Source organism: Prionailurus viverrinus, chromosome A2 (genome assembly GCF_022837055.1).
Source record: "Prionailurus viverrinus isolate Anna chromosome A2, UM_Priviv_1.0, whole genome shotgun sequence".
Classification (NCBI taxonomy): Eukaryota; Metazoa; Chordata; class Mammalia; order Carnivora; family Felidae; genus Prionailurus; species Prionailurus viverrinus.
In genome coordinates, this window is record NC_062562.1 from 11,360,580 (window position 1) to 11,429,954 (window position 69,375).

General features: G+C 54.6%; 2 protein-coding genes across 2 annotated transcripts; both read left to right on the top strand.

The window, feature by feature from the left end:
* The first annotated feature begins 2,056 nt into the window (after positions 1 to 2,056).
* Positions 2,057 to 8,380, top strand: FAM32A (family with sequence similarity 32 member A). The gene is made up of 4 exons (XM_047850514.1): positions 2,057 to 2,166; positions 2,289 to 2,430; positions 6,869 to 6,922; positions 7,223 to 8,380. Exons 1-4 carry the CDS (start codon positions 2,057 to 2,059, stop codon positions 7,289 to 7,291), a joined length of 375 nt encoding a protein of 124 aa, XP_047706470.1. The 3' UTR covers positions 7,292 to 8,380.
* Positions 8,381 to 10,412: 2,032 nt separating this feature from the next.
* On the top strand, positions 10,413 to 40,658 carry AP1M1 (adaptor related protein complex 1 subunit mu 1). The gene is made up of 12 exons (XM_047849623.1): positions 10,413 to 10,569; positions 16,019 to 16,175; positions 18,097 to 18,164; positions 19,712 to 19,842; positions 20,565 to 20,712; positions 31,073 to 31,199; positions 32,322 to 32,464; positions 32,895 to 32,966; positions 33,395 to 33,553; positions 38,820 to 38,945; positions 39,532 to 39,607; positions 39,772 to 40,658. The coding sequence occupies exons 1-12, from the start codon at positions 10,528 to 10,530 to the stop codon at positions 39,792 to 39,794; spliced, it is 1,272 nt and encodes a 423-aa protein (XP_047705579.1). The 5' UTR covers positions 10,413 to 10,527; the 3' UTR covers positions 39,795 to 40,658.
* The last annotated feature ends 28,717 nt before the right edge of the window (positions 40,659 to 69,375 follow it).

A 69,375-nucleotide genomic window follows, 5' to 3' on the forward strand; every position in this document is an offset into this window, starting at 1 on the left:
CTGAAAAATATAAAAATGAAATTGTTAATCATTTTGGAAAGAGGTGGGAAGAGAAGTTTCTACTTTTTTGCTTTCTGTCTTCTTTTAGCTTTTTCTGTACTGTGTGGTTTTCTCACATGGGACATGGGCATGCATATATATGTTTAATGTCAGCAGAGGATTATGGGACATTTGGAGTTTCTTCTCTGTTTCCCTCGGTGTTTGATGCCACATACAAAAGCAGTCACAACATTTTGATGGGGGAAAGGTCAGCGATAAAGCGACTTTAGAATAAAATCCCATTTTATTTTTAACATTCCAGATAATAAGAGACTGGAAATAGAGAAATCAAAACAGTAACAGACATTATTTCCGGATGGGAGTGATAACTGTCTTCTCTGGGCTTCTCAGTACTTTTCTAATTACATATTCTGCAAATCATGTTTGCATAGCTTTTGCAATCAAATGCAAATAAACAGATGCACAACATTGTGAATGCATTTAATGCCAGTGAGTTGCACAATTTGAAGTGGTTACAATGTGGGCTGAGATGATGACCTGAGCTAAAGTCAGATGCTTCCCTGAGCCACCCAGGCGCCCCTTGTTTTGTTTTTTAAAGGTGTGTAGGTCGCAGCTAAGGCAGACGAGAGACCGTTCTTTCCAAATCAAGTTCTGGACCTTTTATACCCCCCAAAAGGAAGAATCTCAAACACATTATGCTCCTTGAAAGGACCCTAGCTCATGGGGCGCTTGGGTGGCTGAGTCGGTTGGGTGTCCAACTTCAGCTCAGGTCATGAGTTCATAGTTCAGGCCATGGGTTCAAGTCCTGCGCTGGGCTCTCTGTTGACAACCTGGAGCCTGCTTCAGATTTTGAGTCTCCCTCTCTTTCTTCCCCTCACTCGCTAGGACTCTGTATCTCAAAAATAAATGTCAAAAAAATTTTTTAATTAAAAAAAGAAAGAACTCTAGCTCAAAAGAATGTATACAGTAGAATTCCATGTATAAAAAGCTTTTACAAAATATAAATCTAATCTATAGTGAGAGAAAACCGACTTGGAGTTGCCTGGGGAGAACGATGGGGGGGGGGGGGATTAACTGGGAAGGAGAAGAAAGGACTTTGTAGGAATGGAGTGTTCTAGATCTTGATTGTGGAGGTGATTACATAGGCGTGTAAATGTGATGATATTCATCAAAGAGCACAATTAAAATGAGTGCATTTTACTGATTATAAATGATACCTCAATAGAACACATTTTATTTGTATTCATTTATTTATTTATTTATTTACTTACTTACTTATAAAGTAGGCTCCACGCCTAAAGTGGGGCTTGAAGTCACCACCCTAGGATTAAGAGTTGCATACTAGGGGCGCCTGGGTGGCTCAGTCAGTGAAGCCAGTGAAGCATCTGACTCTTGATTTTGGCTCAGGTCACCATCTGGGGGTTGGTGGGATCAAACCTCGCTATCAGCACAGAGCCTGCTTGGGATTCTCTTTCTCTCTCTCTTCTGTGTCCCTCCCCCAATCATGTTCACACGTGCACTCTCTCAAAATAAATAAATAAACTTTAAAAAAAAAAAAAAAGTCGCATGCTCCACCGACTGAGCCAGGAGCCCCAATAGACTACATTTAATTTTTTTTTTTCAAATGCCATTGACATGTATTTCACAGAATGCTACCATCGTCCAAAAACTTAAAAACTTGTAAGTACTGATTAGGTTTACAAAACTAGGTTATCTATTAAACTTTCAAAATACAGCAATAAAAGGGAACAGAACCCCAAGTGCACGCAAAACAATCAAGAGACCACTGTATTTTAGGAAACGGGGTTCCGTCCAACCAGCTTTGCAGATCTATGAGGCCCAAGGCCGGAAAAACCGGAATCGGACTTGAAAGCCGGAAGTGTGGCTGAAGACCTGATGCAAAGGATGAGGTCGCTCCAGACCCTCCCGGCCCCACCCACAACTGAAAAGTGTGGCCCAGCTCTAGACGCCGAGAGCGCACGCGCACCTCCTAGCTCAGCCAATCAAGACGAAGTGAGGCGGGCGTTCGGGAGGAAATAGCGTTCTCAAACAGGAAATGTGGCAGTTTACCTACGGAATCGCAGACGGTGTCATGGCGGCCTACGAGCAGGTTCAAAAGGGGCCCCTGAAACTGAAAGGCGTCGCAGAGCTCGGCGTCACCAAGCGGTGAGTGTCCAAGAGTACCGCGAAAGGTTGTCTTCTGTCCCCTTAACCGTCTTCTAGAGTTCCAGAGCCGTTGCCCCGCGATCCGCCCTTACCTCCTCTCCCCCGCGCTTCTCCCCTCCCAGGAAAAAGAAAAAGAAGGACAAAGACAAAGCGAAACTCCTGGAAGCAATGGGAACGAGCAAAAAGAACGAGGAGGAGAAGCGGCGTGGCCTGGACAAGCGAACCCCGGCCCAGGCAGCCTTTGAGAAGATGCAAGAGAAGCGGGTAAGGCGGATGGGGAAGCTGGGGGTGCCCCGCGCAGCGGGTCTGGGTCTCTCGAGGTGGATGCAGAGACAGGGCCTGACGACTCGAAATTGGGGTCAGCCCGGGACGCTCGAAGAGGTGGCGAGCGGTCAGAGAGGCGTTAATTCCGGGAAGAAGATGCTACGTGGAGGAGGAAGAGTCCGCGCTGGGGGAGCTCCGGGGACGGGAAGCACCTCTGGCCAGAGTGGATGGCAGAGGAGAAAGCTAGAGCTGGCGTTGAAAGGAGGCCAGAGCTGGGGACCAAATTTGGATTCCAGCGCAGCCTTTCATTTGTCTAGTGACACTGGGCTAATAACTCATTTTCTGTCTGCCTCAGTTCACTTATCTGGAGGAGTTAGGATAGTGCTGTCGCCTAAAAGGTGTGGGAACTTTAAATGAAGTCATGCAGGTAAAGCATTTGGCACTTGGTTTGTCCCAAGTCAGTGTTCAGCTGACGTTAGCTGTTGATATTAAATAGTCATGCCTCCTGCTCTAAATTTCCAGGAAGTCTGTTACTTTGATGACTTTTTTGGCAGGTTATTTTTTTTTTAATTCTTTTATATATTTTTTAAAAGTTTATTTACTTTGAGGGGCGCCTGGTGGCTCAGTCGGTTAGGCATCCGACTTCAGCTCAGGTCATGATCTCGCGGTTTGTGAGTTCCAGCCCCACCTCGGGCTCTGTGTTGACAGCTCAGCCTGGAGCCTGCTTCCGGTTCTGTGTCTCCCCTTCTCTCTCTCTGCCCCTCTCCTGCTCGTGCTCTGTCTCGCTCTGTTTCTCAGTAATAAATGAACATTAAAAAAAAAAAAAGTTTATTTATTTTGAGAGAGAGAGAAGGGGGAGGAGCAGAGAAAGGGCAAGAGAGCGAAAATCCCAAGCAGGCTCTGCACTGTCAGCACAGAGCCCGATGCGAGGCCCAAACTCAAGAATTGTGAGATTGTGACTTGAGCTGAAACCAAGAGCCAGAAGCTCAACCCACTGAGCCACCCAGGCACTGCAGTAAATCACTTAGCTTAATAGTAAACACAGTAAATTTGGACAGTAGAGGGTAGGAGATGTTAGCAGAGGATAAATAAGCCCAACCTGGTGTCTGGGGGAAGGGAATAATCAGTCTAGGTTGGTGGTTCTCAATGGGGTGCCATTTTGTATCCCACCTCCACCCTCAAGACATGTGGCAATGTTCGAAGACATCTTCGTTTGATAAAACTTGGTGTGTTGGCAGGGGTGGGGGTAGTGTTACTGGCATCTAGTGGGATGAGGCCGGGGATGCTGGTCAGTGTCCTACAGTGACCAAGATAGAACCTCCTGCAACAAAAAAAGTGATCTGGCCCCAAATATCAAGTGTCCATGCTGAGAAACCCTAACCCTGGTCTGGGGTGTTTGGTCCAGTAACATCAGGAAGAGTGAACTCATTACTCTCAGGCCTAATTGAGTCATAAAAAAAAAAAAAAAAAAAATGGTGAGACACACTGGCTTTGGCAAGACCAACCTGGGTTCCATTGTGTCTCTACCGCTTCTTGGTGGTGGTGTAGCTCTGGGCGGGTCGGTTAACCTCCCACACCTCATTTTCTTCATCTGTAAAGTGGGGCTGAAGTCCTTACCTAACGGGTTTGTGGTGAGGGTTTAACAAGCGAATGCACTTAATTTCCTTCCCTGAGGTTATAGTCACAGGTTAGGCTGGGGTGTTACTCCTCTTGGGAGAGGGGTAACCATCAGGCTATGTATATATATATGTGTGTGTATATGTATATATATATATATGCACGCCCCAGAGTTGGACAGCAGTACTGGAAGCCATAGAAGTTATAAGGTTTGGGATGGATTTTGGAGCGAGAACAGCAGGATTAGTTGATGGGCTGGGTGTGGGCTGGGAAAGAATGAGGGATGACCACGATTTTTGGTAGGAGTTGCTGGGTAAGTGAAAGTGCTATTTACCACAGTAAGAAGGACAGCAGGCTCTAAAGCAGCTTTCTTTCTTCCTTTTTTTTTTTTTTTAATTTTTTTTTAATGTTTATTTATTTCTGAGAGAGACAGAGACAGAACGCAAGTGGGTTAGGGGCAGAGAGAGAGGGAGACACAGAATCCGAAGCAGGCTCCAGGCTCCGAGCTGTCAGCACAGAGTCCGACACGGGGCTTGAATTCACAAGCGGTGAGATCATGACCTGAGCCGAAGTCGGACGCTCAACCGACAGAGCCACCCAGGCGCCCCTAAAGCAGCTTTCTAAAGCGGGGCAACAAGACCTTGGTTTTAGAGAGGTTATGTTTGAGGGCCTGTTAGAAATCCAAATGGAGAATTCTCGTGGACAGTGTGATACCTGAATCTGCAGTTTGGAGGAGAGGTCTGGGCCTCTCCTGAACGTTCTGGAATTGCTGTGAGGAGACCCTCTGACTGGATGAGATCCTCCGAGGAGAGACAGTGACAGAGAAGAGGTCTAGAATCTGAAGTTGCAAAGGATCCCTCATGAGAAGGAGGAAAACCGGGAGAGCGTGTCCTTAGGAGCTGAGTGGAGAAAGTGTCTTCAGGAGAAAGTGATCAACAGTGTCATTTGCTGCCAAGAGGTCTTGTAGGGTGACTACCGAGAGCCCGAAGTCGGTGGCATTTGGAATGTGGGGGAAGAGAGGCTGATGAGAGGGGATCCAAGGGAGGGTAGGGAAAGGCAAAGGTGGAGACGATGCAGAAATAACTCTTGGAAGATCTAGCAAGAGGACCAGGGAAACAAGCACATAGCTGGAAGGTGGTGGAAGGTCAAGGGGACGTTTTTGGTGCTGGTGTTGAAAACCGGAAGTGCTGCCGTGGATCTGGTTTGAACCAGGGGAGAGAAGAGAGAAGGTGTGGGCGGAGGCAGGTGGAGGGGGGAAACGCAGAATCCCTTGTGGGCGAGTGTCCCGTGGAGCACAGCGGGCATGAAGGCTGGACAGCTCTTGGAAGTCCCAGCCTGAAGGAGGGGTAGGGCTTGGCATCTCCAGCCCCATCACCCATTGTGCATGCTGCTCCCCCTTTTCTCTGGGAAGTGGGGGTGGTGACAGCCCACAAGGCACCCTGTGAACTTGGTGCGTGGAGTGGGGAGAGGGAAGGCGGAGCCCCGCCGAGCACCTGGCACTGATGTCAGCTGCCCACGTCAGCGCGGCCTCTCGTGAAGAGGCACAGCCCTCACGTGGGCTCACACGGTAAGAAGAGGCAGGGAAGGAAAGGGAGGGGCAGCCAGGTGGTGGGTGACGGGGATCATCTCCTGTGGGCTGACTCGGCTCGGCTGGGGCTGGAGGCCCAGTGGGACCGGAACAGCCAAGATAGCTAGCCTCACCATCACGTGTCTGGCGCCTCCTTGCTCCTCCCTCTGCGCATGTCGTCTCATCTTCCCGGTCCTTTCTTTCCAGTAAGGTCATCAGACTTCCTGTGTGGTGGTTGACTTCCAAGAACGCAAAGCAAAGGCGGCCGGCTCTTACAGCTTTGGCCCAGCACTGGCACTGCGTTCTGTTAAGTAAACTGAGTCACGGGGCCAGCCCAGAGTCATGGTGACGGAGAACCGCACTAGGGCACCACGACCAGGCAGCACGGTTCACAGGGGGACTGCCAGAGTCGGCCACAGTCACCCGGTCAGTACATGTAGCGCCAGGTGCGGCCCCGGGTGTGTCTGGCCGTGCATCGCATGCTCTAGACTCTTCCTAGGTAGCATCGGGGATTAGGAAGGGGGGTGGGGCACGATACGTATTCTGCAATCCTGATTGTCAAGGTGCTCTGGATCTTGTAGCCCCCCTGGCACTGTGTCACCAGCATCTGTTCCCTTGAGCTCCTATTACGTGTTGGGCTCTTTATCTTCCCCATTTTTCTTTTTTTATTTATTTTTTTTTATTTTTGAGAGAGAGGGTGTGCACGCGCAAGCAGGGGAGGGGCAGAGAGAGAGAGGGAGAGAGAATCTCAAGCTGGCTCCGAGTGACAGCTGGGAACCCCACATGAGGCTCCCTCTCATGAGCTGTGAGATCATGACCTGAGCCAGAATCAAGAGTTGGACGCTCAACCGGCTGAGCCCCCCAGGTGCCCCTACGCTTCTCATTTTTCATCCTTCTTCAAACCCCATCCGAGACTTTCTTTTCCTGCCAAATGGGAATGCCTGCAAGAGACTGCCCTTGCCCAGGGCTGCAGGAAGGACACCTACAGCTCCCAGTGGAGTCGACTCAAGTCAGTGCCAGTACGTTGCTTGACACTGACCGAAGGGCAGCTGACCTGGGTTCCTGGTGGGATATGCTGTGGCCGGGCATCCCTGTCGGACCAGCCTGGGGAGAGGTGAGGGAGGGGCGAGATGTATGCCCGAGACCTCCAGCCATTCCAGAGCCAAGCTGGCGGGGGCTTCTGTCTTCCGCCCCACGCAGGCCTGGGCTATGTCAAGTGTGTGAACTCAACCTCCGTGTCTCTCCTCTCTCCAGCAAATGGAAAGGATCCTGAAGAAAGCATCCAAAACCCACAAGCAGAGAGTGGAGGTAAGTCACGTGCCCAGGGGGAAAGACCCCAGGCTCTGTGGGGTCCCGGCCGGGCCCAGAGGTTAGGAGCCTGGCAGAGGGAGCCATTGGAGTGTTGGGCAGGGGGGGGTTGCCCAACAGAAGCGACGCCTCCCCGGGTCATGTAAGGATGAGGCCAGGGTTCAGGGCCGGGTGGCTTTGAGGGGAGGGGGCTCAGCAAGGAGAGGCAGGATGTGGAAAAGCAGGAGTGGGCAGTGTCTTGCAACCCTGGTGCCCTGCCCGAGACTCTGCTGATGTGGGTTTTCTCCTCGGCTTTCCCAGGATTTCAACAGACACCTGGACACCCTCACGGAGCACTATGACATTCCCAAAGTCAGCTGGACCAAGTAGCCTCCCCACCCAGGGTATGGAGTGGCACCAAGGGGAAATGGAAGGCGAAATCGGGGCTCTGTTTGGTGCCTTTGGTGTTTTCTAAGAACATTCTTTTACACACACCCTTGCGTCTTCTGCTGAGACAAGTGCTTTCCAAAGCAGTGTGTCCTCTTTCTGGAACTCGATTAAAGTAAGACTGTCCTTTTACTCTATTTTGGTTTCTCGGTAGAAGATCAAATTTTTTTAGTTCAGACTAGAGATTTTTAAAAGTTTATCCAGAGATTGAGGTTATTTCCGTGTGTCACAGAAAAGGGTCTTTGCCCCCAAACTGCGTCTAGCTCTGACAGTCAGCCAGCCATCTTTTCTTGGATGAAACGGACTCCAGGGGATCAGGAGGTAATGCTAACACAGCCGGCAGCTTACAGACCCCGTGGGGCCCTACGTGAGCTGTCCTTCTGAGCTTCCTCCTGCTTGGGGCTTGTACTGTTTCTTCCAGAGCCTAGGGAAGCCACTTGTACTTTCTTGGCCTTCAGATGCCTCCTCAGCCCCCTGGTGTGTAAGACCACACAGCCTGGAAATAGAGCCACTGTCAAAGGCAAGGATGAAATGTACGCTTTGTCCCTGTCTGAGCTCCTGGCGGACCTACAGCCCCTGCCCCTAGTGCCCCCATTCCAGACGAGTTTAGAGGGTCTGGCCCTGGCAGACATCACTAATCAAACACAGCATTCTTTGTAATGGAACCCGGACACTGCCTGCCTCACTGCCCTCAACCCTAGGCTCTAAGCAGCCCCTGTGTTTATTCAAAGTGGCACATAACTTGTAGCCTGCTTGGCATTTCTGGCCTAAGGACATCTCAGGGGTGGCAGGACCTGGGCAGAGCCCTGGCACAGACAGTACAATACAGTCAAAGGGGAGGACCCACGTCCTGGTGCTGGAGAGCCGTGATCTCTTTTGAGGACCTACGTGTTCCTACCTGATGAGGATCAAACTGCATATACTATTGGGAGGAAGTCTCTGTTTGACATAGGAGGTGAAAGAATAACAAAATCGTGTTGGGTTTGGGGCTGTCATATGGTGAAGAGAATAAAGCAAAAAATAGTTATTAAATAGAAGTCTGAGTGTCTTAATTATAAGTGGTTTGACTGTCACTAGAAATGCTGCTTTTGGGATTTATTGCACATAAAGAATGTGCATGGTGCAAAATGACCATTCACCCTCGCTTTGGAAAAAAGTAGATGACCTGTTTTTTTCACCTGTGGTATATAGCCCCCCATCCCCCCGAGAGGTAATAGACTCTCGTTAGCAGTGGCTCTTTTGGGTAGGTTCCCCCATTGCCTTGCAGAAAGGCACTTTGAGGCCTTTTCCATCCCTGAGCCAGCAGTTGGGGTTTGTGAGCATGATGTGCTGTGAAAAGCACGTGTCAGGATGGTGGAATATAGATATTCCACCTCCCTGCCTACCCAGTCTAAAGCTGAATGACCTCAAATGGCAGGATTTCTCTTCTGTGTATTGACTGCTCGTTTGGACGGTTCTGTGCCACGTGGTGTGCTTCACTTGTGTAGCTACGTTGACTTGCCTGGGGCCAGAAAGTCCAAGGTGGCATCTCATCCTCCCGAACCTTTCTCTGTGTTGTTTATTCCTTTGGCCAACACAAGTCACATTGCCAAACCCAATCTGGGAGAGAACTCTGGGCATGGACACCAGGAGATGTGGTTTATTGGGGGCCATCACTGCTAGTCTAGCACAGTTTCTCAAGCTCTTCTGGATGTTAGACTCTCCCGGAGCATTAAGAACCACTGATGCTGGCTGGGGTGGTTCAGTCACTGAGAATTTTCAGAGCTCCTCAGACGATCCTAATGGGCAGGAAAGTCTGAGAAACCCTGACCTACCACAATGGGTATGATCTTTTTTGAGATGGTGCAGAGGTCAAATCTGGCTTACACATTAAATGTAAATACCAAGGATGAAATTCAGATAGGACCTGAATTCCCCCACGTATGGAAAAAGGAGGTTACGCGTAACTTAGGTGTAGGGTGTGTTTACTGTGATGGTACTCTTTGTACCTGAGAGTTTGTTTTTTTGGAAGGCTTTTGTCCAGTCTGTTCCTCCCAGTCCCCCACAATACTGATTTTAAACATCTAAACAAAATGCCCAGAGCAAGCCTGAAAGGAAATGCTCCATGATAAGAGGGGTCACCTCTCCTGGGTGATTTTTCTTTTTGTCTTTCTTTTTGGGTGCAGTATGAGGCTAGGGTGTTTTACGAGACAATTGTCAAAAACCCTCTCCTGGCCATTTTGTGCAAGAATGCTTCCAGCCCAGGATTTACATAGTAGTCATTAAATATTCCAGTTTTCTCCTCTGGATTTTCTTGCACTTTATCCTAAGCAGAGGATATGCTGGCAAAAGCCATCTTTCAAAACCCCAAAGGAGAGCAGGGTTGGGATTCCGAGAGCAAGTGATGGATGGTTCCGTAGGACAAAATGCAGGCATTTTGCCACAGCCTGAGTGTTCATAAAAGTGATGAGATACTCAATTGATTAATCAGGGGTCACAGTTTGCATCACCCACTGCGGTCACTAACTACAGAAATGAAATATGTGCTTTTCGCCTAGGTTCGGTGGGGCGTGGTTTTCAGATCATTCCAGGCAATAAACAAGCTCTGATGAGTGTTGACACTGACAGGTGACAGGTCGTGACCCTTGGTAAGACTTGATTGCTATTCAGAGTTTGACCTCTTTTCAAGGTAACAACCACCTTACCCTCCCCTATAAAGCATATTACAGTTGGTAACTGTATTTGTTTCCTAGACTCCCCCACCAGGCTAGGAGTTTCATGGGGCTGGGCCCCAGGTGGGGTTCCACCGACGGTATGTCCCCTAACTTGGCCAACGAAGGCGGGGCGGGGCTTCCAGCTGCCCTGGCTTGTCTCCCTGCCTGGCAGCCAGAGAGGGCCTCGTTTCAATCAGCCCCGCCTGGCGCCGCCCAGGCCCGCCCCTCTGGGCCTTACTTCCGGGATGCTTGAGGCCGGAGCGGGAAATAAGGGCACATCGGACGTACCGCGCCTGCGCGTACCCGCCTCGCGCCTGCGCCTTCCTGGCAGCCCCCCTCCCCGGCCGGACATAACGGTTCGCGCGCGGCTTCCCGGGCCGGAAGTGGAGGCGAACTGTCGCGGGGCACGCCCGGCCTTGCTCAACGCCCGGCAGTCCCCGCCGTCGCCGCCGCCCTCGGCAGTTGCCGAGGCTTCCCGCAGCCGTCATGTCCGCCAGCGCCGTCTACGTGCTGGACCTAAAGGGCAAGGTACAGATGGCTCCGCACCCTCCCCGTTGCCAGGCAACCGGCGGGGCCTCGCCCCTGGGTGGGGGGGGGTGAGACCCATCCTGTTGCTTGGTAACCGGCCAATGGGACCCACCCTAGTCTTAGGCAGGGAGGTCTGTAGACCTCACCTGAGGCCCCCACCCTGTTACTAGGGTACCAGGCGGGGGCTTCGATCCATGAGCCCCGCCCTGTTGCTAGGTAACGCAGCTGCACTGACCGCCCCCCCCTCCCCCCCCCCCCCCCCCGCCATGGGCCGGGTTCTCCAGCCTCCGTGGGGGCATCCGGGAACCCGAGGCGGCGGGGAGAGCGGCCCGCATCAGGCTTCGAAGCCAGGACTGGCTCTCAGGTGCCGTGCGACCCTTGGCCCAAGGTGGTGAGGCGTGTCGGGGACAGTGTGCCCTCGGGCCAGCCCTGCCCCCTGTTTATCCTTCGACTTTTCTTTGCCAGTCCCTGTAAAAATTTCTTAACGTTCAGTGTGACACCGAGTTACGAGGGTTGAGTGAAGTGGGTGATGGGAGGGTCATTTTACAGAGGGAGAAACTGAGGCACACAGGTGTGCAACTTGCCCCAGGTCACACCAGTTACAGAGTGGCAGGTCTAGGAGTCGGCTGGTATTTGGGGGGCACCTGCCAAGTGCCATACAGGGTGTTTAGGCTTGGGCTGCTTTTGGTGAGCAAAATCGGAGTTGTCCTTGTCCTTCTGGAGCTCACAGTCTGGTGGGAGAAAGAGACACTGATCTCACAAAGTACAAATCAATGTTAGGTGCAGTGATGAAGCAGTGAGGATGTAATAGGACACTGTGCCGGGCTGGGGGTCAGGGAGGGCTTCCGGGAAGGAGGGACAAATCTGGCTGAGACCTGAAGGAAGAGGTGGGCAATTTAATTAGGACCCAAGTGCTATTCCCAGGGGAATCTGGGAAAACCTCTTAGAGGAGGGATCTCCAAGCCTTTCACAGTGGGCTGCTGCTTTTTCCCCTGGTCCGTCCGGTCTGGAAGGCAAGTGAGTATTGGCCTCTTGTATCTGGGAGTTACAGGAACAGTACAATGTTAACCAAGCCCCGCGTGGATCACCGAGAGAGAGAGAGAGAGGGGTGGGTGTCGGGCCTTGGTGGGGCAGGCAAGAGTTAGCTCAGAAGCCGTGGGGAGTGAAGAGTTGAAGTGGCTATCCCTTCCTGCTCCCCTCCCAGAGTCCCTGGCTCTAGAACTTTCCAGGAGTCCCTTGAGTGGGTTGCCTGCCCTGGATGCCACCCAAAGTCAACAGCTAGTGAGGCCCGGTGCTGGGCTCCCTTCCTCAGGCCTCAGGCAAGGGATCAGTCACAGGGTACGCCAGGGGCTGGGTGGGTGCAGCGTTCCCAGAGCCCTTGTGGCACGTGTTCTTGCTCCCGTCCTGGCCACTGGGTCCCCAGAGTTCCCAGAGGCTGCCTTATCTCAGATCACTCATTCAGCAAACATTTCCCGAGCACCTAGCATGCCACCAAGCCCAGTGCTGCCTATCTCACCATGACTGTGGAGTTAGGGCTGAGTTCAAAACCCACCTCTGCTGTTCAGCTGTGTAACCCCAGGCAAAGTAACTTCTTTCTGCGCCTTGTTTCCATCATTGCTCACCCGAGGCTTTTATGGTATTGTTGTGCGAGCTCTCTGAGCAGACGCTTAAGACAGGCTCAGCACCCCCCATGGCCCACAGTCCTGCTTAACCCCATCGAGGGCCTTGAGGTGGGGAGACACATGGAAGCTGATGGATCCAGGTGGTCAGATCTAGGTAGCTGCAAGGGCATGGACAAGGCCCTAGGTAATATGGTTGCCAACCTCGATTTTGGCTGCAGAAGTAGTTACAGAAGGCCACCTGGAGGAGGGAGGTGCCATAGGACCAGGTGACAGTCAGCTGGACAAGGAGTCACTGCAGTAGGCCTGAAGAGTCGGGGGCAGCCTGCTGGGGCTGGCGGGCCAGAAGCCCTGGGGAATGCCGGAGCCTGGAGGGTGGCACCGGTGTGGCCGTGGGTGGTCGAGGATGTCCAGATGGGCGTGAGGAGCAGAGGGGACTGCTCTGATCCCAGGAAGGAGGAGCCACTGGAGGAGATTGAAGCCTCGGAGGAGCATGATCAGACCTGCCTTTTGGGAAGCTCCCAGGGCAGCCGCAGGCTTGCCTCCCGCTCTCAGCAGCCATCGTGCCATTTGTTACTCCATGCCCTTGGACCTCAGGTCTTGAAAGGACCTTTTGTGCGGACCGTTTTTAGCAAAAAATAAGGTAAGGCACATTAGGAAATTCATGACAACACGTCTGTCTGCCAGCCGCCCGGAACCTCTGAGCGCAAGGAAACCAGCATGGCCACATTTGGCTGCTAGAAGGCCGTCCGTGGACGCTTCTTGGCCCTTATCTTTCTTGTTTCTCTGCAGTTTCTGACATCACAACCACACTCCTCAGCGGGCGTCCATTGGCCTCTGAGTTGCCGCTCTCTCTCGTTTTGCCCATTTCTGTCGAGTCTCCTGGCCCCTCCCCTTGGATGTCGGCCCCTCCTGCTCGGGCCTGGGCGGCCCCCTGACACTGCCCCTCTCTTCGGGTCTGCTTTGATTCTCGCCAGTGTGCCAGTGACTCGATGTGTGCCGCATCCCAGAGGATTGCTCTAGAGATCCATTGTTCTCTGGGACACCTCGGAGGTCCTACAGCTGCCACAAACCTGGCCTTTGCCCTGAACTCTCTCCCCAGACCTGCTCTCTCTCACCTGCTCTCTCCCACCTCATTGAGCGACACCGCCATCCATGCGACTGTCCTCATTGGAGACCTGGGCATTATCCTGGCCTCCGTCCTCTCCTCACCTTCGTGTTCACTCCACGGACATTTCCTGAGCACCCACTGGGGTCAGGCTCTGTTGTGGGCTCTGGGACACAGCCGTGAATGAGATGGAAGTGGTCACTGTTCTCAGGGAGTGTTAGACTCTGGTGGAAGGGACAGACCGTAAAGGAGGATAGGGGTTATAGTGCAGCAGTGTAGTGGGTAGTGAAGGAAAAGTGGACAGGTTATGACCTTTCAGGCAGGGCAAGCAGGGAAGACTTCTTGGAGGAGGTGCCATCTTTGGTGAGGCTTGAGAAATTAGAAGAGGCCCAGGCATCCTGGACAGAGAGAACTGCAAGTGCAAAGGCCTCGAGGCAGGAGTAGATGTGGATGGCTCAGAGAGCAGCTGGGGGACCAGGATGGCCGGATGGAGTGAGCTGGGGTGGGGGCAGAGGGGTGAGATGGACAGAGCAGCCGTGGGGATAGAGGTTTGTCACCTCAGCATTGCCTGTCTCCCTTCAACCTGTCCTCTGCTCTCTCACCTGGGGCCTGCGGCCCAGGCTCCAAGACCGTCCTCACGCCCCCCCCCGACCAGTGCTCCAAGGTCTCCCCCTGGACTGCACCCCTGTTCTGTCCCACGGCTTCAGCCACCGCCGTCCCTCTGCCTGTGTAGCACCTGTCCCTTCAGGCCTCAGTGTGAAGGTCACACCCTTGGGAGGCTCTCAGCTTCTCCTGAGTCGGCGTCCCAGTTCAGAGACCCTGTTTGTTTTGGTCACCTCTGGTCCCCGGGCCCAGCATGGTGTGCGGCAGAGGGGCCCGCGGTGTGTGCTGGGTGGGTGAGTGGACCTCTCCGGAGCCCTGGACACGAAGGCAAGCAAAACAAATGCGTCCTCTTTCCTTTGAGCACTAGGGGCCTTGAGGCTCCCTGCCAGCGGCAGTCCCCAAAGTCATATACCTGAGAAGGAAGGTGGGGCCTTGGGAAGCCCAGGAAAGCAGTGTTAGGGAGCAGAAGGGGCCGTGCGGGGGGTGAGAACTGGTTAGGATCTGGACTCAGCTTTGCTGGCTGTGACCTCAGGCGGCTGGTGCCAGAGTTCTAGGCATCACTGGGCATCTCTGTAAAAATAGTGGCCCCACCTCGTGGCCGGTCAGTATAGATTCTGGGCAAGGAGCACAGGAGAGGGGACATGGGAGTCCCTCAGTCCGGGCCTGGCTGTCCCACTGGGTGCCTAAGAGGCCCTAAGCGGCCTTGTGAACCTCAGCAGGAAAAGGGCACGGACCACGAAAGAGAAGCCAGGAAGGAGGTTCTCGTTTTGATTCTCTCCTTCTCTCCTGGCTTGAAACAATGACGACCATGGATTTTACAAAAGCCCAGGTTGTGACGCAGGCGGCTCCCAGCTTGGTCAGCTCAGCAAGGCCGGTCTCCGCACGCACGTAGCCGGGCCCTGCAGCTGCTGCCCACATGAGCTCACGAGAGCGGCAGCAACTGTAGGCGGCGTCTCCAGATGGAGCCTTGCTCAGCCTGGCGGAGCTTCAGGCTGCCTCCTTGTTCCTTCAGGGAGGCGTGATGGACGTGTACCCAGCTGGGTTTATTCCAGTGCACAGCGTGGTGCGTTCGGTCATTGTATATACCCAGGAAGCCAGAAGCACACACCCTGTCACCCCCTAAAGCTTCCTCACGCCCCTTGTGTCCAGCCCGTTCCCAGAAAGCCACTGGTTTTCTGTCACCGTCGGTGAGGGTTTTATGTAAGTGGGTTTTATGTGGGACAGGATATGGGACTTGCCGTCTGTTGTCTGGTGGCTCACCTGGCCCAGGGGTCTTGATAGACCCTCATGCTGTGGCTCGAGTCAGTGGTCTTTCCTTCTTGTGGCTGAGTTGCGTTCCAGGATGGACACAGTTTTTGTTTCTGGTTGCCTGTTGAAGGACATTGGTGCTCACTCTAGTCTGGATCCGTCGATCGATCTGTTTATCTATTTATAAAGTTTATTTAATTATTTGGAGAGAGAGAGAGCGTGCGTGTGCATGAGGTGGGAAGGGGCAGAGAGAGAGGGAGACGGAGAAGATCCCAAGCAGGCTCAGTGTTGTCAGCACAGAGCCCAACGAGGGGCTCGAACTCACTAACCATAAGATTATGACTTGAGCCAAAATCAAGAGCTGGACACTCAACTGACCGAGCCACCCAGGCACCCCCGGTCTCTGGGTCTATTTAAAATAAAGCCGCAGCGAACGTTTGTGTGTGAGTCTTGGCCACAGGTGGCTTTTAGTGGATGTGAACACTCAGCAGTGTCCCCTGATTGGGTACCCTGACACAGGCAGAAGAGCAGAGTGCATTAGCATAGGAAAGGCTCGGAGAAGGTCTGCAGTGAGAACCTACAGGATGTTGTTTTCACCTGGCATCTCCCAGTTGACTGAGTTCTGGACTGCGACCTCGTATTGCTTTCCCCTGTGAGGAACCCAGTTGGCCCCTGTGGAGTTCACTCTGGGAAATGTGCTCCTTGAGGGATTCTCTGGGGGATAGAGGTCAGCGCGGCCTGGAGTCTCTGATGGCCAGGGGTGTGAGTGGGGTCCTTGCGGCAAGGGAGGTTGGCGCGTCTCATGCCCCACTGCACGCATCTGGCTGTGGGCCTCCAGATGGAAGCAGCCTCACCTCCCACCCCTGCCTAGGTGCTCATCTGCCGGAACTACCGTGGCGACGTGGACATGTCCGAGGTGGAGCACTTCATGCCCATCCTGATGGAGAAGGAGGAGGAAGGGATGCTGTCGCCCATCCTGGCCCACGGGGGAGTCCGCTTCATGTGGATCAAGCACAACAATCTGTATCGTATCCCTTTGCGGGGGAGCTCCCCGGGGCCTCCTGTGTGGGTGTGTGCGTGTGCGCGTGTGTGGGCCTGCAGGCGACCGAGAGTGGCCGGCACCTGGCCCGGGGCTGGCTCGGGCACAGCAAGGGCCGTCGGGCACACCCTCCCGGAGCTCCCTGCGGCCTGAAGAGATGAGTGGAGAACACGGTGGCAAGTGTGCCGGGAGCTGGGCGAGGAGAGGGTGTGGCAGGGGACCTCATCTAGTCTGGGGACCCAGGAAGGCTTCCCTGAGGAGGTGACATCCAGAGGAGCCCTGCAGGAAGGCCAGGTGTCCACCATCCAGAGCAGTGGGCAGACGCCAGGAGCGATAGACCTGGGCAGAGGCTCTGCAGAAGGAACAAGCTCATTCTGGAAGCTGCAGGAGGGGTGGCAAGAACACCGGGAAGGGGTATGTGGTGGGAGCAGGCCCGAATGGTCAGCAACGCTGTGGGGTCTCGAGGGACGTCACCGTAGATGTGATGGGAAGCCTTCTGGGGGTTTTAGGGGGTAGGGGGGTGACACAAAATCAGATTTGCATTTTCTGAAGGTTTCTGGCCGCTGAGCAGAGGCCAAGCTGCAGGGAAGCCGGAGTGGATGTGGGGAGGGGGAGGGGGCCAGAAAGCCCTGGTCGGACTGCAGTGGAGGTGCAGGACCTGCTACCATCCTGTCTGGGTCCCTGAGGTCCAGCTCCTGCCCCGCCTCTGTTTCTCCCTCACCTCTCTGGAGGGCCCGGGGGGCTGCTTGCAGAGTACTCAGAGAGTACCGCAGGTGGCTTGGAACCCGGAAGCTGGACGACGGTGAAGGCGCCCGGGTCTGGGCAGGGGGTGTGCCCAGGTGCGGGGGGGGGGGGGGGGGGGGGCGGGGGTGTGAGCCCAGTGGGAGCCGTCAGACCAGTTTCCGGTTGGGCCCTGGCTCCACGTGTGGGCAGCGGGGAGGAGACAGTGGTGGCTCACCCCTCCGGGTGCCGCTGCCCGGCGCCCCCAGCGCCCCCGGCCTCCCCGGCCTGTCGCTAGTTCTGCTGTCCGTTGACGGTCTCCGGCCGGCCCAGCCTTGTGGTGCCCACTGGTCCTCCTTAGCACCCGAAGGCATGCGACCCGGGCTGGAGGCCCAGCACCTGATACGTGGGTCCCGGCTCCTGGCAGGAAGTGAGGTGGACGTGGCCCCTGCTGTCCCTGTCACCTGCAGCTCCCAGCTCAGCCCTGGGGCCGGGCGGCCCAGGCATGTCATGAACGGCCAGGGCGCAGCCCCTGTGCCTGCGGGGGAGGAACCGGCCTTCCCGGGGGGCTCGAGGCCCTTGAGGGAAAGAGCAGGGAGTGTCCAGGACATGCTGCCCCGTGATGACGTCGGAGGGGCGTCTGTGCCACGCACTTCGCACACGTTGCCTCAGCGACTCTGCTGCCGGGCGCCCATCAAGCAAGTGAGAAAATGGGCTCCGTTAAAAAGGTTTGCTTTAGGGGCCAAGGCTTGCAGGAAGGGCCAGACCCAGCGTCGGCCCTGGCTGCCTCCTCTGGAGCCTGCAGTCCTGCCTTCTGCTCCCGGAATGAGCCGCACGCTGCCTGCCCACCCTGGGCTAGAGCTCTCAGCGCAGATATCACCTCCTCGGGGCAGCCCCCACCCCGCCCCAGCAGCTGGGGCGGGCTCTCAGTGCCCCCTGCTGCCTCTCTGTCATCGAGCGCTTCCTGGGGTTTGGGACCATGTCTGGCGACTACCTGTCCCGGGCCTGGCTCCGACCCAGTAGCCCACTGAAGGCCTGGTGAATGGCCGGGGGTTGGGTGGAGGGAGGTTCTGAGCCGGGGGTGGGGGTGGGGATGGGGGTGGGGGTCCTTCCAAGACGCGGGGTGAGTCGGGGTCTGTGAGGCAGCAGTCTGGGCCTCTGAACTCTCCTTAACCGTGGCCGCCATGCAGTGGTTGCTACCTCCAAGAAGAACGCATGTGTGTCGCTGGTGTTCTCCTTCCTTTATAAGGTGGTGCAGGTGAGTTGACCCGGGGAGGGGTGTCAGTCGTCCTGGCTTTGCTGTGTGCTCGAGGGCTGGAGCACCCCTGGGGAGTTCTGGGGCTGGAACCCCAGGGAATGGGAAGGGGAGCTCCAGCTGCCCTGTGTGTGGGACTTCATGGCCTTAGTGTCCCTCTGCCCTGACGAGGGGAGGAAAGTGAGCAGGAGGTGGAGCTCAGGGCAGGTCGGTGCGCCCGGGCCTCAGGAGGGACAGGTACGCCCCACAGCTGGCTGTGGGAGGCTGGAGGGTGGCCCGCTGAGAGGCCAAGTTTAGGGAGGTAGGCTAGCCGGGAGGAGGGCAGAGCAGCCAGTTCTGCGCAGAGGTGGGGAGGCGCGAGAGCAGCACAGGCAGAGGCCCTGGGGCCACAGTGCGTGTGGTCCGGTCGGGAGCATCGGGCTGGCCAGTGTGCCTAGGGCCCGTGGGGGGCTGCGATCAGCAAGGTGTGGGTGGGGCTGGGCTGCAGGGTTGGGGGCAAACAGGACTTAGTGAGTTTTGATTTCGTTCCTGACGAGAGATGGCGGGCGACTTTAAGCGGGGGGACTGATGAGACCTGATTGGAGTTGAGATCGGCTCCGTGGCTGCTAAGTGGAGGAAAACTTGAAGGCAACAAGGAGGCCAGCGAGGAGGTTGCTGCAGGCTTCCAGAGCAGAAATGGAGGGACCAGGCTGGGGCAGGAGCCGTGGGGTTGAGGGAAGTGGAGAATCGGACCCGGGAGGCCTGCGGTGAGCCCTCAGGTGGTACCACGTGCAGCTAGCTCAGGAGTCACTGGTGCTGAACACGGGGGGACTGGTCTGGGCCGTGGAGACATGGGGGCGGGAGAGTATGTGTCCCCCTGGGAAGACCTGAGTGCAGGCTGAGGAGTAGGCTTTTGTGCCAGGGCGGTGGCCCTGTCGCAGGAGTAAAGAGGGGCACCGGAGTTCCGAGAGGGTGGGAAGAACGTTCTCCTTCCTGCCGTGTCTGGCATTTTCTGTGACTTTCCTTCGGTGCGGGTGCTAACGAAACTTTTCTCCCTTCCCTTGTTCGGTCGACTTAATTTTCTGTTGAACTGGGGGACATGTGTCTCTGGCCCAGGGGGCTCAGAAGAGTCCAGAAGAGCCACTGGTTCTGTCTCCAGTGGCTCTTGCCCCTCATCTGAGTCACTTGTAGCTCAGAGGCAAAGGGTGACTGTTCACAGCAGGGATTGAAGAGAAGCTCAGATGGGGCCCTAGCCAGACTGGGGGTGACTGTCAGGGAGGAGAGGAGAGAGGGACCCTCGGGAGTGGAGATGCAGGGCTTCTGACCAGGCCCCCGGAGGACGCCCGCACTGCCAGCAGCCCGCGACTTGCCTCACGGGCAGCCGTCGCTGTCCTGCCGCGGCCCCTGAGTCTGAGGTCGTGTCTGTGGCATGTCGCCAAGCCTGGAACGTGGGTAGATGCAGCCTGTGGGCAAGAGGGCTGTTTGTTCTGGGCCCTGGGGCATGAAGGACAAGTGGGTTTGTGCGGGCGGTCCCCCTCCCGCGTCTCAGCCCCCCCGCCGCCCCCGCCCAGGTGTTTTCAGAGTACTTCAAGGAGCTGGAGGAGGAGAGCATCCGTGACAACTTTGTCATCATCTACGAGCTGCTGGATGAGCTCATGGACTTCGGCTACCCCCAGACCACCGACAGCAAGATCCTGCAGGAGTGAGTGGGTGCAGTGGGGACCCAGGCTTGGGGCTGGGGGAAGTGAGCGTGCCTTCACGCCCTGTGCCGCCACCCTGTCTCCTTGCCTTTGTGGTTTCTGTTGGGCGGTTTTGGACTCTTGGCCGCTCCGCGTCCCTGCACAACGTGAGCATTGTTCAGGGCGGTGCACTGGATGCCTGGTTATCAGGGAGTCACCGCCTTTGTTTCCGCTCACGTAACTGAGGCTGAGAGAGAAACACGTCCTTCTTCACCATCCTGCCCTTCACACCGGGGCACACGGATCAAGCACTTTCTGTGAACCCGGCCCCGTGGGGGCGCCTCCCCTTTTCTCCCTTTTCTCCGCTCTCCGTCAGAGGCGCCGCTCCCCATTTACACGGGGCAAGGGTTACTCAGAGAACTGGCCCGCGTCTGCATCTCGTGCGTTGTTCCCCGCGGGGGTCGGGGTCACCAGCTCCCCTCCAGGGACTCAGTCCCCTCTGCACGTGGCCGTGGCACCTGGCGCACACTGCCTGTGGTCTCGCCCGTGCCGGCTCCTTGCCCCTCCCCCACCCCGGCCTAAGTGAGCGCTCTGTGCTCATGGTCACTTGAGTTTTTTGGGGCTTTTTGGAAATCCTGACATTCTTGTGTTAAACGGCCCAGGTGAAACTGGAGCCTGCCACCGGGAGGGGCTGTTTTCGGAATGTCCGTGCCTGAGCTCCTCAACTCTGGGCCTGGTCCCACAGGTACATCACCCAGGAAGGCCACAAGCTGGAGACGGGGGCCCCGAGGCCCCCAGCCACCGTCACCAACGCAGTGTCCTGGCGGTCTGAAGGCATCAAGTACCGGAAGAACGAGGTGTTCTTGGACGTCATTGAGTCCGTCAACCTCTTGGTAGGGCTTCCTCTCCTTTCTTTTCTTTTTTTTTTTTTTTTTTTAAATTTTTTTTTTTTCAACGTTTATTTATTTTTGGGACAGAGAGAGACAGAGCATGAACGGGGGTGGGGCAGAGAGAGAGGGAGACACAGAATCGGAAATAGGCTCCAGGCTCTGAGCCATCAGCCCAGAGCCCGACGCGGGGCTTGAACTCACGGACCGCAAGATCGTGACCTGGCTGAAGTCGGACGCTTAACCGACTGCGCCACCCAGGCGCCCCTCCTTTCTTTTCCTCTGGTGGAAAAATGTTGTCTTCTGCACGATTGACGTGAGAACAAGCAGACTTTGAACAGCAGCAGAGCCCTGGGAAGCCGTTACTTTCTGGGTGACGGCAGATCCGCAGCAGTCAGGCCGCGGTGCAGCTGGCGCTCGTTCAGGCTTCCTTAGCTTCTGTTCTTGTTGGGGGTCCACGCAGGGGCCTTGTGGGCGTTGCTGTGGAAAGCAGGGGGGAGGTTGGAAAGCGCAGGGATCCGTATTCAGAAAGACCGCCTCACTCACGATCCACTGTCCTTTTGGGCCTCACGCTGTAAACTCACAAACGCACGCGGTCCTCCCGTCGCACCGAGAGCAGTCGCGGCTCTCCTGCAGCTGGTTTTCTTAGGTTTCTTTTCTGTTTGTGCGTGTTTGCTTTTTCCTTTGGTTTTATTTTTTAAGTTCTCACTAAGTCAAATTGACCTTTTTTTCTATTAGTTTTAGCCCACATAGAGATTCTTGTTCCCCTTTGCCGTAATCAGGATACGTGTCACCTCTAAAACCTCTCTCCTGCCGCCTCTCCACCCCCTGGCAGCCACTGCTCCGGTCGCGTCGCGCGTCGCTAGCCAGTAGGCCTCATGCTCCACGCCGCCTCTCTGCCAGCCCGCGCGGCCTGGGCCCGGGGGTCCTGCTCCTGACTGGCGTCAGAGCGCCACATCCCAGTGCCCGTGTCGTTCACCTTCACCTCCTCCCATAGGTGTTTTTCGTCTCACCTGTCACAAGAAGGGCGGGTACAGGTATTAGAGAGAGAGCACGAGCGAGCGCAGTCACGTACCTTGTGTTACAGTTTGTGGTTATAACTGTCCCATTTGATCTTTGTTGCTCTTCTCTTACTGTGTGTAACTTACGTATTAACCTATATTACAGATATATACATTTAGGAGAAAACATAGCACGTGATGAGGGTTCCCAGGCATCCACTGGGGGTCTTGGACCGTCTCTCCTGCAGATAAGGGGGACTCCTCTAGTGTTGTCTTGTTGAGGTTGTCATATGCGTGGAATCCCAGAGTATGTGACCTTTTCAGTCTGGCTTCTTCCACTAAGCATAATGTCTTTGAGACTTATCCAAGTTGCTGTGTTTATCAAGAGCTTGTTTCTTCTTCTTCTTCTTTTTAACGTTTATTTATCATTGAGAGACAGAGAGACACAGAGCGTGAGCAGGGGAGGGGCAGAGAGAGGGGGAGACACAGAATCCAAAGCAGGCCCCAGGCTCCAAGCTGTGAGCACAGAGCCCGACGCGGGGCTCGAACTCACAAACTGCGGGATCATGACCTGAGCCGATGTCAGACGCTTAACCAGCTGAGCCACCCAGGCGCGCCCCGCCTGTTTCTTCTTATATCCTTTTGTATTTATTTTATTTTCGGAACCACACCGTGTTTATCCATTCAACTCTTGAAAGACTTTTGGGTTGTTTCCAGTGTTGGGCTATTGTGAGTGGAGTTGCTATAAACATTTCGTGTGCAGGTTTATGTGTAAATGGAAGTTTTTGTTTCTCGAGGGCAAATACCCAGAGTGGGATCGCTGAGTCACATGCTAAGCGTACATTTAACTTTATAAGAAACTGCCAGACCGTCTTCCAGACTGGCTGCTCCATTTTTGCCTTTTCACCAGCGGTGGATGAGAGTTCTGGTGGTTCCATATCCTCGAGCACTGTTTTGATTTTCTGCATCTTTTTTTTTTTTTTTTCAACGTTTATTTATTTTTGGGACAGAGAGAGACAGAGCATGAACGGGGGAGGGGCAGAGAGAGAGGGAGACACAGAATCGGAAACAGGCTCCAGGCTCTGAGCCATCAGCCCAGAGCCTGACGCGGGGCTCGAACTCCCGGACCGCGAGATCGTGACCTGGCTGAAGTCGGACGCTTAACCGACTGCGCCACCCAGGCGCCCCGATTTTCTGCATCTTAATAGATGTATTGTGCTAGCTCATTGTAGGTATAATTTGCAATTTCCCGATGGCTGATGATGTTAAATGCGTCTCTGTGTGCTGCTTTGTCATCTGTATTTCATCTTTGGACAAGTGTCTTTTCATGTCTTGTGAGCATTTTTAAATTGGGTTGTTTCTTTTCTGATTGTTGCATTTTGAAAGTTCTTTATGTATTCTGGATAGAAGTCTCTTGTCAGATACGTGATTTGCAGGTATTTTCTCCCAGGCCGTCACTTGTCTTTTCATTCTTTTGGTACAGTGTCTTTCACAGGACAAAAGTTTTTAATTTTGAGAAAATCTAATTACCGATCTTTTTGTGCGTGTGCTTTTGGTGCCGCGCTGCCGAACCCAGGGTCATGTAGGTTTTCTCCTAAATTGTCTTCTAAAAGTTTTCTGGTTTTACATTTAGGTCCATGACCAACTTTGAGTTAAGTTTTATGTAAGCTATGAGGTTTGTGTCCATTGTGTGGATGTAGAGCAGTGTTCTGCAATTGTTCCAACATCATTTTTTGAAAAACTACCCCTTTCTCCGTTAAACTGCCGTTGTGTTTTTGTCAAAAATCAGTTGGCCGGGGGCGCCTGGGTGGCGCAGTCGGTTAAGCGTCCGACTTCAGCCAGGTCACGATCTCGCGGTCTGTGAGTTTGAGCCCCGCATCAGGCTCTGGGCTGATGGCTCGGAGCCTGGAGCCTGTTTCCGATTCTGTGTCTCCCTCTCTCTCTGCCCCTCCCCCGTTCATGCTCTGTCTCTCTCTGTCCCAAAAATAAATAAAAAACATTGAAAAAAAAAAAAAATCAGTTGGCCGTATTTGTGTGAGTCTGCATTCATCTGTATTATCTATTCATTCACCAACACTGCACTGTCTTTGACAACTGTAACTTTATTAAGTCTGAAAAGCAGGTAATGAGATCCTTCCAGCGTTTTTCTTTTTTCAAAATTGTTTTAGCTATTTAGTTCCTTTGCATAAAATATTAGCATCAGGAGGCATCTGGGTGGCTCAGTCAGTTGAGTGTCCGACTTTCAATTTTAGCTCAGGTCATGATCTCATGGTTGTGGGATTGAGCCCCACATGGGGCTCTGCACTGACGGCTCGGAGCCTGCTTGGGATTCTCTCTCTCCCTCTCTCTCTGCCCCTCTCCTGCTTGTACGCATGCACACTCTGTCTCTCTCAAAATAAATACATATATTTTTAAAAAGTTTAAAATGTTAGCATCAGCTTGTCTGTGTCTACAAAAAAAATCCTGCTGGATTTTGATTGGGATTTTATTAAATAACTATTAACTATTCAGCATGGGGAGTGCCTGAGTGGCTCAGTTGGTTAAGCATCCGACTTCAGCTCAGGTCATGATCTCGCAGTCCGTGAGTTCAACCCCTGATTCAGGCCCTGTGTTGACAGCTCGGAGTCTGAGCCTGCTTCGATTCTGTATCTCTCTCTCTCTGCCCCTCCCTGCTCGCACTGTCTCTCTCCTCTCTTCCACAAATAAACATTAAAAAATTTTTTTTCATAAATAATCAGTGTGGAAGAGAATTGGTATCATTAGTATATTAAGTCTCACAACCCACAAATGCTGTATGTCTCTCTAGTTAGGTCATCTTTTTTATTTTTTTTTTAACATTTATTTATTTTTGAGAGACAGAGACAGAGCTTGAGTGGGGAAGGGGCAGAGAGAGAGGGAGGCACAGAATCTGAAACAGGCTCTAGGCTCTGAGCTGTCAGCACAGAGCCCGACGTGGGGCTCAAACTCATGAACTGTGAGATCATGACCTGAGCCGAAGTTGGACACTTAACCGACTGAGCCACCCAGGCACCCCTAGTTAGGTCATCTTTGATTTCATTCATAAACGTTTGGTAATTTTTACCATGTATATGTTATGTTAGAGTTATACTTAAGTATTTCATATTTTTGAAAGTATCATAAGTTGTATATTTTAGATTTACTTGGTAGAAGTCACTTGTGACACTATCTGAGCCTAGAGATTTCTGTTCCAGAATATTTTTAACTACAGATTTCAATCCTGTAATAGTTGTAGGATTCTTCGGGTCTTCCGTTTCATCTTGGGTGAGTTTTGGCAGTTTGTTGTTTTTAAGAAGCTGATCTACTTCATCAGAGTCATTGAGTTTATGCGTATAGTGTTCTCTGTAGTATTCCCTTACTGTCTTTTTAACGTCTGCAGGGTCGGTGCTGATGTCCCCTCTTTCATTCCTGATATCAGTCACTTATGTCATATTTTTTTTCTTTGTCAGTCTTGTGAGAGTTTCATCTATTTTATTGGTGATGAATTGGCTTTTACCAAGAATTGGCTTTTGATTTCATTGATTTTCCATTTTCAATTTCATTGATTTCTGTTCTTGGCTCTAGTCTTTCTTTCTCTGTGATTTGAGTTTGTTTTGCCCTTCTTTTTCTAGTTTCTTAAGTTGGAAGCGAAGATGCTGATTTGGAATCTTTCTTTTCTAATATAAAGATTTAATGTCGTACACGTCTAAGCAGTGCTTTAGCTACGACCCATAATTGGTATGTTAGATTTTCATCTTCAAAATATTTTCAAATTTCCCTTGAGACTTCACTTTTGACTCATGGATTATTTATTTATTTATTTATTTATTTATTTATTTTAATGTTTATTTTTGAGAGAGAGAGAGGGGGGGGGGCATTAGCAGGGGAGGGGCAGAGAGAGAGGGAGACACAGAATCCGAAGCAGACTTCAGGCTCTGAGCTGTCAGCACAGAGCCCGACACGAGACTTGCACCCACCAACTGCGAGATCATGACCTGAGCTGAAGTCAGACTCCTAACTGACTGAGCCACCCAGGCACCCTGACTCATGGATTATTTAATGAAAGTGTGTTAATTTTTAAATGTTTACTTATTTTTCTGTTACCTTATTGTCGTTTTTTTGTTTTTAATTTAATTACATTATTGTTTAAGAATATACTTTCTATGCGGTGCCTAGGTGACTTAGTCAGTTAAGCGTCTGACTCTTGGTTTCGGCTCAGGTCATGATCTCATGGTTCGTGAGTTCCAGCCTTACATCGGTCTCCATGCTGACCGTGTGAAGCCTGCTTGGGATTCTCTCTCTCAAAATAAATAAACTTTAAAATATATAAATATACTTTTTATAATGCCCATTCTTTAAAATTTAAGGTTTGTTTTAGTGACCCAGAATGTGATCTATCTTGCCAAACGTCCCAGGTACACTTGAAAAAAATATATATTTTGCTTTTGTTGGGTGGACTGTTCTGTAATTGCCAATTAAATCCTGTTGGTTGGTGACATTTATTTCTTCTAGCTTTTCTTACTCATTTTCTGTCTACTAGTTCTACCTATTATTGATAGCGTTAAAAGCCCCAGCTGTTAATTGCAGATTATGTCTTAGCATATTTTGAAGCTATGCTGTTAGGCACAGGCACATTTAGGATTCATATGTTTCCTTGGTGAAATGACCCTTTCTTTTATCATTATATAAGGTCCCTCTTTATCCCTGGTAATTTTTTTGCTCTGAAGTCTATTTTGCTATTAATATTGTCACTTCAGAGATTATTCCATCAGTGTTTACACACTATGTGTTTTTCTATCCTTTTACTTCTTTTTTTTAATCCTTTTATTTTATTTTTTTGAAGATTTTATTTTTAAGTAATCTCTACAGCCAACATGGGGCTTGAACTCATAACTCCAAGATCAAGAGTCACACACTCCACTGACTGAGCCAGCTAGGTACCCCATCCTTTTATTTTATTTTTTTTAAGTTATTTAAATTCTAATTAATATACACGGTAATGTCAGTTTCAAGTATACGGTGTAGTGATTCAGCACTTCCATACATCATCCAGTGCTCAAACTGGGTCATTTTTTAACATCCATTCTGGCAGTCTTTGTCTTTTAATTGATATGTTTAGAGCATTTATACTTACTGTAACTGTTAATTTGTTAGATTAAAATGTCTGCCATTTTATTGTTTTCTTTTTGTTGCCTCTGTTTTTCATTCCTTTGTTGTTTTTTTTTCTTCCTATCCTTCCATGGTCTGTTTGAATGTTTTTAATATTCCATTTCATTTCTTTATGGTGGTTGTTACCATATCTCTTTATATAGTTGTATCTAGTGGTTGCTATAAAATGCATACTTACCTGCTTAGAATCAATATTTCACCACTTCACTTGGAATCCAGAAAGTTTCCTACCCCTCAATGCTAGAGCTGTTTTATACATTAATCTAGATGCATTGGAAACCACCTCCGACAGTGGTAAGATTTGTTGCTCTCAGTTCTCAAACATGCTTTAAAGCAGTCAAGACAATAACCCATTTAACTCAGACATTTGGCACTTCTGTGGCTCTCCCTCGATTTCCTGACTTTTCCCAGGTTTCCTTCCGGTATCATTTCCCTTCTGCCTAAAAAGCTACTCTTAGCTGTTCTTTCAGAACAGGTCTACTTTGCTTTTCCTCCATCTGAGAATGTCTTCGTTTCTGCTTCATTCTGAAGGATATTTCAACTGGATACAGGTTCTGGGTTGACAGTTGTCCTTTGGCTCCTTGAAAATGTTGTGACATTCCCTCCAGGTTCCATGCTTCCTGGTGAGAAATCCACGGTCACTTGAATCCATATTTCCCTGTAGGTAACACATTGCTTTTCTCTGGATGCTTTCCAGATTTTTTCTTTGTCTTTAGTTTTCAGCAGATAGATTTGCTGTGTCTGGGTATGGATATCTTTAGGTTTCTACTGTTTGGGATTTGTTCATCTTCTTGTATCTGTTTGGTTATGTCTCCTACCAAAATTGGGATGTTTGCAGCCATTGTGTTCTCAAATATGTTTGCCCAGTGACATGAATATCAGACCTTTAGTCAGTGTCCCAAGGGCCCCTGAGGTGCTGTTTCTTTTATCCCATCTTTTTTTTTTCTCTTTGTTGTTTAGATTGGATGCTTCCTTCTGATCTGTCTTCAAGTTCACTGACCCTTTCCTGTTTTATCTCCATCCTTTTGTTGAGCCCATCCAGCAAGTTTTGCATTTCAGTTACTGCATCTTTTAGTTCTAAAATTTCCATTTGATTCTTCTTCCTATCGTCTGCTTCTTTACTGAGACTTTCTATTTTAACATTTGTTGCAAGGGTGTTTGTAATTTTTACATAACTGTTTAAAGTCTTTTGTCAGATAATTCCAACATTTGCATCAGCATTGGCATCTGTTGATTGTATTTTCCGTGTGAGTTAAATTTTCTTGGCTCTTTGTATGCTGAGTATTTTTAGATTGTATCTTGGACCTTTTTGAATGTTACATTATAAGATTCTAGGTCTTATTTAGATTATACAGGAAATGTCCGTATTTGTGTTCGAGCTGACAGTTGGCCTGGTTAGGTTCAGGCCACAAGTTGCAGCCCCCAATTTGTGGGCCGTAAGTATCAGTTCAGTTTTCAAAGCCTTCCTGCCATTTGCTATTTGAGTTTGTCCGGAGTATGCACTGCCTGGTGGTCTGTCTGGGACTGGGTGGTTTGTTTCTCAGAGTCTTTGGCATGCTAATTAGGATCCTAGCTACTCATGCCCAGTTCTAGAGTGCTCTGGAGACACAAATAACTTCATGGGTTTGCTTTCCTGGACTCCTCACTCTCTACTCTCTTTCTGGTATTTGTCAGCTGTTTAGGACTTCCCTTTTGGGTTCTGTGACCAACTGGGGGCTCTAGATCCCCACTCTGGCCTGCCTGCCTGCCTGCAGTGGGCCTGAATCCTGGGTTTGCCCCACCCTCTGGGAACAACAGCTAGGTTGCCTGGGGCCTGGAGGTGAGAGAACAGACAAGGGGGAAATCGGGGGATTTCCATATGCCCTCTAAGCAGCAGGAGTTCCCCTTCTGGCCCTGAAGCCAGAGCTATAGGCTTCCGCCAGCTCAGTCAGCGTCCCCAGGGCTCACTTCCACTTCCAGGTTTCCTCTGCACTTTCCCACGGGGCCTGGGTGCCGCGCTTTCAGTGGCTCTTCCCAGATCCACCCACTGTGCCTTTCAGTCTTTGATGATTGCCCATGAACCCTGCCCGTGTGTCGTCCTTGTAGCCAGTGGCAGGGAAGGGCATACAAGCCGACGCCATGTTACCCGCAGCCTGCTTGTGTTCACTTTGGAGATTATCATGACTGATCAGACCAGTCCCATCACGCGGCTCACTAGGGTGTGCCCTTTCCAGCTGCCGCAGGCAGTGCAGAAATGAGCCAGCTTGTCCGTCCTCAGATGTGTGTTTGGGGCAGCATCCTTACCTGGGTGGGGTTCCTGGAGCGGTGGGTCCTCCGGTGTGGGATTGTTGACGGTGCTTCCCCAAAAAGATTCTCCCAGTGGACTGCGCATAAACATATTTGCCTTTTTACTTTTTAAGTCTTGGAGCAAGACAGTGGCCTCAGTAACCACATGCCCCTCCTGCCTTTGTCTGAATTGTTTATTGAGCCCAGAACATGGTCCATCTGGCACTAGAGTGTGCTGGCCTATGAAAGCAGATCCGGGGGAACAGCCTATAAATAGGTTATATGAAAACACTGGCAGTTCGATGGGTGTCCTGACCACAGTGCACCCAGCATGTGGCTGTGCCTGAAGGACCCTGTTCTTCCATACACGGGGCAGCACGAGGCAGGTGCAGTTGTCCCAGATGCGCTAGAACACCGTCTTCCTGAGTCTGATTGCAGAGCCGGCTGCTGAGTCCACACTGGCGTCCAGTTTCCGGTGACCTGGGTGTAACGGTATACTTGAGCAGCTCAGCAGACATCCCTTCTGCACCCACCCATCCTGGTTGCCGCCTGCAGGGCTGAGATGAGCCTTGGGCCTGCACAGTTCTTCTCCCCTTCCTGAGCCCGCCTTCCCAGCATTGGTGACCTCACCTGTTCAGTTCCAGAGGGCTGTGTAGTCCCTACTCCCCACGCGGGGGGACGGCCCTCCACATCTAGGGGCAGTCACAGTTGGGAGCATGGGGGGTGCCCAGAGCCCATCCCACCAGCGAGGGCCTACGTTTGCACGTACCTGCTGAGGACCTTCTGCCCCCAGGCACTGTCTTCGTGCTGGACCCAGCAGTGAGTGGCCTGACGCACCCCCTCACCAGAGTGGGGACAGAGGTGGACAGGCAGAGCTGACAAGAGGCGGAGGAGGAAGAGGTGGCCACTGTGTGCAGTGGGGACAGTGAGATGCCAGTGTGACCAGAGTATAGTGAGCAGTGAGGTGACAGAACCAGACGTTGCAGAGTCTTCTGTCCTGTTTTGTGCCTTTCCCGGGTTGTCGTTTCCTTGGTGCCTCGGTTTTCCACCTCCTTCAGAGGCGAAGGGCTCTCATGTTTGCCTGTGGTGCTTTCCAGATGCTTGAGTTAAAGGCTGGACAGATTTTCCTCCTCCTCTGTAGAAATAGGCAACTCGGGCCTTCCAGCACGTGGGTGTGGCTGGCACCTCTGAGGAGCGGCCCTCGTGGCCCCAAGGCCTGTGCATCTGCAGCCCTTGTTCTCGCCTGTGGGTGTGGACGTGGTGATGTGGGGTGGTCGTCATAGCTGTGGCCCCAGCGCCTCCGCCAGCCATTGCGTGGCCTCTGTTCTGTATCTAAAATGGGCCTGAGAAGAGGTGTTCCAGCAGCCTGGCTCCCTCAGGACAGCCTCAGGGTTTGCCTGCTGGCCTGTTGTGACTTTCTAATCACTATCTCAGATGCTTCCTGGTCTGCTCGTGAGCTACAGGGTTGCCCGAAGCATAACTCCGCCATGCAGACTGTTGGAGTGCACGGGGAAGGGTTCAGCCGTTACTCCTCTGACTTTATCTGGTGCTGTGGATCCATGGTCATCGGACCTCAGGGCAGCCCTGGGGAGCAGCGAGGTGTCAGGATCCGGGAAGCTCCATCTTTAGGAAGTAGCGGATATGGGGCAGGTGGCCTCCTGAGGCCCCACTTGGAGAAACAGAGATCTCTAGAAAAGCAAGTGTGGCCTGCCTGGAGGAAGGCCAGCCTAGTGGTTGAGCAGGCACTGGTAGGGTCCTCGCTCAGCTGTGGCCTGAGGCCTAGAGGGCAGAGCCCACGGGTCGGCCTCTGTGACCCTGGCACAGAGGCTGGAGGGAGGCCTGGCTGGGGAGAAGGGCGTCGAGAATTGGGTGGCGGGAGGGTATGAAGCTGGTGAGTGGGGGCCTCCCTTCACACCCGCCTCGCCGCCTCCCAGGTCAGTGCCAACGGCAACGTGCTGCGCAGTGAGATTGTGGGCTCCATCAAGATGCGGGTCTTCCTCTCAGGCATGCCCGAGCTGCGCCTGGGCCTCAACGACAAGGTTCTCTTCGACAACACGGGCCGTGAGTACCCCCCGCCACCCCCACTGCGTCCCTGTGGCCAGAGCGGGCCTGCGCTGAGCTCACAGCTGAGCTGAGGGAATACCCAGCTGCGTGGGCCAACGCGTGTACCCCAAGTACTTGCTTTAGAAACATGTTCAGGTTGTTTACAAGACAACTATGAAAACTAGTAAATCCATAACTGGACGTAGAAAACATAGAAGAGCAGAGATCCCAAAATCAAGTCCCCTCGTCACCCTATGGGCCAGAGTGCACGGGCGAGCACCTCAGACGTCAAGTGTGGGAAGGGTCACGCAGGTCCACGACCCTGCCCTACGCCATCTTGAAGGGAGCTGCGGGCTCAAGATCAGGCCTTGCCTTGTTCTCTCCTGTCCTGTGCCAGCTCCTGCCCCCACCTGGAGTGCTGGGTCTGGGCTGTTTGAAGGCTACACACAGTGGCTCTGGCTCTTGCCACGTGGCCTGCGTGTAGCACCCCCTGTGGTGGGGCGGGGGCCAGAGTGATCTCAGGGACCCAGCGTGCTGAGTCTCTGTGTTGACAAATGGGACACCTGGCTCCTGGCCCACCACAGGCCCCCCGGCCATGGGAGTGGTGGCAGGGGTGGCCACACCGTCACAGCAGCAGTGAGGCTCCCTCGGGTGTCAGCCCATCAGGGCAGCTCCTGTCCCTGGCTGGGCCCCACCTGCACAGCTCCTCTGCGGGATGGAAAACCAAGACAGGAACCCAGAACATAAGGGATGACGATGCGGCCGGGGCACACCGGGAGCCCTGAGCCGTTGCCCTGCGTCTCCAGCCGGGTCTGTTATACATTCGGCAGGCTCGCCCTGGGCAGGAGCGCCAGCTAAGCCACAGACTGGCTGCCGGGGGCCAGAGTGACCCAGGCCAGCCAGCCCTGCCCTCAGCCCGAGCCCGGGGTCAGGATGTGACGGGGCTTCCGAGGGGCTGCGGAGGGACGGGAGAGGTTGTCCAGGAACCTGGGCCCCTTGGCATTCGTGACCCAGACGCTCTCGCGGATTTGGGGGGCAGCTCTGCTCTGCCAGGGGTGAGCCCCCGGGATTGACAGTGTTGCCGAGGGAGTGACCCAGAGGGGCTAGGGTCTGTCCCGCCCTCACCCCGCCTCCCCGCAGGTGGCAAGAGCAAGTCCGTGGAGCTGGAGGATGTGAAGTTCCACCAGTGTGTGCGACTCTCACGCTTCGAGAACGACCGCACCATCTCCTTCATCCCCCCAGATGGCGAGTTCGAGCTCATGTCCTACCGCCTCAACACCCACGTGCGTGCGCCCGCCCTCCACCGGGGCAGGCTTTCCTCCAGGGCGGCCCGTGGGAGGCTCCAGACAGGCTCCCGCCCCCTCCCTGCTGGGTGGGAACGGTCCCTGTCCCCGAGCTGACACCCAGGGCACGAACAGCCCCCTACGGGCTGCCCGGCTCTGCACAGCCGGTGTTTGACAGCTCGGGGCTCTGAACCGTTTGAGTGACCGGAGCCCTTTGGCCCTACTGCCCCCACTGCAGGCAGCCCCGGTGACGTGTTCTGCATTTTCAGAGGCCCCTCTGTCTGCGTGTCCATCTGGCCTGGCTGGGACTCGTCCGGCAGCCCCGGGCGGTGGCTTGCTGGGCTCACGCCTGGCAGATGGTCCCTTGCCTCGGGCCTCAGTGTCCCCTCTGGGGGAAAGGTGTGAGTGCTGCGTTCGCTTTCCCCAACAGGTCAAGCCCTTGATATGGATCGAGTCCGTGATCGAAAAGCATTCCCACAGCCGCATCGAGTACATGATCAAGGTGCGTGCACACCCGGCACACAACACCAACCTGGGGACGAGGGCAGTGAGAGAGGGGGCTGTGGATAGCCTCACCGGCTCAGGGCTGGCTATCCAGGCCTAACGAGGCCTAACCAGGGCAGGGACACCGTGGGGCTCTATGACCCCTGTCCGGGGAGAGCAGGCCTGTGGCTGAGGTCCGTGCTGCCTCACTGACCCAGAGGGGAGAATGGGGAGCCCTGAAGGCCAAGGGGACTGGAGGCTATAGGGAGGGTCTCAGGTGGCCGGAGGGTATAAGCTGAGCCTGGAGAACCGGGGTCAGATTGATGGGGGGACCCCCGGGCCGGGCCAGGCCAGGGGGGTGGGGCCCTTGCCGGGGCAGGCTGGGTCGGGGCCGGGCCTTCTCACCCGTGCCTTCTGCAACCTTGGCTGCATCGGCCTCGTCTCCAGGCCAAGAGCCAGTTCAAGCGGCGGTCAACGGCCAACAACGTGGAGATTCACATCCCCGTGCCCAACGACGCCGACTCCCCCAAGTTCAAGACGACAGTGGGGAGTGTGAAGTGGGTCCCCGAGAACAGTGAGATCGTGTGGTCCATCAAGTCCTTCCCGGTGAGCACCCTTCTCAGTGGGGTGCCCCTCGACTTCCTCCCACGCCCCGCCTGCCCCCTGTGCCCATCCCAGCACGCAGCGGCCTCAAAGCGGGGCACGGGCACGGGACCGGGATCCCCGCGGACAGAGAGCCGAGGGGCGGGCCAAGGGAGGAGGGAAAGCCTGAGCCGGCACGGGCAGCTTATCCAAACAGCACCGTCTCCAGCGTCAGGGCAGCACCCCTGCCTCTCTCCCTCCCTCCTGCCTTCCCTCTGGCACTCCGGGTCAGAACTCCGCTTCCCTTGAGGGGAACAGACTGCCTCGAGGCCTGAGCAGCGTGGGTTTCGGGACTCCAGCACGAGCTCCGGGAACGTAGAGCACTTCGTGCTGGCGTAGATGCCTGGCTTGTGGTCAGGGTTTTGAGCACTTGAGTCTGGGTTTGCAGCAGTGGCAGCCGGAGAGCCGGGAAGGGGGGTGTGCACCCCCGTGCTGTGCTGATTACGGCCCGTTGCCGTTTTCTCATCATGAACGAGACGAGACTCCTTTCCTTAAGCCTGGGGGCCTTTTGCATTTCTTTCTCTGGAAATTACGGCAGCTGTCCCCTTCATTTCTCTGTCAGGTTTGGTCATTTTCTTTGTTTCTGAGAGCTCTTTTTATATGGGCAAGATTAAGCAAAGCTTTTTCTTTGATACGAGTTACAAGAGGTTTTCCCTAGTTTGATGTTCTCTTTTGGCTTTGTTTCTGGTGGTTTTTGCTGTGTGACCTGTTTTCTTTTTTGAAAAAAATTTTATTTAGTTTGTGAGAGACAGGGGGGCACAGAGAGGGAGAGAGAATCCCAAGCAGGCTGTGCAGTCAGCACGGAGCCCACGGGGGGGCTCAGTCCCACGAACCGTGAGATCATGACCTGAGCCAAAACCAAGAAAATGAAGCCGCTGTGTGACTTTTTCAAAATTGCTTCTTTGCTTTATGACTGTTGTTTAATGTAGTCAGATTTCTCAGTCCTTTCTTTTTATGGTGTCTGGACTGTAAGTCATACTTTGAAAGGCCTCACCTTTCCCAGATATAAAGGAATTCACCCATATTTGCTTCTAGAACCTGTATAGTGGCATTTTTTTTAACCTTGGCTTTTAGGTCCTTTCAGAGCTAGGTCTGGTAAATGGGATGAGGTACAGGTCCAGTTTTGTCTTTTTCCAAATGGCTATCCAGTTTTCTAACATCATTTACTAAAAAGTCTTACCTTCCCCCAGTGGTTTTGAAATGCCATGTTTATCAAATATCAAATTTTCATATGGCATAAGGTCTCTTTCTGAATGTCCTGTTGTCTATCTGTCCATGCATCGAGGCCACATTTTAACTCAGGGCTTTAGTCTATGTTTTAACATCTGATGAGGCCAGGCCCACCTCCCCCCCCCCCCCAACCCCCCATATCCATCTCTTGTCTGTTTCCTGGTGATTCTTGCTTGTTTAGTTTTCCTTAATGAATTTTGGAATCTGTTTGTTTGTACTAAATACCAAAGTCAGTTAGAACACCTCTATGAGGCTTTGTCCTTTATGAGGACTTTGTCCTGTGTCCTTTTATGAGACTGACCTTTGTGTCAGTCTCACCTTTGTGCTTTTGGGGATGTTTGAATGTTTACCTTATATACTTCACATAGCCTTTCCCTAGGTGTAAAAAAGTGCATTTATTGAAATACAACATGCAGAAAAGTACACAAATGGAATGTGAATGAGTCAATGAACTTCCTCGGGGGGGAAACATCCATGTGTCTGGAACTAGATAAAAGCCACAGAACATCCCCTGCCCTCAGGAGCCTCCAGGGCTCACGACCAGTTGGCACATTTCTCATAAAGATGCTTTAAAAATTTTTTTGTTTTATGTTTGTTTATTTTTAAGAGAGACAGTGCAAGAGGGGGAGGGGCAGAGAGAGAGGGAGACACAGAACCCAAAGCAGGCTCCGGGCTCTGAGCTGTCAGGACAGAGCCCAACGTGGGGCTTGAACTCACAAGCCATGAGATCATGACCTGAGCTAAAGTCAGATGCTTCACCGACTGAGCCACCCAGGCGCCCCTCTTGTGAGCATGATTTTTAAGTCAGTGTGTCGGTGAGTGGGGTCTTCTCTTCCATTGTGTCTTCCAGCAGGTGGCTAACGTTTGTATGGTAGTTTTACGCCCTAGTTCCCTCCTGCATTTTTGGTGTATGGTAGTTTTTCTTTCAATTCCTGTGCATCTTCAGATACTCCTTCGTATCATTTACAACCAGATACGGTTTTCCCTTCTCTGCTGTTGTTGGGCATTTGATGGCTCCGGCGTCTCCTTGCTTTGGCTGCTGTCTCCAGGGCCCGTAAGTGGAGGTGGAGAGTGACCTCTGGTCTTGGCCCCAGCTGGAGGCGCTGGGCGTCCTCCCCCCAAGTCTGACACCACGTGGGGCCGTGGACTCGATCCAGCCCTTACTGTGCTGTGTTTTCGGCACAAATGGGTAACAAATTCATCCAGGTGCCCCTTTGGTGTCTCAGTTCAGATCTGTTGACGGGTGGATCTCGAAACATGGCTGCCTTCCGGTAAGCTCCACCTGATCGAGGCATATTTCCTTTTTAAAGCACCGTTGAACTGCGTTAACACTGTGCGTAACCTTTGCACGCCGATGTTCGTAACCGAGGCTGACTTTCTTGGGGGCGCTCTCTGTTCTGCCTGTTTCGTAATTACCCCGTGCCCCATTTCCATGCCGCAGGGCAGTTTGAGGAGCCTGGATGTCGTCTGGTCTTGAGGTTGATAGAATTTGGCTGTGTGACCTTCCAGATCTCTACTACTTTCTCCCGTCTGTGGAAATTGGGCCATTCAGAGTTTCCATTTCTGTTACAGGCTGTTTGGGTAAATTGTTTCCCTTCAAAAAGCCAGCCAACCTAAGCAGGTTTTAAGTCGTCTGCCAAGTTGGAGAAAGTGGTCTTTCTTTTTCTTTTTCTTTTTTTTTCCCATTATGATGGTTACTTCTACCTTGTTATTTTTTATTTTGTCTATTTGGGCCTTCTGTCTTCCTTGATAAAGCTGCCTAGTGGCTTCTTTCTCTCTCTCTTTTTTCCCCCAGATTTGCTTTTTAATTTTGTTGTAATGTTTTCCAGTCTTTTATAAGTCTTTGGTTTAAATTTCTTCATCCTTTCCTTGTTCTAAGTTTTCTTTCTTTTTTAAAAAATTTTTTTTAATGTTTATTAACTTCTAGAGAGAGAGAGAGAGACAGAGACAGAGACAGAGTATGAGCAGGGAGGGGCAGAGAGAGAGAGGGAGGCACAGAATCTGAAGCAGGCTCCAGGCTCCGACCTGTCAGCACAGAGCCCGACGCGGGGCTCGAACCCACCAACCATGAGATCGTGACCTGAGCCGAAGTTGGATGCTTAAGCAACTGAGCCACCCAGGCTCCATCCTTGTTCTGAGTTTTCAAGTTGGATAGTTTCATTTGATGATTTTGTTTTAAAATTTATATCGCCACAAGTATTTAAGCCATAAATATTCCTACGAGCCCTGCCTTAGCTATATAGCGCTTAGATTCTGACATGTCCTATTTGATGTGATCGTCTAGAAATTCTGTAACCAAACAGAGTGGGTTGTTCTTTTTAAATTTCCTCGGGGAAGGGCCTTCTGTTTTCTTTTCTCCTCACTACAGATTTGGAGCACTGAGGCCAGACAGTGTTATTCTTGTCGTTTCCGTTTCTGGGATTTCTTGAAGTGTTTGTTGTATGCGAATGGAAGGTCAGAGTTTGCAGATCCTTGGGAGGAAGGCAGGGCTTCTGCTGGCGGGGAGAGAGCCCACGAGGTCTGCGTGACGCCGAGGTAGCGTCTGCCCGTCAGCTCGGCCTTCCTCCGGCTCCCTCTGCGCCTCGTGTGGCGCCCGCTTCACAAGCTGCTGCCGCGTGAGTTGGTGCCGTGGATACTCGCAGCTGCGGTGTCTTCCCTGTGGACCTCGGGACCGCGGCCTCCGGGACCACGGCCTGTCCTCCTTGCACCTGTGACTGCTGCCCTGCGTTCTCCCCTGCCATTTGTCTGCCTCTGGCTGGTGCGCCTTCGCCGGGTCTTCCTGCCGGTGTGGCCTTTCTCTGCTTTTGCGGCACAGAGTTGTGTTTTGGCCTGTGAGCCGGCCTGTAGGTCTCTCTCGCTCTCGGGGGACTTGCACCCGCTGACATCGGCGTGACGGACACGGGGCGGGCGAGCCGACGCGCCGCTGCCCCTCGGCCTGTCCTCGCGCTTTCGTTTCCCCTTTTGTCTTTATAAGGCTCAGATTTGGGGTCCGGTTACTGTTTCATACACAGGCTGATGATGAAGCGGCTTTAGTTCCTCAGCTGCCTGCTTTGTCTGCGGCTGGGACCGCATTATTCTCCCCTCATTGTCCCAGAGTCTTTACTCAGCACATGTCACTGGCTCAGGCAGAGTCCCTGCTGTGGCCCTGGCCCTGGCGGTGGTGAACACACTGGCCGCTGGCTCCGCCCCAAGGAGGGGAGCATGAGGGGAGCACGAGCGCAGGCCGGGAGCCGGGGCTCCGCTCGGCTCTGCTCTGCCCGAGAAGCTCCAGGACCGCCCCTGCCTGCTCCGGCCAGAAGCAGCCCTGCTCAGCAGCCGCTCCTGCCAGAGCCGTGGGGGTCACCTGGCGTCCTGGGCGCGATGAGGGCCGCGCTCTCTTTGCTCCCTACTCCTCTAGGTGCGACACCCCGGGCGCTTGGATGGCCGGGCTGAGATGCCTCACTCACGTCCGGGCCTGGGCTTCCGGTCATTCAGGGGCCACCTCTGGGAGCAGGACCCGAGTCCAACCCATCAGTCAGCCCCCAACCTCCATCTTTCACTTTTGTCATCTCCCTCTGTTCACCATGCCTCACCTTGACCTTCCCCCTCTGCTTCCACGTGCCACCCAGACATGGGGCAGGTGGGGCTGTTCTCTCGGGCTCTGGCCTCAGCAGGTGGTCCACACCTCAGTGCCTCCTTTCCCTGCCTGAGGCTTGTCAGTCTAGGCATCCTTGAAGCAACTAGTCTTCATTCCCTGAGAGTCTGTGCCACTGTCTTGATCCTAACAATTCGGCGATTTTCTGCAGCGTGCCTGCGATCGGGCCGGCTCAGCTGGCAGGGCGGTCCGAGAGGCCTGGGCTAAGTGTAAGTGTGTCTGAGGAGCCGAGACTCTGGGAGACCGGGGCCACGCAGGAAGGGGCTCCGTGGCCGGGCCAGCAACTTGGTGCCCTGCAGGAGCAGCTGTTGGCTGAGCTGGGCCGGGGCCTTGGCCTGACTGTCTCTCCCTCGTCTGCTCCCCCAGGGTGGCAAGGAGTACCTGATGCGGGCCCACTTTGGCCTTCCGAGTGTGGAGGCGGAGGACAAGGAGGGCAAGCCCCCGATCAGCGTCAAGTTTGAGATCCCCTACTTCACTACCTCTGGCATCCAGGTACACGCGGCCAGGGCCGCAGGGCCCCAGAGCGCACGTGGACGGGCCCAGGCCTCCATCCCAGCTCGGGTTGCTGCAGCCAGCGTGGACAACGGTGCTGGTCTGCCTTCCCAGGGTGCCGACGTGCTGCCCCGGCTCTGCCGCCCTCCTTGGGCAGCCTGGTCCCACCCCTGTCCACACAGACCTCACCCTGCACTCCAGCCCTGAGATTAGAGAGTCGTTCCGCCCCCAGAACTAGAGTTTGAGCCTCCGGTGTTGGCGCACCTGCCACCACAGGGCCTGTTTTCCAAACCCGTGAGGGGAGGTGAACTCTGGGCCTCCTCTCCAGGAGTCTGCTGGAGGGCCGTGTCTGAGAGGGCACAGCCTGGCTCTTTCCCGCACCTTCTGGCAGTGACCGCTCCCTCCCGCAGTGTCCACACGCTCCAGACAGATGCCCCTTCCTCCTCCCCCCCCCCCCCCAACACCTCTGCCTGTGCTTGCCTGCTCCTCCTCACAGCCTCCCCTCCCCTCCCTGGCCCCGAGGGAGTGACGGGGTGGGGGCGAGGGGCAGCACGCACGTACTCAGGCCCTGCTGCCCGTGCCCTAGGTGCGCTACCTGAAGATCATTGAGAAGAGCGGCTACCAGGCTCTGCCGTGGGTCCGGTACATCACTCAGAACGGAGGTGCGTGCAGCCCGCCACGGGCGGTGCAGACAGGCATCCTGGTGGCCGCCCCCCTGTGCCCCAGGTGGTGCACACAGAGCAGCCCCAGGGTTGTGGTGGGGGAGGGGGGCGGCTCCGCCCCCAGGCGTGGAGCAGAAAACCAACGCCTCCTTCCCTGCTTCTAGATTACCAGCTCCGGACCCAGTGATGGGCCCCACGGCCAGCGCTGGCGCTCCAGGTGGAAGCACCCGGAGGAAACACCTGCCGAGCCTGCGGGATGGAGGAGGGGCGCCCCCCTGGCTGCCGGCCACCCTCCCGGCTCCTCCCGGCTCCTCCCGGGCCCCACCTCCTCCAGGCACACCTGCTCTGCCGTTGCCACTCTCGTCCCTGAGGTCCCTTCCCCCAGAAGAGGCTCATCTTCGAGAAGTCTTGTCTCTCTGCCCCCTGAGTCAGTTTGAGGGGAAGGAAATGAAATCTTTCCCTCCAGAGATCAAATGCAGCCTTCTGTGCTGTTTAGCTCCCAGGCGCCAGAAAGATTGGGAAATGCCCGCCGGACTGCTGGCCGCACGCGGCATGTGGCCGGGCCGGCAGGGCCGCTCTTTTATTGCCGTTCTGCTGAACGTCGTAGGTTTATAAGTGTCCCCAGAGTTTGTCTTGTTCGTCCATCGTTGTTTACGTGAACCTCACTGTGTGCACCCCCCGCCCCTTGTCCTGAAGCGCTCTTGGGCAGCACTTAGCGCGGGCGGGCTTGCCCCCCCTCCTCAGCAGCGCCAGCACCGGGTGGCCCTCCCACGTCCGGCCGGAACCTGGCACTCGGGTCTGTGGCTGCAGCTTCTGACTGCTCCTCGGGGCTCCCGGCCTAGACCCCCGGCTTCAGCGGAGGTGCCTTCCCAGGGTGAGCCGTGCCATGCAAGGCCATCACCCAGCCACATCAGTGTTTGTCCCCCGGGGGACCGCCGGCCCCATAGGGCAGGGGGCACGGGCCATCCCCGTCTGTGCTGGGTCACCCACTGCACCACCACCCTGTCTGTGTCCGTGTCACGATTACATTAAATTCCATTACTTAAACACACTGCCTGCCTTCCCTCAGGTGCAGCGTGCTGCGGACTCCTGGGTGGCCAGGGGCAGGTGCTGGACTCACATCAAGGTCCTCTCTGAGCTCACTAGAAATGCATGTTCACAGACCCCCCCCACCCCCCCCACCCCCCCCCCCCACCACCAACCTGCTGAGGCAGAGTCTCTGGGATCGAGGCCCAGGAGACCTCTCAACAGTTTCCACCTGTGGTTCATATGTGCACTGGAGTTTGAAAACCGATGCCTGGTCCTCAGAGGGGATTGTGGTGGGCGCATGGGCAGGAAGTGCCCTGTCTTCCCACGGCAGGCACCTGCATCTCCTCCTGCTGCCCCGCTGGGCCTTGCCCGGCTCACCCCCTGTTGCCTGCAAGGGCTGTGCACCCCTATCCCTCCCCCAGATCGCCCAGCTCCCCCTTTGAGGGCTGGTGGGGCTCAGACCAGAGCCCTTAGAAGTGCCCTTGATGCCTTGCCCCTCACTGCCCACACCCACATCCGCAGCAAGCCCTGATGGCCTCCTTCCAGAAGACCCTGGGTCCAGAGCATTTTCCATCACTGTCCTTGCTGGAGGCCAAGCCGCAGCCTCTCGAGCCCCTGGGGGTCACAGGTCATCTGCAGGGTAGAGTGGGGCTTCTGTTCCCAGCAATGCTTGGGACAAGGTTATGTGCAAACCCTCCCACTGTGAGCGTGTGCCTGTGTAATACTAGGTATAGTATATGTAGAAGAAAGATGGAAAGTGCTGGGCTAAGCATGCATCTTGAGTCAGGAAAAGAACAAGAAAATAAGCCTAAGAACACAGGAAGAAGGAAATAATAGGAGGGGAATAGAAAGCAAACATTCGATAAAAAGCAGAACCACAAGTTGCTTATTTTAATAGATGAATGGAATTCAGAAGCTGCTGGGAAATTTGATCAAGATGAAAAGAAGGCCCAAATCGCTGTCCCTCGGAAGACATCAAACGTGGAGAGAGAGCTTTTCAAACATGGAGAGATTAGAGCAGGAGAGGTGCCTCCTGAGGCAGGCAGGCCGCCTTCTGCTGCCCAGGCCATGCGCCTGCAGGGGCTTCAGCCTCCTGGAGGGGGGGCTCTCCTGTCTAAGCCACGCGAAAACCCCACGGAGGGGGGCGGGGGGAGGATGCTGTGAGCAGCTTGGTGCCAGCACACTTGAAAATGTCAACTAACTTGGATAAGTTCCCAGAGGGTAAAAAACTGACTCAAAAAGAGGGGGAAAGTCTGAATAGTCCTATAAGCTAGCAAGGAAACAGAACTAGTCAGAACTCCGGACCCAGATGGCGTTCTTGGAAAAGTCCTACCAAACACTCAAGGGGAGAGAAAAGGGAGTTTAACAAACGCAGAAGAAAAATAAACATTTGACTCGTTTTATGAGACCAGCATTTCCTCAAAACAATATGAAACAGGAAAATTCTAGACTAGCCTCACTGGTGACCATAGATGTGAAAATCCTAAATAAAATTGAGGGAGGGGGGCGTCTGGGTGGCTCAGTCAGTTAAGCATCCAACTTTTCATACCAGCTCCGGTCATGATCCCAGGGTTGCGGATCAAGCCCTATAACCCACGCTGAGCACAGAGCCTGCTAGAGATTCTCCCTCTCCTTTTGCCGCCCCCCCACTTGCCCATGCACACACGTACACCCACATGCAAGCACGCACGTTCTCTTGAAAAATCAGAGGGGAAGTGGTGGCGTACAAAAAGGATGTAACCTTGTGTCTAAGGTTGGATCTTAGGTATGCAAAATTTAATGCTGGAAAACGCATTGCTCCGATCCACTGCCTTAAAAAGATAAGGGAGTTGGGGCGCCTGGGTGGCACATCTTTTGATGTCAGCTCAGGTCTTGATCCCAGAGTTGATGAGTTCGAGCCCTGCATTGGAGCACCCAGCGTGGAGCCTAGTTAAAAAAAAAATTTTTTTTTAAGTCAGGGAGGAAAACATATGATCACTTCAACAGGTATGGGCAGAGGGTTTAATAAAATTAAGCATTCATTCATGATCAGATAGAATAACCCTTAAGCCAACTACAAACTATTGACAATAGTACCCAGAATGAAGTGCCTGGGATTAAATCAAACAAAAAACACACAAGGCCCCTAGGGGAACCTTATGGAGGTGTTTAGGGAAAGCCTAATGGAAAGAGAGGTGCTCCATGGACATTGAATGGACGTCTCAGTACCAAGGATGCCAATATTCCTTCTGGTAGGCAGAAAATGCCCTCCCTCCCCCCCCCCCCCCCCGCAAGATGTGCACAATCCAACCCCCAGAACTTCTGAGTCTGTTACATTGCATGACAAGGGGGATTCAGATTGCAGATGGGATTAAGGTTGCTGATCAGCTGACCATAATGGGGAGGTTACCCTGAACGACCTGGTGGGTCCAATGTAATCACAACGGTCCTTAACAGTGGAAGAAGGGGACAGAAGAGGGAGAAGCAGAAAGTGGTGGTGTGTGAGGGACCCGGTGTGTAGACGAAGGGTCATCAGCCAGGGATGCGGGCTGGATGCGGGCTCCAGAAGCTGGGAGAGGGTGAGACGAATTCTCGCCGGAGTCCCCAGCAGGAGCACAGCCCTGCCGACACCTTGGCTTTATTTAGCCCGGTGAGACCATCTCAGGCTCTGGACCCTAGGACTTGTTCATAAATCTGTGTCGTTTTATGTTTGTGATCATTTGTTACAGCAGCACTAGGAAACCAATAGACTCTTGAAAACTATTTATAGGTTAAATGCATTCACAATCAAAATCCCAGTCAGGTGCGTGTGGAACTTGACAAGCGGGTTGTAAAATTTCCATGGAAGGTCAAAGAGCCAAGAATAATAAGGAATCTTGAAGGAGAATAAAATAGGATGGCCTGTTTGGGCATCAAGACCTACTTCATTAAGAGTAATTAAGACGCAAAATAGGGTCAGTTAAGGTCATGATCATGGGATCGAGCCTCTCGTTGGGCTCTGAGCTGATAGTGTGGGGCCTCTCCATCCCTCCCCCCCCCCCCCCGCTCATGCTCTCTCTTTCTCAAAATAAACCTTAAAAAAAAAAAAAAGACACAAAATAACACCTACAGAGTAAGTGCTTTAGAATGAAGTTCAAAAACAAGCTCAGCTGAACTATATTCTTCAGGGATCCTTCCACCGCAAGGGGCAAATCTAGAGAAGGAGAAGAGGAAGTCAAAGTGGGTCTACCTTGGGGGACAGAGAGGCAATCACAGGGGCTCTGGGACGCTGGCCACACTCCATTTCTTGAGCGGGCGGTGGTGACGTGGGTGTTTGCTCCATAATTTTGTTGAACTGTATGTTTGTGTTTTATGTGCTTTACAGTATGATGTTATAATCCCCCCAAATTTAATGCATGAAAAACCAGATGACTTTAATGTCAGTTAACAATTCCAGACAATTAAAAAAGATGGAAAGCCCCCACGTCATTCTTTTAGGCAGCCAGCACTTGAATGCCAAAACCAAGTTCAGGATGGGAGAAAAGAAACCGGGGCCGAAACTTAACGCACAACAAAGCAAAAGCGCTCGACAAAATGTGAGCAACCAGGATAGAGCAGCGGGCGATAGTATCATATGCGGTGACTAGGCAGGGTCTACTCCAGGGACAAGGATGGCTTCCACAGAGGGCCGCCCAACCCGTGTAACTTGTCCCATCACCAAACCATATCCGTTTGTTCCAGAAAGAAATGTTAAGACACGGCCGACATCCCTAACAGAAAGGGAGAAGCTTCCCCACTCCAAATGATCCCATTTCCCGCCAAGCATCAGAAGGGAGGCTTTTGCAGACAAGCAGGAAGGGCCAGGAACGGGGACCCCAAAGTCCCCCGGATTTCACAGGTGCAACTGGGAGACGCTGAAACTCACTTAGGGGCTCGTGAAAGTCATAATGTCCTTGCTGTCCTGCCACGCTGGCCCGAGTTCCATCACAGGCCCCTGGACAAACAGAGACGTGTTCGAGAAGGCGCCCACTCACGACCAGCTGCCCTGTTAGAGCGAACAGCGGAACACAACCCACATGGAGCCGGGGGAAGGAGGGCCGAGCAACTGTGTCCATCCAGGCGGATATTCTGCTCACTCAGTGAACGGCCAGGGCTGGGTGTGCTGACCGGCCACATCCCACAGCTGGGCTCAGTGGCTTCCCCGCCCCCCTCCCAGAGCTGAACATTCGCCCAGCCTGCGACCGCATGGTTCCATGCCTGGGCAAGTGACCCAAGACAAGTGAGCCCGTGAGTCCACAAAAGTTCACCAATGGAGTGTTCACAGTGGCCTGACTCACGATAGCCCCAAACTGGAAATTCAAATGGTGGCTGCCCCACTCAACAGGATGGGACACAGCGATGAAAAGGCACAAGAGCCAGCTCCACGCCACCACGGAAGGGAGCACGGGCATGAGCGACGCCTACGGCCGGGGGCAGGAGGCTGTGGACTGGAGGGAACCTTCTGGAATGATGGGAAGGTCCTACATTTTGATCTGGGTGCTGCACACACTCGTGTGCGTGTAGGTAACATGCACCGAGCCATACATTTAACACGTGTGCACTTTACACACTTCATGTGGGCATGTTACACCTCAGTTCTTCAGAGCTTAAAAAATAAAACTATTAATAGTTTACAAACACAAACAATATTCATGAAATGAGCAGATCGCAGGAGGATGTGGTCCCACTAATACAGAGTTTATAGTCACACAAATCATATTGTTTATGGCCAACATAGTACGTAATAAAGTATAAACCATATGAAGGAAGGACTAACTCCAAATTCTTGACCACGGTACGCTGCGGGGTGGAGAGAGACGGCCAGAGACCACGGGTTCAACTGCATCTGTCAGGTTCATTTCTTCCGGTCAGTGGTACATGCATGGAGACTTGTTCAATACATGGGTATCATCGGTGTTTTTGTGGTGGCCTAAGATGGCTCTTAATAAAGGTTGCAGTTCAGATCCTGTTTCTCCCCTGCTCAAAATCCCACCATGGCTCCCCAGTGCCCTCAAGAGTAAAACTCCACGGCTTCCATTCACGCCCTCCTTCCCTCCACTCCTGCCACCCCCACCTCTTTGCCCCAAGCTTGTCTCCCCTCGGAGCCTTTGTACCTGCAGTCTCTCTCTCCTGGGGCACCCTTCTCTTGGCCGCAGCTCAACTTGAATGTCACCTTCCCACTGCCACTCCAGCTTGTCCCTACGTGCAACTGTCCCTTGTTCCACATTTTCCTGTGTCCCCCATCTGCCTTACAAGGCCCTCAAGGGCAGGGTTCCCTGTCTGGTTAGTCACTGCTGCGTCCCCAGGCTCCGGGGCAGCGTGGGGCTGGCACGGGGACCTGTGGATGCACCCCAGGTTCTGCCAGCCATCGCCACAAGGGGGCACCTACAGGTCAGAAATCAACCCAGGACTTGGGCCACCTGGAAAGGTGGGTAGGACAGGCCCTCTCTGATCACAGGGGTGCCCTGGAGCCCTGCTGTTCCTCCTGGGGGTCCTCACTGCAGCCTGACTGTGACAGATGTGGACACTGAGGCTTGGAAAGGTCACAAAGGTGACAGGTCCTGAATGCCCCCTGATGGCCCCGTGGTGCCTTCTCAGACACGGTGGAAGAAGCTAGGGAAGCAGCAGATGGGGGTGGAGGTGACTGGGGGCCCTGATCTCAGGGTGGTGCCTGTGATCCTCAGTGGCCGTTCTGTCCTGGCCAGAAGAATCAACTCAGGGCCAGCCAGGGGTCAAGCTGACCCTCGCCACCTCAGGGAACCCGAGGTGCAGGTGGCCCAGTGCCTGCCCCAGCCCTGCAGCCCCCACTGTACACAGGGGAAACTGAGGCCCAAAGACAGGCCAGGACTAGGCAGGTGCCCTATGCCCAGTGCTGCCCACCCAGCCTGTGCTGGCTGCCCTCTGGGGGGTGGGGGACAGGGGCCTTGGAGGAGGGCAGACTGGGTGCCCCTCACCCACCCCTTCCAGCTCCTTATTCAATAAACAGGGAACTGGGTCTGTGTCTCACCCAGGCTTTCCCAGGGTCCCCAGGCCAAAACTGAGCCCCACAGACCAGCTTCCCTTGCTGTGTGACCTTGAGCAGGCCCCTTACCCTCTCTGGGCCTGGTTCCACGTCCGTGTTGGGGCTGCTGCAGGCCATTTCATTAGCAGAAAAAGTCTCGTGAAGAAGGAAGTTTTAGGTTGTTGTCAACCAAGCGGGAACTATTCAGTTGCCCTCTCTAGGGGCCACGATCCTTCCAGAAGGCACGAAGAGCACGGGGCCACCAAATCGTCATCCCTTTTCAACTGAGGTGAAGTTCACATGACATACAGTTAACCATTTTCAAGTGAGCAAATCTGTGGCATTTAGGGCATTCACAGTATTATGCAACCACCACCTCCCTCCAATTCCAGAACATTCTATCACCCCAAGAGGAAACCTGTCCCCATGAGCAGCCGCTCCCCGCCCCCTCGTCCGGCCCCTGGCAACTGCCAATCTGCCTTCTGCCTCTGCCCATTTACCTCTCCTGGACACCTCATGTCAATGGAATTATATGGTGTTTGTGTCTTTGTGACTCACTCCTTTTGCTGTGCAAAATGTTCATCCTCACTGTGGCACGTTTCATCGTTTCACTCCTCGTTATGACTAATGTGCTACCGTGTGTTACGGGCTCATCCACTGAGAGGCACTTGGGTTCCTTCCACCTTTTGGCGACTGCGACTGGCGTGGCTGTGAACACGGGTGGCAAGTATCTGTCTGAGTCCCCGCCTTCGGTTCTTTGGGGTCTATACTGGGGAGGGGAATTGCTGGCCATAAATACGGTAATTCACATTTCATTTTTTGAGGGATTTCACTGTTTGTCGTTGTTGTTTTTATAAGGCTACAAGGCCATGGCACCTGGCCAAACTGGGCATACTGTGCCTGGAAATTTCTGGCAAGTTCTTTTGGATGAGCCCTTTCCTCTGCGCCAACCGGCCTCTCCCATCAGCCCCTGCTCCGCCCTGAGTGAGCGCCGGCCCCTCCTCACAGTGACCCCAGCCCTACACACCGCTTCGCATCCACATCACCACACGCTTTCTTTTTTAATTTTTTAATGTTTATTTATTGTTGAGAGAGAGAGAGAGAACGTGAGCGGGGCGGGGCAGACAGAGGCGGGGGGACACGGAAGCCGAAGCAGGCCCCAGGCTCCGAGCCGTCAGCACAGAGCCCGACGCGGGGCTCGAACTCACGAACCAGGAGATCATGACCTGAGCCGAAGTCCGACCCTTAACCCACTGAGCCGCCCAGGCGCCCCGTGTATATTCACTTTTGGATCGTGATAAAACGAAGCGGCAAAACGTGCCAAACACGCAGATCTTATGTGAAGCCTGATGCACGTTTACCTCCGTGTGTTCAGGTGCACACATAACACCCCTCCCTCCGCTCCCCTGCCCCCGGCCCGCCCCGCAGGCTCCCTCATGCGGCCGCCCAGAGGGAACCACGGGGCTCTCGCTGGCGCCCTTGCTTCATCTACCCGTTCTCGAATTCAGGCAAACAGAACCCGGGGGATCTACCTCTGCTCGGCTCCTTTAAGGGTCACCCACGTCCTCCCCTCTTCCCGGCTGCATACTATTCCGCGGTGTGGCCGATGCAGCTTGTCGGGCCGGTTCCCCGGCTGACGCGCGCTGGGATGGAGTCCAGAGGTATTAGGAAAAACCTGCTCCTGGCGAGTCTTGTGGCTGCTGCGTGTTTCTTCTCTTGTGGGTAAACACCCGCGGGTAGGATGTCTGGGTTCGAGGGGAGGGGAGATCTAGGTTCGGCTTCAGTAGACACGGTCCAACAGCCTTCCGGGGTGGCTCGACCACTCTGCCTCCCATGGCAGCGAGGGAGCACTCCGTGGGCTCCGAATCCTCACCAGCGCTTAGTGTTACCGGACGTTTTCATTGCAGCCCGGCTGGGGGTGCTGTGGTTCCCGCGTGTTCTAACCCCACTGCGGTCTGGACCGCCCACCCACAGTCAGGCTCCGGGGGGGGGGGGGGGGGGGGGGCGGATCCAGTGGGGTGCTGGCCACACCCCCTTTGTTGAGCTGCCCCCTCCGCCCTTGGCTTCTGGGGTATCTTCTCCCCCTGTGTTTTCCCCCCCACGGTTCTGTCTCCACCGCTCAGATGGATCCTGAAGCCAGGTGGTCTTGAGGTCGTTCGGCATCCCAGGAAAGACCGCGGTGATGTTCCTGCTCGCTCCGCCTCCTAAGTCTCACCTCTGCACCCACCGCCTGCTTCTCGCCTCCCCCCCCCACCCCCGTCCCCCACACCTCACCCAGCGTAAGCCACTGCACTGGATGAGCCCAGCCCCTGGCGGTCCCCACCCCACGGATGACACTTGCCCTTGAGTCCAGCGCATCAAAGGGATGCTTCTTAGACCATGAGGTGCCCGGCTCATGGGGTTTCACCAACTCCCCAGAATGTGTCCCCCCCACCAGGCCCAGACCCACAGCAGAGGCCTCACCCTGTTCGGCTCCTCTGCCCTCTCCAGCCCCTCCCCCACCCCCATTCATTCAGCTATTTATTGAGCACCTGCTCTGTACCAGGCCTTGTTCTCAATGCAAGGAGGCAAATAGCCAGAAAAACCCCTCCTCTGGGGGGCAGTGGGGTGTGGGGGACAGATATCTCTGTGCTCGTGGCACATGGGGGGCTGGGTGGGGACAAGGAGGCCCCGGCCCTGGCACGGGGCCAGAAGATGTTTCAGAGAACTCTCCGTGGAGCCGGCGACTTGGGACAGGGGACAGAGAGACTTGGAGCCAGCGGTGGGAGCCGCAGAGGGTTTCAGGTTTCCACATCTTCCCCTGACAGCTGATGGGAGAGGAGAGCTCAGGCAGGAGGGAAGTTGGGGGGCCCGGGGCGGGGGGTGAGAGAGAGAAGAGGTCAGGGTTGGGGTGTGGCCGAGAGCCCAGAAGGCCTGGGGACAGTGGGGCTGTAGGGCAGGGAGGCGCCTCCCACACCCTCTGGGTGGCAAACACATCCGACCAGGGGATTCAGTTCCTCAAAATTGCCACATACGCACGTGGACACAAGGGGACCGAAACATGCGCACGTACGGCACAGGCCCACGACACACAGACACAAACATAACAGAGACGCGAACACAACGCACAGACACACGCTCGCTTTCACAACTGGCCTTTGAAAGGACAATCTTTTCTGCCTCGCCCGCTTCTCCCCGCAGGGCCCCTTCCTCCCCACTCTGGACCGGGCCAGGTTCAAGAGTCGCTGTCAGTCACGTGGCCCTCTGGGTCCTGCAGCCCCTGCCCGGTCCTGGCGGCCTGAATGCATATCCCGCTCTGTCCCCACACTGGGGTCTCCTCGGGCCACACGGCAGGTGCAGGCGGGTGAGTCAACAGTGCCTCTTGAGCGAGGGGGTCTTGGTCTCCTAAGTGTCCCTTCCCTTGCTGCTGTCTACTCTCCCACCCTCAAAGCGGGGCTCCCCACTCCCCAACCCCTCACCCCAGCCTAGGCTCGCTCCTGGACACTCCAGCTCCAGAGGCTCAGGGGTTGGCCAGATGAAGGGCTGGGTGGCGGGGTGGGGGGTGGGGGGGGGGGACAGCGGTAGAGCTGGGACCTACCCGGGAGATCAGCGAGGGCTGCCTGGAGGAAGAGGCATCAGTAGTAGGTCCTGCAGGTCGAGCTAGAGCTTGGGGGAAATCCTTTAGCGCAGCTGAGCCCACGGCAGCTCCAACAGGGAAGGATCGTCAGGCTGTTTGCCTTTTTGTTGGTTTGTTTGTTTGTTTCTAATTGTGGCAAATCACACAACATGCGATTCACCATCTTTAAGCGCACAGTTCGGCGGCACGAAGCGCACGCACGTGGTCGTGCAGCCGTCACCACCGTCCATCTCTAGAACCTGCTCATCCTCCCAAGCTGAACCTCTGTGCCTGTTAAACACTAGCCCCCCCCCCCGTTCCCCTCCCCCGCCCCTGGCGCCCACCATCAGCGGTCTCTGTGACTCCGATGACTCCGGGGACGTCCAGCACGTGACATCGCACAGCATCTGTCCCCTGGATCCCTCCACGTGGCGCCCTCTGTCAGAACACCCGTCCTCTTGAAGGCTGCGTCATGTCCCATCGCACGTGTGTGCCACATCTTGTTCACCCATCCACCGGCTGCAATCCTATTTTTAATGTTTGAGGAAGTGCCCTGCTGTTGGTTATTTGCTTTCAAACCAGTGTTTCCCATCGGCGATGCAAACAGCCCTCTCTGTCCCCACCTCGGTCTGGAAGGTGGGGTTCCCCTCTGCTGAGCCCCTCGGTCGTTTCATTCATGCCTCAGAGCTACAGCCCATTTCACAGAAGAAACCTGAGGTCAGAGAGCAGAAGACAAGCCCAGGGTCACTTGGCCGGGAGTGGGACCAGTGCCCCTCCATCCCCCACCCCCCAGACCCACAGCCGGGGAGCTCCCTCTCCAGGTCAAAGCCCTGGACACCCCAGCCCCTTGGCAGTTCCCGCACAGCCTGGCCCCCGCGCGGCCTGCGTTCAGACGCTGAGAGAACTTCTCGTGCCGCTCCTGACTCTGCTCCCTTCCAAGAGAAACAGGTTGCACCTGGCAATGCATCCCAGCAGGAGCCTGGCCACGTGAGGGTGTGTGTGTGTGTGTGTGTAGCCATGTGGTTACACTGCAGTCCCCACCGCACCACCACTTGGGAAGGGAGGAGCCGCGGGTTCCAGACCCAGGGCAGGGGGCCGGGAGGGCACGAAGCCAGTGGTGCTGGAACCAGCCGGACCTGAGTGCGACATGGGCATTTGAGCCTCAGTCCATTATTTGGGAAATAGGTTCACCACTGCCCTTGCCTCTCAGGGAAGCCTCTGTGAGGGGACTTGGGGGACGTTGCAGGAGGAGCCCCAGCAGGCATGAAATGAACCATTTTTCTTTTCTTTTATTTTAATGTTTTATTTATTTTTGAGAGAGAGAGCAGGGGAGGGGCAGAGAGAGAGAGGGAGATACAGAATCCAAAGCAGGCTCCAGGCTCCGAGCTGTCCACGCAGAGCCCGACGTGGGGCTCAGACTCATGAACCACGAGATCATGACCTGTGCCGAAGTCGGATGCTGCTTACCCACCTGAGCCACCCAGGCGCCCCTGTCTTATTTTTACTGTTTATTTTTGAAAGAGAGAGAGAGCACGAATGGGGGAGGGCAGAGAGAGGGAGACAGAGGGTCCGAAGCGGGCTCTGTGCGGACAGCAGAGAGCCCGATGTGGGCCTGGAACTCACAAAGGCAAGATCGTGACCTGAGCCACCCAGGCCCCCCCTGAAATGAGCCATTTTAAAGCACACAATGCAGCGGCATTTTGTGCCTTCACAAAGTTGTGCAGCCACCACTGACATCTAGTTCTGGAACATTTCCATCATCCTAAAAGGAAACGCTGTGCCCGTTAGGCAGTCACTCCCCATCACCCTCCCCACCCACTCCAGCCCCACGGCCACCACCAGTCGGCTTGCTCCAAGGATTTGCCTCTTCTGGATGTTTCATATAAACGGGACCACGCTCTCTGTGGCCTTTTGCCTCTGGTTTCTTTTAGCTCCACGACGTTTTCGAGGTTCATGCACGCCGTAGCCCGTGTCAGGGCTTTGTCCTTTTTTCTGTCTGAGTACTATTCTATTGTACAGATGGACTGCGTTTTGTTTATCCATTCAGTGGACACTTGGGCTGTTTCCACATTTCGGCTGCTGTGAATATTCACGTATGTGTATTTCAGTCCCTCAGATACACGTTTTTGCGTCCTCCGACCAGGAGACCAAGCGGCTCGGGCCCACGGAGGCAGCGCTGATTTATGGAACAAAGGTCAACATTTTGCTCACGTCTCTTGAAAAACATTAAAGAGGAGACCCAAACTAAAGTCCCCCTCTCCTCTTTTCCCCGCTGACTCTTCCTGCGTTGTGCACAAAAGCCCCAAACGAGAGCCAGTGAGGGAAAGATGGGGTGAGCGAGTGGGGGCTGGGTCTTCTGGGGTGAACGGTCTTGGGGTGCTGGCACCTTGGGGCACCTTGGCCTCTCTGGAGGAAGCGAGGGTATGGATAACCTCCCTGAAGCCACACGGCAAGACAGAGGCAGGGCCAGAGACCCGCTCGCGGACCCCAGCCGGCACCTGGGCAAAGCCCCTCGCCTCCCTGTGGCTCCGGTCAGACCCCCAGCCCCTGTCATCAGGACCTCAGGGACCTTTCCAGCACCACAGCGTTGCTGATGGGACAGAGGTGAATCAGTGTGAATGAAGAGAGTACCGTTTAATTTCGGCAAATCGGTTTATAAAGCAGTGTGGGGGCAGTGAATCAGCAGGACACAGAAGGGCAAGAAAATGTGTCACACACCAAGTTAAGCATGTTGAGTTATTAACGTGGGCCACTGTAAGCCACAATAAAACCAATTTTGAAATCTAAACAATTCCTGAGGTCCCAGGGTCCCCCCTGAGAGGGGACGTGTTCCTCCCCGCCGAGGAGCTCAGGTCTTGAGCAGAAAGAGTGGGGTTTCAGAAACGCAGCATCATTTCCTCTCTGAATCTCAGTCTCTGTGAAACGGGGAGCGTGGTCCTTTGCAAACATTTGCTCATTTGCACTGTTCCCTCAGCCTGGCCATCCCTTCCACGAGTTCTGTCCTGTGAGCTCCTACACATCCTTTAAACCCCAGCTGTGACGCCCCCCCTCCCCCCCACCTCCTCCAGGGAGTCAACCCAGATAGACACCCGGTTCCCTCCAGCCGAGCCTTGATGTGGCGAGGCTGGGGGGGCACTGGGCCGAGCTCTGTCTTCTTCAGACCCGGGGATCCTTGAGGGGCTAGGCTGGGGGGCCCAGGGTGGGAAGTGTTAAAAAGAAACTGGAGATACCACCACCCCCACTTGATGGATGAGAGTAATTTTGACAGGGGCCCAACTCCCCAGGGTCACGCAGCCCTTTAGGCCCAGATTCAATTCCGGAGCAGTTGGACTCCAAGTCCAGTGCTCCTTCCCAAAGCTTGCGTTTTGGCTGAGTAACTCACCACCTGCCAGGGGCTGCTTGCTCTGACCTCCTCCTGGGTCCCTGCAGCCCCTGTTTGGGCCAGAACAGCCTGTCCCCTGTGTGTGTGTTGGGGGGGCTGTCCTCCCAGTGGCCCTGGGGTCAGAGATAAGGCCACTGGGCCCAGCTATCGGCAGGAAACATCTTGGCAGGACAGGAAGCCACGGCATTGGCCAGCCGCACCCTCACGGGCCTCGGCCTATCCGCAGCCAGATATTTTGGGAGCCACTATATAAACCCCGACTCAGCTCCAGGCTGTTCCCGGGGGGGAAGCCTGAGGCTTCACGTTCCTCGGCAGCCCCTGTCACTCGTGCGGCTGCTGGGACACAGGCACCTGGAGCCCAGAGTAGCCGGGACAGATGCCACCGTCCTGGGCCTAAAAGCCCCCCGTTCCACCCTGCTGCAGCCACTTGCTTGCCGAGCGACCCTGGGCAAGCGCTTTCGCCTCTCCGTGCCTCAGTTTCCCTTCTTCACCGCCTTCCCTGGGTCCTGTCCCAAGACACGCAGACCCTTCTGGGCCTGCTTCGGCACCTGCAGACACCGACCTGGCAGGGCCCAAGAATCTGCATTTTAAGCTGGCCTCACACTGAGATCCTTACACAAGCGCAAGCTTCTCAAATTCAAGGACATACAACCAGTCCTGCCCCTCCCCGCCCCCAGGCCTCTCCTCACTTTCTCCGGCCCAAAAAAGCCCCTGGACAAGCACCCATCCAGACCCTGCAGAGCGCTAGATTAGAGAGACAACATGAGGACGATGTGGCTGCAGCTAACTTCATTTTACAGAGGAGAGAAATGAGGCCCAGAGAGGGGAAGAGGCTTGCCTGCGGCCACACAGCAGGCCGGAGGCAGGGCCGCACCAGGGTGCAGGCCTAGGGTCTCCTCCTGCACCCCGGGCACCTCCCAGGAGGCTCAGGTGGGGCACGTGCAGCTCCCAGGCCAACCGGTGGCAGGGTTGGGATCCAAACCCGGGTCTACCTGCTGCTTCCCACCCCCACCCCCGGCTGGCACAGAACGGGGCCATCCCAGGCCCAGTTGCTACGGCTGGGGGGCTGACTGACACGCACATTTCACCCAGGACAGTAAAAGTGAAACGCAGAAGTGAAATAAAAATACTCAGAGAGCTCAGTGGGGCTCAGAGTCGGCTCCTGCTCTCAGACCTTGAGCCTTTTCCTGGGGAGAGGTGGGGGGCGGGCCAGCGAGCCAGGCGGGGGAGACCAAGCGTGACTATGTAAATGGCCGGCCCAGCACCTGCGGGCCAGCAGCCAGTGCGAGTGGCGGAGCATGGCCGGCCGTCCCCGCCCCGGGCAGCTGCAGCCGGTGAGAGGGAACTGCCGTGCCAGATATAACCTGACCTGAACTCCACCCAAAGCCCGAGCTCCACGCCGGGCCTGCGCTTGGAAAGCTGCTTTTGGCCAGAGGACCTGGGCAAGCCGCGGTCCGGTTCTGGGTTTCCGTCTGCCCCCCAGGAAGGTCTCGGGTGCGGGCCCCACTCCCTCTAAGTGCTCCATGCCTGCCTTCCAGATGGGGGGCCTGGTGGGGGAGCAGGAGGCAAAGCGACCCTGTCCTGGTCAGCCTGGGCTCTGAGCTCCTGCTCAGCTTGTGGCCAAGGGGGCACTGGGCTCGCATCTCTCCCCTGACAGGATGCTCACTACCGTTCAGAGCAGCCTGTGCTGGAGCCCAGAGACTGTCTGCTGAGAGTTGGTGGCTCCCTCCGAGTGGACCCGCACCCCACCCTGCTCTCCCATGGAGCCACCTGGAGCAGGTGACATGACCTGGGTCTGTCCTTGTCTAGATTAAACACCCCCTCTCCCCGGGCATCACTCAGAAGTGCACACACACACACACACACACGCGCACCACGGTGGCTGATGGTCTTCCCTGAACCCCCCCCCCCCGCCACATGCCTACCCCCTTTCAAACTGGCAGGGGCAGCTTCCTGCCTGCTCTGACCAGCCCAGAATGAGGAAGGAAATCACCTCCCTCATTCTGGCGTCCGTCCTCTATTAATGCGACCCATAAATCCAGCAGCTCATTGAGCCGCGACGTCAGAGGCGGAGGGCCCCTCACGGAGTCACGAATCATCAGTTCAAAAGGGAGCTTTGTCGGGAGAGGGTGAGGCTGGGAATGTTCTGTTTCTTGAACTAGGTGGTGGTTACAGGGTTGTGTTGTTCTGTGAAAATTGATCGAGCTGTACCAGTGGGGTTAGGCACTTTTATGTCCATATGTCACTTTTGGGTAAAACGGCTAAAGAGAAGGGAAGGGAAGAAGGCAGTTTGGCGACAGGCTGGGACCGGTGGGCGAGGAGGCAATCCGCAGATCGGTGTGGGGCATGGGTGAACAAGGGAAGGGTATCCCAGGCGACAGTCATAGCGGGTGCAAAGACCTGGGGTCCTGAGGCAGCCTGATGTGTTTAGGGACCCGGCAAGGGCGCACGTGGCCCAGGTGGAGGGCAAGGGCTGGCCATGTAGAGGCTCAAAAGCCACAGCCAAGCATGGGGACATTACCGTGAGGCCAGGGCAATGCCACCAAGAGATTTAAGTGGAGGCTGATGGGGTGGACGCATGTAAAGGCCGTCAGGGCCACAAACAGGAGCAAGTGAGGGGTGCTCAGCCCCTTTGCTATAGGGGGAAACTGAGGCCCAACAGCTTGGCTACATGTCCGGGAGCCTGCCTGGGCGCTCCCAGGGGCCCTTTCTTTCTGGTCCCCTGCCGCCATGCGGCTGGAGGGTAGAAAGTGCCCAGAGAGCAGCCAGGCACCGTGGGTTTGAGTCCCGATCTGAGCTCACTGGCCTCAGTGTCCTCCTCTGTGAAATGGGAGCCTGGGAGGCCATCTCCCCCCCTGCAGGGGGCGCTCAACAGGCAGTGAGTTCGCGGGCCAGAGGGTGCCTGGCCAGCCGAGGGGGCATCTCACAGCCGGGCACCTCAGGGGTGGCTTTTCTGAGAAGCCTGAAGCTGAGGAGGAACCCCTTGGCCCGTGTGGTGGCCTCTCTTAACCTGCACCCAGAGAGATTCTGCAGAGAGGGTGGGAGGTGGGAGTTTTAAAAAGAAACGTCCCAGTGATGCAAATTCAGGCCTAGGGGGATAAAACCGAAGCAGAAAAGAGAACCTTGAGGAAGAGACGTTGTGTCAGGGGATACCCTCCTCGTGCAGAGCAGGGGCCCGCTTGCCACCAAGCCCTGCCTCCCTCTCCACCTGGCCCCTCACTGCGGCTCTGGGACCCCGCCGCCATCCCCCCACTCTGCTGTCTGGAGTCACCTTGCTCCTTTGGCTCCGCCTGTCCCCTGGCCATCGGCCATCAATCATCGGGAGGGTGAGACCTCCTTGGCTGGTTCCCCATCGAATTTCCGGCTCCCGGCCTGGACCCTGGCACCCGGAGGTGCTCAGTAAATATTTGTTGCCTAAATACATGGTGGTAGGTCAGCGCCCCGTCTTATCTCAAGGTTGGGGGGGGGAGGCTTTATTGGCCTGGGCTCAGCATCACGGCAGCTGAGCCCAGCCTGGCCTCAAAAGTCCGGCCACCACCCTTCCAGGGGTCCCAGTGTCCTCAGCTAAATGACGAGTCTGGGGTGACACATCTTCTAGGGGTCCCAGGGGATAACCCACGGCACGCAGAGAACTAGGGACACAGGAAGTGCTCCATAAATGGCCATTGGCATCCCCCCTCCGGGCCCACCTCCCATCCCCGCCGACCTTGGGATGACCACTCCGGGGAAAAAGAGGGCAGAGCCAACTATGAGGACATCGGGGGGCTGGTAGGTTCCCCCGCCTCGGGCTCTTTCTAAGAAGCCAGTGGTGATAACATTCCCCCAAAACAGGAACCAGCGGGTTGGGCCCAGTGTTGCAGAAACCTCTAGCAAGCCTGACCCCCATGCACAGCCTGACCCCACAGCCGGCTTCAGGGCCCGCTGGGCACAGCTTGGAAAGATTTTTATGTAAAAGTGGCCAATGCAAATCCAGGGGCCCAGCGACCTCGAAAGGCCCCACTTCCCCCTTTACCTAACCTTAGCTTGGGAGGCGGCCACCGGGGCGTAGTGGGGGGGAAGGCTGGTGGACACCCAGCCTGAACCAAGACCCCATCCCCAAAAGCAGTCTCTCCCCACCTCTCTCCCCCTCCCCCAGCCCCTGGCAGCCATCTCTTGTCTCTACGGATTTGCCTGTTCTGGACTTTTCATGTCAATGAGATCAGACAACCTGTGACCTTTTGTGTCTGGCTTCTTTCGCTCAGCACCACGTTTTCAAGGTTCATCCACATTGTAGCTTGAACCAGCCCTTTGTTCCTTTTTATGGCTGAGTAATATTCCCTTGTGCAGCTAGACCACATGTTGTTTATCCATCCATCCATCCATCCTTTTTTTTTTTTTTTAAATTAATGTGTGGGGCGCCCAGGTGGCTCAGTCGGTTAAGCGTCTGACTTCGGCTCAGGTCATGATCTCACGGTTTGTGAGTTCGAGCCCCGTGTCGGGCTCTGTGCTGACAGCTTGGAGCCTGGAGCCTGCTTCGGATTCTGTGTCTCCCTCTCTCTCTGCCCTTACCCTGCTCATGGTCTGTCTCTCTCTCTCTCTCTCAAAAATAAATAAACACTAAAAAAAAATTAATGTTTATTTTTGGGGGAAAGAGAGAGAGCATGCGTGAGCATGTGGGGGAGGGGCAGAGAGAGAGGGGGACAGAGGATCCAAAGCGGGCTCTGCGTTGACAGCAGAAAGCCCGATGCAGAGCTCGAACCTACAAACCGTGAGATCATGACCTGAGCTAAAGATGGACGCTTAACTGACTCAGCCACCCAGGCGCCCCATCAATCCTTTTTTTTTTTTTAATTTTTTTTAACGTTTATTTATTATTGAGAGACAGAGAAAGACACAGCGTGAGCAGGGGAGGGACAGAGAGAGAGGGAGACACAGAATCTGAAGCAGGCTCCATGCTCTGAGCTGTCAGCACAGAGCCCGATGTGGGGCTCGAACTCACAAACGGTGAGATCATGACCTGAGCCGAAGTCAGACGCTTAACCGGTTGAGCCACCCAGGTGCCCCTGAAATCCGTATTTTAAAAACAGCTGAGCAATGGAATGCAATGCGGGATCTTGGAACAGAAAAAGAACACCAGCAGAGAAGCTGGCGACGTTCAAATAAAGTCTGACATTTCATTCACTGGCAGCGTAAATGCCCCAGTATCCGTTGCTTCGGTTTGGCAAAGGTACCGTGATTTACGTGGAACACCGACGGGGAAAGTTGAAGGGAGCACTCAGTGCTCCCCCTGTACTGCCCGTGTGACCTTTCTGGAAGCCTGGAATTATTCCAAAATAAAAACTTTAAAGAGTGAGCTGGACACGAACACACAGCAACACCCAAAATCCCACTGGGGGAGCAGAAAAACAAAATGTCAGAATACGAGATTCCGGCGACCCCCTGCTGGCCTCCCCCAACCCCATCGGCTGCCTCCCCTCCCCACACCTCTGCTGGACTTTATGCATCCGTTCACAACTATTTCCTCTGCAGCTGCAGTGGCCCAGCTTGGGGACAGAGCAAGACAGACAGGATCCCTGATATTGGGGAGAGAAACAGTAGATGTACAAACATGCAAATTACATCAGGTAAAATGGAAAAATGCTACAGAAAAATGAATCAGGATAAGGAGGTGGGTGGAACTCGGAGGGTTACTTGAGCCAGGAAGGCTAAAGCCAGAAGGGCCATTTTAGCCAGAAGGGCCTCCTTTGTCGGAGCTCAGACCTGCAGGAGGTGAGGGAATAAGCCAATGGAACAGCATTCTCAGCAGCGGGAACAGCCAGTGCAAAGGCCCTGAGGCAGGGCTGTGCCTAGTGTGGTCGTGGAACAAGAGGGAGGCTGGAGTGTTGGGAGTGGAAGAAGATGGAGTCTTCTCCGGAGTAGCCAGGCCCAGACCACAGCACCTCGTGGGTCTCGGCAAGGAGTTTGGATCTTATCCCAAACATGCCTGTGGACATACCCAGGACAGGGTCCAGGACAGTACAGCTGTTATGCAGGCCCAGCCCTGCCTTTGGAGCTTCAGACCCTTCATACCTGCCCTGGGAGGCCTCAGGGTGCAGAGAATTCAAGCTTTCCTGAGGAAGCTGGAACAGTGTGAAACTGTGTGGAATAGCATGGGTGCATTCAGGAACCAAGGCTGTCCCCGGCAGCACTGAGCTCAGATGGCCTCTCCAGGACCTGAGCCCTTAGCCAACAACTGCCAACCTCAAGCCTGAAGCCAGGAAGACTTAACGGGCCCCCATGTGCTGCCCTTTCACAGAAACTTGACTTTGTAACAGAAAAGAGGCCACCATGCGGGACAGAGGAAACTGAGCTGTTAGCACTCAGCCTCACACATTTCCCACGGACAGTCCCAGGCCCGATGGGGGCTCATTCCACTACTCCTGAACCCCATCTCTAAAGCAAAGGGCATTTGAGACCCAAATGGCCAAGCCAGACCCAGGAAATGGGGCATGAGGACCAACAGGGCACCAGTTACCCCATCAGTGGAGTGGATGGAAAAAGCCCCCATATGCATGATACCAACCCGACGCCACCATCGAGGGCTGGGGGCCCTGCCTCACCCCGGTGTCCCCGAGCACCCCACACGTGCCCTTCCATTCCTGACCGTGGCTGGGCCCAGACAGCGTTTTGATCTCGCTCTGTTCGGTCGATCCGGCACCACAAGTTTGATCTCTGTGAAAACCACAGCTCAGGGGCTGTTATCTGCTATCAGCGGCAGGGGTGAGGGTGGTTTTGGGGCCTCGAAGTATGTGTGCTTCTCAGAAGAGGGGGCCCATGTCATCATAGGGTAGGTGGCACAAAACAGCCAGGTTATCAGGCCTCCTTATCATGATCCTGGCCCGATTAGAGCCTTTAACGTCCCCAAAGACTTGTTTACGGGACTTATGTTTAAGATTTTCGGCCGGATGCCTCCTGGTCTCACAGCCAAGGGGTCAGAGCTGGGGAGAGGGAAGGCAGGATTGCGCTGGGGGGCTTCCTGGAGGAAGGGACACTGGAAAGAGTCTCGGGGGGAGTGAGTGAGGGTTCGTGACAGAAGGTGGGGAGGGCACTGGGGGCAGAGGGACCCCCACGGTCAAAGTCTTGGAGGTGAGGACCTCCAAGAGAGCTGGGGCTCTCATCTCAGGGGCGGTGGGGATTTTGCAGTTTAAACCGGGGAGGGCGAGGCGGGGGACCAAGGGTGAGGGTCGGATCCCCCGTCCTGCCCTGGCCACGTAAAGGGACCTCAGCTTGCACTCTGAGCCTCGGGGTTCCCATCTGTGAAGTGGGGATGGTGGGAGCACCGGCCCCGCCTGGGTGCCCTGAGGAAAAAGTGCAAGGTCTCGGGATGCTCATTAAGGGACGAGCCCCAGGTAGGGATGAGCCGAAGGGGGCCGGCCTAGCAGTACTATCGAGAAATGGGAACCCCGTGGGGATGGAAGGTAGAGTCGTGGGCGCCCAGGGCTGGGGGCGCAGGGGGATTGGGAGGCTGAGAGCTAAGAGTCATGGGGCTGCTTCCTGAGATGCTCGGAAGTGGCCCGTGGTGGTGGTGGCACAGCCCTGCAGATACACGGAAAACCGTGGCCTTCAGGCTTTAAGTGGGTGAATGATGCTACGTGCTGTTATATCTCAGAAAACTAAAGACACAGGAGGCCCTTCCGCTTTAGAGCTGGAAAGCGCGGGAGGCCTCTCTCACCTCCTGGCAGAGCTCCAAACCCGAGCCTCCCGGTAGGAGGTGTTTCAGGGAGAGGTGCTGAAGGAGGGAGGTAGTAACCTCCCCGTCACCCAAGTCGGAACCGGGTGAGCCTCCGCCGGGAACTCCAACCGACCCAGCGGCGCCTCCCCCTCCTCTGGCGGGACAGGTGCCAGGAGCCGCCCCTCAGATGTGGCATCAGGCACCGGGCCCCCTGCCCGCCCACGAGACTGGGCCAGCCTGGGGTTTCCGTGCACATTTGCTACCTGTCTACCTGCTAAGCCACTTCCTCCACGGGCTGCCGCCTGCCTGCCTGTCTGTCTGTCTGCTTGACAGGCACCTGGCTTTCCCCCCACCCCTCCGCTCCTGGCAAGGCCTGGCCCTCCCTCACCCACCCGCATTCCCTTGTCCTGCTTCCTGGTGAGCTGCCTATGGAGGACCCTACACATCGGGAGGGAGTATCCGTTTCAGACCCTCTTTCTAGAAACAGGGGTCCAGAGTCACGGCCAGCATTGCCGCTGACCCCCCGGGGGTCCTCCAGGATAGCCGAGCTGCTCGGTTCCTACTCCTAAGCAACGGGGCTAAGATCGCCAACCACCCAGAATGGATGCGGCCACAGGGCCTTTGCACTGGCTGTGCCCCCTGCCGGGTGCGCAGTTCTCCCTGGCCTCTCTCCCCTCCCCGACTCCCCCCACCCTCATGCACAGATGCACCCTCTCTCCCCCTCACCTTACTTCATTCCTCTCCTGGGCCCCTCAGGACCTGAAATTCTATTTTGTGTCTACCTACTGATATCTTCCACTCGTCTCCCAGCGGCCTGAGAATCCCGTAAAGCAAAGGACTCCCACAGTCCCTGACACCCAGCAGGGGCTCCGGGTCTATTCTTCACGTGATTAAGGAAGCCAGTCTACCAAAACTGTGTGCACAAATTCAAGGGGAACATGGCGTGTGACTTCACAGCCAAGTTGGCAAGAAAATGTCGGAGAGTCGAGTAAAAACTTCAGGTGAGTTTTCAGAGTAAGCCTTAAAGCTCAAAGAAACTCTCTGCTCGGAGAAGGGTCAGGTTGGATCATCCTACCTCCCACCTCCAAGAGGCCAACTATGAGTAGCAGGACCCTGGGGACACCCCCCACCGAGACCCGCAGTGGCCCGGAGCTGCATTGCCCACCACCGCCCGCCTACGGGTGGTCCCCAAACCAGAAGGAACATAAGGGGAAAAAGACCCTTCACTCCGGGCCTCTGTGCACGATCACCGGGAGCTCGGTTCCTGGCAGTCCAGGGACCGTTCTCCCGAGCCAGGGCCTGACCAGAGAGATCACCGGCAAGGAGAAGGAGGGATGTAAAATCGTGGGGTCTCCCCAGGGTCCAAGCACAGCCCCAGTCAGGGGCCTGGGACACGGCCCTTAGCAAGTCCCTGCCCCATATGGCCGCTTGGGAACAGGCCTCCGTTTGGATGCTATCTCTGAGAAGGCCTCCGGGATATCCGTGCCTATCCGGAGCCGGGTTGGGGGTTCCTGGGGCTCTCCCACGGTTTCTACACCCCCACCCAAAACCTGGGGGCCCCCTTGCCCCAACGCCAAGCATTTCTAGCTGGCTCCAAGGCCAACGGACACAAATCTGTTTCCCAACGCACTGCCCCAAGGTGGGGAGGCGTGCAGGTATGCCCTTCTGTCTGGGCCGAGGGAACGTGGGAGCCTGGGCTGGGGACGGGGCCCTGGAGGACAGTCATGCGTGAGGGCTGAGCTGGCAAACAAAACCTGGGTTCAAATCCTGCCTCTGGTCACAGCTTGTGCATTTGCGATATCATTACCACTATTATGATGATCTGTGAGATGATCTCTCTTCAGAGGGAGGCTGGCCCTTTTCTGGCGGGGGAGGGGTGTGTCAGAGGCACAGTATGGCCAACGGGCCCCAGAAAGGCAAGACACTGAGAAATGATGCCTGGAAGCGAGTTTAGCACGTTTTCCTCCAAACTGATCTCCTGGGTCTCTGAAGTTTCTGGCAAACACCTGCTCCCCTTCCCACCCTAGTCCCCCCACCACCTGCCTCACATAATCTGCAGTCTCATGGCTCCTCGGGAGCCCAGTCGTGTCCCACCCCAGGACCTTTGCACGTGCTGTTACTTCTGCCCAGAGCGCCAGTCTCCTCAATTCTCACACATTTCTCCCCTCCTTCAAGTCTCAGCTCAAACGTCACCTCCTCAGAGAGGGCTCCTGGAGAGGTCCCCCCCAGGGACTAACAGGGCCACCTCTCCCCACTCTCTCAGTGCTCCCATTTACCCAATTCTCTGTCTCTACCAGGACTTGTAATAGGATCATCAGACCCCCCTCCCCCCGGAACGTCAGCTCCGTGAAGCAGGACTGGGTCTATCTTGTTTACTGCTGTGTCCCCAGGGTGTAGGGGAGGGGGGCGGGAGGGGGGAACCTGACACATGGTAGGTGCTCAGGAAACTCAGAGAACCAAGGACACCCATTTGGGGAAGGCTGATGCCTGCAGGCAGAGAGGGAGGCAGAAGAACGGGGCTGTCGCTTCATCTACAGACCCAGCAGTGGGGCCAGGGGCGGCAGGGATGTGCCCAAGTCCTCTGTCCCTGCCCCCCAACCAATGCCCCAGTGACCCCATTGACCCTCTTCTTTCTCAATATCCTCCCTTGAACCACTTCCCTCCCCAGAGCCACCTCATCCTGGGGGGGCGGGGGTCAAACACACTCTTGCCTGTGGGTTCCTCTTGGCCTTCCCCAAGCCCTGCAGCGAGAAGAGATGCCATCACTATTCCCCTGTGCAGATGAGGAACAGACTCAGGGGCCCAGAGAGGGGAAGTGGGGGCCCGGGGTGCTCCAGAAAACTCTGTCTTCAAGATAAGTAACACATGATGCAACATTTTCGAAAATCAAAACGGGTGCGAAAACAGCCACCACGAACAGAGCACGGCCATCCTAAATAAAGACAGGGCTGACCCAACACGGGTGGGATCTTGCCTCACTGTCCCCAACCCAATCCCAGAGGGAAACCAGGCTTTGGAGGGATGGCCGTCCAGCTCCAGACGCAGTCCCCGACGAAGTTCTGGTTCCAGGCAGAGATCGTCAGAGGCCAGGCCCACGGGAGCACTGATGGGAGGTCTGGCCCACAGGCTCCAGCTGAGTGTCACAGGGAGGTGGCCAACACGGGGCCAGGGACACCAGTGGCAGGATCCAGACTGCAGGAAGCTGCAGGACAAGGGACAAGGGACCCTCATAAACAAAGAGCAAGGAGAAATAAAGAAGGAGAGAGGAGAAGCTTTCTGTTAAAGAGACGTAAGAGATATTTCAACTCAGTGCTACACACTGGGTTCGAAAAGGACTCAAACAAACCAACTGCAAAAAGAAACATATATATATATTTGTTCTTAATTATACAAATATAAATCTAAAATGTTGGTATATATTTGTATATAGTATGTGTGTATTTGTATACTGTATATGATTCACATGCATCATATATTCACATATGTTTGCATATACTAGATTCACATGCATTTACACGATACCATTCGTATCTGTATATCACATATGCACACGCACACGTGCACACAATCCTCATTATTCACCAGAAACACTGAATTCGTGAATACTGGACCATCGACCCCACGGGAAATACAGGGTTAGTTTCCTACAAGCCTCTGGGCACAACGTGTTCGTCAACCGGACCACAGACAACCTTGTTTTATGTGTGTTTCTGTTCACAGGCGCCTTGTTGCGGTGGGTGGCTCAGTGGGTTAAGCGTCCGGCTCTTGATCTGGGCTCAGGTCACGATTGCACGATCGTGAGATCGAGCCCTGCCTCGGGCTCCGCACTGCCAGCGGGAGGCTGCTTGGGAGCCTCTCTCTCCTGCTCTCTCTCTCTGTCCTTCTTCCCTCCCCACCCCCCGCCAAATAAATAAATAAACATTAAAAAAAAAAAAAAAAAGACATTTGGTCGAATAGAGTGCTGCTGATTCGTTAACACTGAACCCGCGGCCAACAGCGCTACGACTCGTGCCCGAATGAAGTTCATTGACCGTATTTCCTCCGCGCAGCTCGCGTCCTCACACGTCGGACCCCTGACAGCTACACGTGGGGGCCTTTCAAACAGCAAAGTCACCAACGAAAAACGCAAGAGCTATAGAACGAGGAGGCCACGCCGGGTCCGCCTCAGCTGGGAACGTGCGCGTCAGCAACTCAAATTTTTGCCACTCCGCGTGTGTCCATGAACCCATGTAGGGGTCACAAATAAATTCCCGTGAGCGGGAGAATTTGCAAAAACAGAATCTGCAAATAATGAGGAGTGACTGCGTATCTTCGTATATAATATCTGCAATTATATAAAAGTATTTAAATGTGTCATATATTGACGCGTAGTATGTAAATCTGTATTTGACTACAAATATATATTTTTTATTTTTTTTAATGTTTACCTATTTTTGAGAGAGACGGAGCGTGAGCAGGGGAGGGGCAGAGAGAGAAGGAGACACAGAATCCGAAGCAGGCTCCAGGCTCTGAGCTGTCAGCGCAGAGCCCGACGCGGGGCTCGAACTCACAAACCGCGAGATCGTGACCTGAGCCGAAGTTGGATGCTTAACCGACGGAGCCACCCAGGCGCCCCATGTATTTAACTACAAATATTGATATAAATATCATAAATACATATTGACCTATACATATTTATATAGGTAAACATGCAATATATATTTATATATTATATATGTGGAAGTGAGGGATGGTGGAGATTCGCTGGTTAAAAAAACCAGAAAGACATAAATAAACCCCAGTTGGTACCTGACTTGTCCCTCCTCCTTGGTCTCGCCTCCTAGAATCTGGCTTGATGGGCCTGAGTGTTCAGGTCACCGCCGAGACCCCCACACGCACAAGACCCTCAATGTAAATCCGTCGTGGGGGTGCCTGGATGGCTGTCGGTTGAGCATCCGACTTCGGCTCAGGTCACCATCTCACATTTCATGGGTTCGAGCCCCACATCGGGCTCTGTGCTGACAGCTCAGAGCCCCGTTCAGATCCTCTGTCCCCCGCTCTCTCTGCCCCTCCCTCTCAAAAAATAAATAAACATTTAAAACATACATGTATATAAATCCTTCACGGAAGGAGGAGAGGGAACTCAGGACGGTGGCTGGCCTGCCTGGGTCCACACAGTGACAGCGGCAGAGCTGGGATCTGAGCCCAGTCCCTGTCACCACGCCAACCTCTCTTACCTGGCTTTTCTGCAGGCCAGGCCTTCTTTCCTCATCTCTGGGGTCCTTGGAGGGTCCTTGATAATGCTACAGCCTCCAGGTGCTCTCTGAGCCTCAGTTTCCCCCTGTGTGAACGGGACACACGTGTTGCCGCCCAGCTCCGGCACGTGGAACTCCACTGTGACCCAGATGCCTCAGGGTGTCCATGCTTCAGGGGGTCGTCTCCCCCTTCACCACTCACTGGATTTAGTCCAGGCCCTGGGCTGCCCCGGGAATGATCATGGTCGTTCATTCGCTCGCGTATTTCACAAATATTTCTCTTTTTTTCCATGTTTATTTATTTTGAGAGAGAGAGAGACAGAGTGCGAGGTGGGGAGCTAGAACTTTTCTCAAAGCTTGCTGAGGGAATGTGAGAGGGTGCAACCACTTTGGAAAACAGCCTGGCAGCTTGAAGCCCTTAACCGTCGTGGGTGATGGAAACGTTCTGGCATGAGACGGGCGAGATGGTTGCATAACAACGTGGATGAACTCAGTGCCCTGAAACGTTCACTTGAAGACGGTTAAGTTCCTGTCACTCAAATTTCACCTCCATTAAAAAAAAAAAAAAGAATTAGGGGTCCCTGGGTGGCTCAGGTCATGATCTCGCGGTTGGTGAGTTCAAGCCCCGCGTCGGGCTCTGTGCTGACAGCTCAGAGCCTGGAGCCAGTTTCGGATTCTGTGTCTCCCTCTCTCTCTGCCCCTCCCCCTCCCCCACTCACGCTCTCTCTCCGTCTCTCTCTCTCTCTCTCTCTCTCTCAAAAATAAACATTAAAAAATTAAAAAAAAAAAAAAGATTAAACAACACACGTTCCATTTGATCCAGTCATTCTTCACGCAGGTATTTACTCAAGAGAAATGAAAAGATACATCTTTGGAATGTTCGTAGCGCCTTTAGTCGTAATCTCGGAGACGGGGGAGAACACGTATGTCCATCAACTGGTGGAGGGAGGAACACACTGTCCACCCACGCACGGAACAGGCATCAGCCGCGAGGAGGAAGTGCTGTGACACACAACAGCACGGAGGGAGCCCAGGAGTACGATGCCAAGAGGAAGAAGACAGGGGCTCACCTCCTGGGTGATCCCATCTATGTGAGATTCCAGAAAGCGTAGACGGAGGGAGACAGAAAGCAGACCGTGGATGCCTGGGATGAAGGCGGGTGTTGGGGGCAGGGCGGGCAGGGGTCACAGGGGACCCAGGAAATGTGCAGGGATGACCTGGCCACGAATTCCATCGCGGGTCTCCGGTTGTCTGAAAACACATCCTTTGCACAGTCTATATAAGTGCAGTTTATTACGCGTGCACCGTATCGCAGTAAAGCTGTAACCTGCATCTCCTGTGCTCCTGGCGGGGAGACAGGCAGGAAGCACGGGAAGGAAGCAGTGAGGGCGGCTGTTTTATTCCAGGTGAATGGGGACAGCTGCCTACTGGGTCACGCTGGACCACAGACCCCAAGGAGGTGGGGAGAGGAGCCATGTGGCTTCCTGGGGGTAGGGTGTTCCGAGCAGAGTGAACAGCCAGTGCAAAGGCCCTGAGGCAGGGAGGCCTGTGTGGCTGGAACAGAGTGGGGGAAGGAGACAAGGGGAGGGTGGGTTGGCCAGAAGGGTATCTGGGAACTTCTACAAGGGAGGCTGGAGCAGGGCGACAGTGGAGGGAAGGAGCAGGGTCAGGAGACATTATGGAGGCCGAGAATGTTCCAATGGCCTGAATGAGGGGGGAAGGGAGAGGAAGGGGTTGGGCGACTATCCCTCGTGTCTCTGAGGGGGTCAGACCCCACCTCATCTGTCTCACGTTCCTCTCTCCAATCCACTCGGCCCCAGGGTGATCCCAGGCCCAAGTCCCGGTGAACCAAGGCAGTCTTGACCAACGTCACTGACCCTCGAGGCTGACAAAAGGCTTGTGTCCTCTCTGGCCAGAGGCAGAGGCCTCCCCAACAGACGCATCCCTGTCTGGGCCCAAACTGCAGCGATTTCATAAAAAGGAAGTTTTAAAAGAAAACCATTTTTAGATCCCCCAGATTATGATTTTGGAAAAGTTGCAATGACCGTGCAGAGAGTTCTGGTCTCCCCTTCCCTCCGCTTCCTCCCAACCCCCCGCCACCCCGAGCACCAACTTCTGATGTGTCTTTCAAAGCAGACGAATTCACGTGGGGACAACGCTGTTCACCAAACTCCAGGCCTTCTTCGGATTTCTTCAGGTCTCCCTCTGGTGTTCCAGGATCCCATCTGGACACACCCAGTTAGCCCTCAATTTTCACCAGCATTTTCTCCGCCTTCCCCACCACGTTCCAGGGAGTTAATACATTTTTGCATTTCCAGACCGACTGAGCGATGACAGGGTTCCAAATGCCCTTCACCCGGTTTCCCCCGACCGTGATGCGTTGGTCAGATCGAAGATGCTACGCTGCCCGTGGTTTTAAACCGTCACGAGGACAGCCCCCCTGAAACATGTACGGGGCGGGAGCCTCAGCCTCCCATGACTTCAAGTTTGGGGTCGGGTGGGTTAGGGCTTCTAGTTCCAGCTCGGCAGCCATATCCTGCTGTGTGACCTTGAGCGGGTCGCTTCACCTCTCTGAGCCTGTTTGATCTTCTATAAAATGCGTGGAGGGCTGGCCTCCTGGGAGAACGGGCTGGACACCAGTGACCTTGAGTGGGTCGCTTCACCTCTCTGAGCCTGTTTGATCTTCTATAACACGCGTACAGGGCTGGCCTCTTGGGAGAATGGGCTGGGCACCGGTAGGCACTCGACAAATGTCGGCACGTTTTAGTTTTATACGTTTAGTTTAGTTTTACGGGTGCCTGAAGGCCTCAGCATCCGCCCGTGGAATAAAGGGGCAGACG

Bases quoted from the DNA above. Each gene is read 5' to 3' on its own strand.
- AP1M1 (XM_047849623.1), top strand. From the start codon at position 10,528: ATGTCCGCCAGCGCCGTCTACGTGCTGGACCTAAAGGGCAAG. The intron at 16,176-18,096 runs GTATCCCTTTGC...GCCGCCATGCAG, and splicing joins CAAGCACAACAATCTGTATC to TGGTTGCTACCTCCAAGAAG. The intron at 39,608-39,771 runs GTGCGTGCAGCC...CCCTGCTTCTAG, and splicing joins GTACATCACTCAGAACGGAG to ATTACCAGCTCCGGACCCAG.
- FAM32A (XM_047850514.1), top strand. From the start codon at position 2,057: ATGTGGCAGTTTACCTACGGAATCGCAGACGGTGTCATGGCGGCCTAC. The intron at 2,167-2,288 runs GTGAGTGTCCAA...CTCCCCTCCCAG, and splicing joins GAGCTCGGCGTCACCAAGCG to GAAAAAGAAAAAGAAGGACA. The intron at 6,923-7,222 runs GTAAGTCACGTG...CGGCTTTCCCAG, and splicing joins CCCACAAGCAGAGAGTGGAG to GATTTCAACAGACACCTGGA.